We start from the raw sequence: 55,752 nt of genomic DNA, 5'->3' as shown, positions 1-55,752 counted from the left end.
CTTACATTGAGACACCAAATCCAGGGACCACTTACACTGAGACACCAAATCCAGGGACCACTTACACTGAGACACCAAATCCAGGGGCCACTTACACTGAGACACCAAATCCAGGGACCACTTACACTGTGACAAATGAAAAAGGACACATCCAGTGACATTGGCATCATCAATAATTATTTCTATCCCTAATCCTAACCCGTAAGCATAACCACTCACCTCTAATCCTAACCACTAACCCCTTTTCCTGACCCTAACCACTAACCCGTAACCACAACCAGTAACCTCTAAGTGTAACACCTGCCCCGAACCCCAAGACCCCGACCACTAACCCTAAATCATTCAGTGTCAATGGTCATTGTGATGTCACCAGTGGTGTAGGTCAGCCGTGTTGTCAATAGTCATTGTGATGTCACCGGTGGTGTAGGTCGGCCGTGTTTTCAATAGTCATTGTGATGTCATCAGTGATGCAGGTTGGCTGTGTTGTCAATAGTCATTGTGATGTCACCGGTGATGCAGGTCAGTTGTGTTGTCAATGGTCATTGTGATGTCACCGGTGATGCAGGTCGGTCGTGTTGTCAATAGTCATTGTGATGTCACCGGTGATGCAGGTTGGCCGTGTTGTCAATAGTCATTGTGATGTCACCAGTGATGCAGGTTGGTCGTGTTGTCAATGGTCATTGTGATGTCACCGGTGATGCAGGTCGGATTAGTTGGTTTTTAGAATACTTGCTTTACTATCTTATAATCATCAGTATCTTATAATCATCAGTAATGGATTTATAATCATGTGTAGGAATTAAATATAAAAGTCTGTAATCAGCAGCTGTATGCAATGGTAACCTGAATTATGTATAACATGTAACCCTTTTTATGCTTAAAAGTCTGTGAGTAAGCTGTAACCAGACAACCTGGGGTGAGGAAGAGATTGCCGTGGTCGATTAGACTGCGGTTAGCCTGGGAACCAAGGTGAGCTGCAGTTACCACTGTGTGGAATGTTATCACATCCGCAGTGAATTAACCACAAAGGCCAAGTTCAAGGGCCGTATCACAACCAATGAGACATGTTCCTTTCGTGTCGCCATAACTACCCCAGATATGAGTCTTGATGGTCAGAAACAGATGATGTAAAAGTGTTAGCAGACTAACGCCTGTGTAAACCAGGGTGCTGCAAATGTGGCATCTTTATGATTGGATTTTGGGTCTGGGTGTCGGCCAGTGATTGGTTCAAGAGGACTCCATAACGGTATAGGAAGGGGATCTTAAGAGGCACAAATTGTAGAGGATTTCAGGAGTAGAAGATTTCAAGAACAATAAAGGAGACACCCGGGAGATGAAGAGACAAGAGATACAGGGTGCAGCTTATTCACGGTTGTGGCTTCAACCCAGAGTATAAGAACATAAGGACATAAGAAGTAAGAGCAGGAGTGGGCCATTCGGCCCCTCGAGCCTGCTCCACCATTCAATAAGATCATGGCTGATCATCGACCTCAACGCTACTTTCCCGCCCCTTCTCCATATCCCTTGATTCCCCTAGAGTCCAACAATCTATCTCTCTCAGCCTTGAATATACTCAAAGACTCAGCATTCACAGCCCTCTGGGGCAGAGAATTGCAAAGATTCACAACCCTCTGAGTGAAGAAATTCCTCCTCATCTCAGTCTTAAATGGCCGACCCCTTATCCTCAGACTATGCTCCCTAGTTCTAGACTCTCCAGCCAGGGGAAACAACCTCTCAGTATCTACCCTGTCAATCCCCCTCAGAATCTTATATGTTTCAATGAGATCACCTCTCATTCTTCTAAACTCCAGAGAGTATCGGCCCAATCTACACAATCTCTCATCATAGGACAGCCCTCTCATCCCAGGAATCAATCTAGTGATCCAAATATACTACATCTACTGGTTCCCCTTTATCTACCCTGCTAGTTACATCCTCAAAAAACTCTAATAAATTTGTCAAACACGATTTCCCTTTCATAAATCCATGTTGACTCTGCCTAATCATGTTATGATTTTCTAAGTGCCCTGATACCACTTCTGTAACAATGAATTCCAGCATTTTCCCGACGCCTGATGTCAGGCTAACTGGCCTGTCGTTCCCTGTTTTTTCTCCCCCTTCTTTCTTGACTAGCGGTGTTACGTTTTCAAACTTCCAATCCGCTGGGACCATTCCAGAATCTAGGGAATTTTGGAAGATCAAAACCAATGCATCCACTATCTCTTCAGCCACCTCTTTTAGAACCCTAGGATGTAGGCCGTCAGGTTCCTGGGGATTTTTCGGCTTTTAGTCCCATTAGTTTCTCTGTACTTTTTCTCTACTTACATTATTTACGTTAAGTTCCTCACCCTCATTCGACCCTTGTATCCCCACCACTTTTGGTATGCTTTTTGTGTCTTCTACTGTGAAGACAGATACAAAATATCCTCACAACATTCAAGAAGCATTTAGATGAACACTTGAAACGCCATAGCTTACAAGGCTACAGACCAAGTGCTGGAAAATGGGATTAGAATAGACAGGGCTTGATGGCCGGCGTGGACACGATGGGCCGAAGAGCATCTTTCTGTGCTGTATAACTCTATGACTCTAAAATATTTGTTTGAAATTTCTGCCATTTCCTTATTCCCCACAATAATTTCTCCTGTCTCAGCCTCTAAGGGACCAACGTTTACTTTTGCTACACTTTTCCTTTTTACATACTTGTAGAAACTCTTACAATCTGCTTTTATATTTCTTGCTAGTTTTCTCTCATATTCTATTTTTCCCCTTTTTATCAATTTTTTGGTCAACCTTTGCTGGTTTCTGAAACTTTCCCAATCCTCAGGCTTATTACTATTCTTTGCAACATTATAAGCTTCTTCTTTCAATCTAATGCTATCCTTAACTTCTTCAGTTAGCCACGGCTGGATCACTTTTCCCGTGGAGTTTTTGTTTCTCAATGGAATGTATTTTTGTTGAGAATTATGAAATACTTCTTTAAATGCTAGCTACTGCTTATCTACCACCATACCTTTTAATCTATTTTTCCAATCTACCTTAACCAACTCGGCCCTCATACCTATGTAATTGGCTTTATTTAAGTTTAAGACTCTAGTTTTGGACTAAGGCAAGTCAATCTCAAAATTAATGTGAAATTCTATCATATTATGATCACTCTGCCCCAGAGGATCCTTTACTATGAGATTGTTAATTAACCCTGTCTCATTACACAATACAAGATCTAATATAGCCTGTTCCCTTGTTGGTTCCATAACCTATTGTTCTAGGAAACTGTCCGAATGCATTCCATGAACTCATCCTCCAGACTACCTTTGCCAATTTGATTTGCCAGTCTATATGAAGATTAAAGTCCCCCAAGATTATTGCATTACCTTTGTTACTCCTAGCAGTGTGTTCTGCCCCTTGTTATTCCTTATCTCCACCCAAACTGATTCTACTTCCTGATCTTCTGAGCCGAGATCCTTTCTCGCTACAGTCTTTATGTCATCCTTTATTATTAGGGCAACTCCCCCTCCTTTTCCATTCCGCCTGTCTTTTCGAAACGTCAAGTACCCTGGAACATTTAATTCCCAACCTTGACCACCTTGCAACCATGTCTCTGTAATAGTTATTAGATCAAACCCATTTATCTCTATTTGTGCCACTAGTTCGTCTATCTTCAAATCAAAAATCAAATCAAATCAACTTTTATTGTCATTGTTAGTGCACAAGTGCAGTACAACGAAATGTAGGCTTGCGGCTCCCGAGAGTGTACATTTAGATTAAGACATTTAAACATTCAACATACATTTGGCTTGTAATACATTAACATAAACATAACCATAATAAAGTGCATTGGCAGATGTGCAGGCTTTAGAGTTTATTTGTGGAGTTCAGTAGGATGACAGCCCTGGAAAGAAGCTGTTCCTAAATCTAGTCGTACGGGTGCGAATGCATCTGTAGCGTCTCCCAGATGGCAGGAGGGCGAACAGACTGTGGCTGGGGTGGGTAGGGTCTTTGATGATGGACCGTGACCTCCGTAAACAGCGTTTCTGGTATATGTGCTCTATGGTCGGTAGTCGGGTGCCGGTAATGCGTTGGGCAGTTTTGACTACCCGCTGCAGGACTTTCCGGTCATAGTAGCTACAGCTGCCATACCATACTGCGATACAATTCGTCAGGATGCTCTCTATGGTGCAGCGGTAAAAGTTAGAGAGGATCAGGGGTGACAGGTTACATCCCTTCAGCCTCCTTAGGAAATATAGGCGCTGCTGGGCCTTCTTCACCAGAGAGGAGGTATTGAGGGACCAGGAGAGGTCTTCGTGCATTCAGATAAAGAGCCTTTAATTTAATTTTTTTTACCATTATTCACTTTGACCTTATTTTCTTCTGCACTGCTACCATTAAACTCTCTGTCCCTTCCTGTCTCACTCTGCTTATTTTTACCCAAATCGCTACACTGCTCTATTGCCTTGGCCTTTCTCTTTAGATTTCTAAATTTCCCCATACCTGACCCCTCCCCCCACTTTTTTAGTTTAAAGCCCTATCTACAGCCCTAGTTATTCGATTAGCCAGGATGCTGGTCCCAGCCCGGTTTAAGTGGAGCCCGTCCGGACGGAACAGCTCCCTCTTTCCCCAGTGCTGGTGCCAGTGCCCCATGAATTGAAACCCCATTTTCCCACACCACTCCTTGAGCCGCACATTTAACTCTCTGATCTGCTTGACCCTACGCCAATTTGCACGTGGCTCAGGTAGTAATCCAGAGATTATTACCCTTGTGGTTCTGCTTATTAGTTTAGACCCTAGCTCCTCAAACTCCCTCAGCAGAACCTCATTCTTAGTTCTACCTATGTCGTTGGACCACGACAACTGGATCCTCCCCCACCCACTCCAAGTTCTTCTCCAGCCCCGGCACCGGGCAGGTAACACAACCTTCGGGACTCTCTTTCACTGCTGCATAGAACAGTATTTTTCCCCCTGACTATACTGTCCCCCTACTACCACCACATTCTTTCTTTCTCCCCCCACTTGGATGGCCCCCTGTACCACAGTGCCGTGGTCAGTTTGCCCATCCTCCCTGCAGTCCTTTTCCTCATCCATACAGGTAGAAAGTACCTCGTACCTGTTGGACAAGGTCCAGGGCTGAGGCTCCACCATCACTACATCCTGGGTCCCCATACCTTCCTGTCTCGCAGTCGCACCCTCCTGTCCCTGACCACTGACGAACTTTAAAGTACGACTTAACTTAAAGGGTGAGACAGCCTCCTGGAACAAAGTGTCCAGGTAACTCTCCCCCTCCCTGATGCATCGCAATGTCTGCAGCTCGTACTCCAGCTCAACAATTCTGAGCCGAAGTTCCTCGAGTTGCAGACACTTACTGCACATGTGGTTGCTCGGGATCGTGATTATTATGTCCGTGTGTAATTGAGACACGGATTGCAGGAGTTGGTTATAACAGGTCTTTACTGAGTGGAGACAAACTGGAACTAACTATGCAAAGTTACTACACAGGCTTATATACAGGGGTGGTCACTACTGGTACTGCAGTATACAGGGGCTGCAGAATATAGTTCCTTCTGCAAAGTACATACACTACAATTCCTCCCCTTTTAGCTAAACAGTACATAACATTCGATTAATAATTAAATAACATATTTACAATTACAGTTGTCATATACATTAGCTGAAGTTAAGCAATTATAAGTTCAGTGTTTGAGGAGGCTTCCTGATTCTGTCTGGATAACGCCTCTTTGGGGTATCAGGTTCTTCTGGCAGAGTTGATTCGGAATCAACGTCATTGTTGGGTTTGTCTGCTTCCAATATCACTGATTCTGCGGTAGATGCAATTGGTACTTCGGTTTCATCGCCAGGTGTATCAGATCGTGGTGTGGAGTTGACGTTTTCCAGTGACTCTAGAATCTGGTCAGCATGGCGTCTTACAATGCTCTCTCCAATGTCCACGGTATACATGAGAGGTCCTTGCCGTGTACAGATCGTTCCTGGCTGCCATTTCTCTGTGCGGTAGTCCCGGGCCAAAACTGGTTGACCTATCTTAAAACTCCTGGTCGGCCTTTCATTCATATTCTGAAACTGCCTGTTCTCCACATCTCTTCTGATGTTTGGCTTAACCAAATCCAAGCGGCATCGTAGTCTTCAATTGAAGAACATCATGGCTGGAGTTTGGTTGGTAACCGCATGTGTCGCATTCCGGTAGGCAAACGAAGTTATCCACCTTGTGTTGCAGGGGTATATCTTCATTACACATTGCCTTGATAGCCTTCTTGAATGTTTGAACGAACCTCTCGGCCAATCCATTAGTGGCTGGATGATATGGGGCGGATGTGTAATGCTTAACACCATTGTTCTTTAAGAACCTCCGGAACTCTTCAGACACAAATTGTGGTCCATTGTCGGAGCAACTCTGTTCAGGCAGCCCATTTCTGGCGAATATGGTTTGTAAGACTGTGATAGTTTTTTCTGTGGTGGTTGAGGACATTTTTATTACCTCTGGCCACTTTGAATGTGCATCCACCGCAATTAAAAACATCGAGTCCATAAATGGACCAGCAAAATCAATGTGCACCCTTTGCCATGGAGATGAGGGCCACTCCCATGGATGTAGAGGGGCTTGTGGTGGGGCGTTTTGGACCTTCTGGCATCCTGTACAGCTCTTGGTCATCTCTTCGATTTCTCTATCGATTCCCGGCCACCACACAAATGCTCTGGCTAAGTTCTTAATTTTTACCCCTCCCAGATGACCCTCATGAAGCTCATTGAGCACTCTATCCTTCAATTTGGGTGGAATTACTACTCTGGATCCACACATCAAGGTTCCTCTGCACACTGACAGCTGTTCTCTTCTCGGCGAGAATGCTGGCAACAGTGGTTCGCCATGTGCTGGCCATCCCTTCACCGTTAAATCATAGACCCAGGAGAGTGTCGGGTCATTTCGTGTTTCCTTTTCTATGTTTGCATTCGTCACAGGTAGACATTCGACTATGGTCGAGTGGAATATCTCCATTGGATCCACTGCAGGTGCTTCTTCCACCGTCGGCAACGGTAGGCGCGACAATCCATCAGCATTCCCATGCTGTTTAGTTCCTTTGTACTCGATGTCATATTGGTGTGCCCCTAGGAAAAGGGACCACCACTGTAGCCGTTGTGCTGTCATTATCGGGACGCCCTTCTGAGGGTTGAAAATGGAGACAAGAGGTTGATGATCAGTTAGTAGAGTAAATTTCTGACCGTGCAGGTAGTGATTGAACTTCTTCACCCCCCACACCAGGCTGAGGGCCTCTCTGTCAATCTGGGTGTAGTTACGCTCGGCTGAAGTTAACGAGCGTGATGCAAAAGCTATCGGCCTCTCTGAACCATCAAGGAATTTATGTGACAGTACCGCTCCAATGCCGTAGGGAGACGCATCACACGCCAGTCTTATCTGTAGTGATGGGTTGTAGTGAGCCAATACTTCTCTTGAAGTGATTAGGTCTTAACTCTTCTGAAAGGCCCGCTTACATTCATCGCTCCATTTCCATGCTACTCCAGTTTGTAGTAGGGTGTTCAGTGGGTGCAGAATTGCGGACAAATTCGGCAAAAACTTATGGTAGTAATTCACCAATCCGAGGAATGACCTCAGTTGCGACACATTTTCAGGCGCTGGAGCCTTAACTACCGCTTCAATTTTGTCAGGGGACTTATGTAACCCCTCTTCATCAATCACGTGGCCACAATACAATATCTGTTTCTTAAAAAACTCGCACTTGGTGCGGTTGGCTCGTAGCCCATGTTCTCTTAGTCTAGTGAGCACCTGCTCTAGGTTGGCAAGGTGTTCATTGTCATCTTCACCTGTCACTAGGATGTCGTCCAAGTAACACTGAGTCCCCGGAATCCCTTGCAGGACTTGTTCCATCACTCTGCCATATCGCCGGAGCTGATGTTACTCCGAATACCAGTCGATTATTCTGGTAAAGACCTTTGTGAGTGTTTATCGTGAGATACTTCCTAGAGGATTCTTCAACCTCCATCTGCAAATATGCTTGTGCTAGGTCAATTTTTGTAAAACGCTTCCCTCCAGATAGTGAGGCGAAAATATCTTCTATCCTCGGGAGAGGATATTGTACTGTGTGAAGGACTGGGTTCACCATCACCTTGAAGTCCCCACAGATGCGAACCCTCCTTGGCTCCTCAGACTTATTGTTTAACGTTTTCTTCATGACAGGAACGATGGGTGTCGCCCACTCGCTCCAGTCTACCTTAGATAACACACCTGCATTCTCCAGATTCTCCAGCTCTGCCTCAATGGCTGGGCGAATTGCATACGGTACCGGTCTTGCTTTGAAAAACTTGGGAATTGCATTCTCTTCTATTTTTATCGAGGCGGTTACGCCTTTAAGAGTTCCCAGTTCTTGTTGAAATACCTCTTTGGCGTTAGCTAAGATTTTTGACAATCGACCAGGTGTGACGTCGTCATCCTTTTTACCAGCCACCGTCAGTGCCTGAATGGAGTGCCAGTCTAAACTTATCTTTCTGATCCATTCAAGTCCCAATTACGGTGGTCCACCATCCTGCAGTATGTACAGATACAATTTCTGTATTTCCTTGCCGTTGTATTCGACAGGCACCCTTATTTTCCCTCTGGGGTATACTTTTTGCCCCGTATACGTCTTCAAGACAATGGATGTCTCTTTCAAGGGTATGTGTGAGAATAGCCGCTCGTAGTCTCATCGATTCATGACGGTCAGGGCTGATCCTGTATCCAATTCCATTTTGACTTGGGACCCTGCTATCGTGAGGGTGACCCAAATGGTTCGGTGATCCTCTTTTGCGATTACGTTGTGAAGTTTGAGACAGCTTAGTCTCTTGTTCCCGGATTCACTATCGCTCATCTGGTCTTCGGAACTACTGTCCGTCATCTTTTGTACTTTCATGTACTGTTCCTTAGTAGCCTTTTTGTTGTCATTAGTCTTCTTCCCAGACCTGCAAACTCGTGCAATGTGTCCCATCTTTCCGCATCGCCTGCATATTTTGTCCTTGGACCAGCAGTCCTCCTGGTCATGGGTTGTTCTGCCGCAGTGATAACATTTTTCAAATCCCCGTGTCATTTCTTGGGTGCCGTATTCCTGTGGCTTTTGCTGTATTTCCGCAGCTCCCCTTGCTGCTGCTTCGTATGATGCTGCCACGCTGAAAGCCTTATCTAGCATCAGCTTTTTCTCTGAGAGCAACCTCTTCTGGGTTCCTTCACTCAGGAGTCCACAGACAAATTTGTCCCGTAGGGTATCTGCCACTCCTGCTCCGAACTGGCAGTGCTTTGATAGCTTGCATAGTTCTGTAAGGTAATCAGCATTGCTCTCATCTTTATGCTGATTTCTCCTGTGGAATTTAAATCTTTCTGCTATCAGCAGCGGTGTAGGATTTAGGTGTTCCTGTAGGATATCAACAATTTCGTTAAAACTCTTCGCCATCGGTTTGGCTGGAGTAATCAGGTTCCGCAATAGGCCGTACGTTCTTGCGCCCATTAAGTTTAGTAGTACCGATGCCTTTTTCTCATCGGCTACTTCGTTTGCCTCGCAATATACTTCGACTCTTTCCACATATGTGGTCCAATGTTCCATTGCATTATCGAAGGCAGTGATATTGCCAGTCTTCGGCATCTTGGAAATCTAAGATGGCGCCTCCCGCGCTTTGCCTTCTTCCCTGATTTAACAAAATGGCGCCTCCCGCGCTTTGCCTTCTTCCCCGATTTAACAAAATGGCGCCTCCCGCGCTTTCCGTCTTCTCCGCTGCTGCTAGCGCTGTTGCTGGCGTTTTATGCCTTGATGGTGATGCCCTATGGTCTTCGCGAACTTCCCCCCGCGCTGCTGCTAACGCCGCTCTCCGCGGTTCCCGTGGCAAACGGCAGCTCCTCGCGGTTTTCTGCGCTTCTAATTTCTTTTATTTCCCCGTCGTCGGAGCAACCCTGCAAGACACTTTCCTCCCTCTTCTCGGGTCTGTACGCTGCCCGGCTTCATAGCACCGGCCGCGCCCTGTGTGCTCCACCCTCTCGCTCTCTCTCCTCTTCCCGACCACGCTGCTCGGCCCCGTTGAAAAGCCACCCGATCGAGCTCTAGCCCGCTGCAGCCCAGGAAGGATCAGTGTACTACCTGCCACCAGCCTGATTAGCTGGAACACCATCGACAGGATAACCAAGCCCCGCTCTCGACAGCCTCTCCTGCAAATCTTTCACTACGATCAATCAGAGGCGGTTGCCCCACGGTCGACGCCCGTTTCTTCTGATCGTTTTATTTATTTATTTAATTTTTTTTCTTTCTTTCTTCTGGCCTCGGCCTCTGACAACTTCGCTTCAGGGATGGATCCCCATGAGGTGGTGCAGACTGTAGGTAAGTTCAGATCGGCTCGTCGCCAGTATTATGTCCGTGTGTAATTGAGACACGGACTGCAGGAGTTGGTTATAACAGGTCTTTACTGAGTGGAGACAAACTGGAACTAACTATGCAAAGTTACTACACAGGCGTATATACAGGGGTGGTCACTACTGGTACTGCAGTATACAGGGGCTGCAGAATATAGTTCCTTCTGCAAAGTACATACACTACAGTGATGCTCTCCGCAGACTCCCACATGCTGCAGTTACGACACACCACCTGCCCTGCCATCTCAAACCTTGTTTTATTCATTAATTAATTAGTTAAAGATTTTATTCAATCGATATATTCGGTTTATTGTTTGATTATGTTATTGAGTTTAAATTTTAATTTAATCAGTACTAGCAAGTTACAGTTCCTCAGTTTTTAATTTAACTCCCTTCCCTAAATTAGAGAGCAAAAAAGAGTTGTAATAATCATCAACCAATCACCTACCTGCTCTCCTGTGATGTCACTCTTTGTTGTTGTTTTTGAATCGGAGCCTCGCGCTGCCGCTGCTTTAATTCAGGTCCGCACTCGGGCCGCTCTTTATCCTCTCTCCGCTGTCGCTGCTTTAATTCAGGTCCGCTCTCGGGCCGCTCTTTATCCTCTCTCCGCTGTCGCTGCTTTAATTCAGGTCCGCTCTCGGGCCGCTCTTTATCCTCTCTCCGCTGTCGCTGCTTTAATTCAGGTCCGCTCTCGGGCCGCTCTTTATCCTCTCGCCGCTGCCGCTGCTTTAATTCAGGTCCGCTCTCGGGCCGCTCTTTATCCTCTCTCCGCTGCCGCTGCTTTAATTCAGGTCCGCTCTCGGGCCGCTCTTTAACCTCTCACTGCTGCTCTAATTCAGGTCCACTCTCGGGCCGCTCTTTATCCTCTCGCCACTGACGCTGCTTTAATTCAGGTCCGCTCTCGGGCCGCTCTTTAACCTCTCTCCGCTGCCGCTGCTTTAATTCAGGTCCGCTCTCGGGCCGCTCTTTATCCTCTCGCCACTGACGCTGCTTTAATTCAGGTCCGCCCTCGGGCCGCTCTTTAAACTCTCTCCGCTGCCGCTGCTTTAATTCAGGTCCGCTCTCAGGCCGCTCGTTATCCTCTCTCCGCTGCCGCTGCTTTAATTCAGGTCCGCTCTCAGGCCGCTCGTTATCCTCTCTCCGCTGCTGCTGCTTTAATTCAGGTCCACTCTCGGGCCGCTCTTTATCCTCTCACTGCTGCTGCTGCTTTAATTCAGGTCCGCTCTCGGGCCGCTCTTTATCCTCTCTCCGCTGCTGCTGCTTTAATTCAGGTCCGCTCTCGGGCCGCTCTTTATCCTCTCTCCACTGCCGCTGCTTTAATTCAGGTGCACTCTCGGGCCGCTCTTTATCCTCTCGCCGCTGCTGCTGCTTTAATTCAGGTCCGCTCTCGGGCCGCTCTTTATCCTCTCTCCACTGCCGCTGCTTTAATTCAGGTGCACTCTCGGGCCGCTCTTTATCCTCTCTCCGCTGCTGCTGCTTTAATTCAGGTCCGCTCTCGGGCCGCTCTTTATCCTCTCTCCACTGCCGCTGCTTTAATTCAGGTCCACTCTCGGGCCGCTCTTTATCCTCTCTCCACTGCCGCTGCTTTAATTCAGGTCCGCTCTCGGGCCGCTCTTTATCCTCTCCCCGCTGCCGCTGCTTTAATTCAGGTCCGCTCTCAGGCCGCTCTTTATCCTCTCCCCGCTGCTGCTGCTTTAATTCAGGTCCGCTCTCGGGCCGCTCTTTATCCTCTCTCCGCTGCCACTGCTTTAATTCAGGTCCACTCTCGGGCCGCTCTTTATCCTCTCGCCACTGCCGCTGCTTTAATTCAGGTCCACTCTCGGGTCGCTCTTTATCCTCTCTCCGCTGCCACTGCTTTAACAAGGATCAGTGCTGGAACCACTGTTGTTTACAACTTACATTAACAATTTAGACTTTGGACCCAAAAACACAATTTCTAAATTTGTGGATGACACAAAATTGGAGGGTATAGTTAATACTGAGGAGGACTGCAACAAATTACAGGAAGACATTAATAAAATTGCAGAATGGGCAAATAATTGGCAATTGAATTTCAACACATAAATGTGAGGTATTACATTTTGGTCGGAAGAATAGGGAGGTCACTTATTCCTTGGTGAGCACGAGCCTGGGTCGGGTAGAGGAGCAAAGGATCTCGGAGTACAACTACACAAATCACTAAGTAGGGTTTATTTCTAGAGGGATAGAATTGAAAAGTAGAGAAGTTATGATAAACTTTTACCAAACCTTCATCAGACCACACTTGGAGTACTGCGTACAGTTCTGGTCGCCATATTATAAAAAGGATAGAGAGGCACTGGAGAGGGTGCAGAGATTTACAAGGATGATACCAGAAATGCGCGGGTATACATGTCAGGAAAGAATGAACAGGTTGGGTCTCTTCTCTTGAAAACAGAAGGCTGAGGTGTGACCTAATAGAGGCTTTTAAAATTTTGAAATGCTTTGATAGAGTGGATTCAGAGAGATCCGACAAATACCAGTAAGGCCCACAGCCTCCTCTGGCCCCGGGCCCTGAACAAGGGACTGGAGAAACTCGCTGCCCTGTGGATCAGACAATCAGCCGGCCCTAGTCCTGCCCCTCGGGCTCCCTGATTGGTTGGAGGACCCGCCGCCGGCTCGCTCCTCCAGCCCCACCCCGCTCGCTCCCTATTGGTTGGAAGCTCCCGTCAATCAGGCTGTGGGCCCGGGTCACGTGTCCATGAGGCGATGACGTCAGTGAGGCCGCGGGCCCCGGTCACGTGTCACCGAGCAAGTCTGACTCGCTCCGCGAGGCTGAATCCGCTCCGTTTGCTTCCAGTTTCAATTTCAATTTTAATTTTTATTTTTATTGGTCACATAACTAAATACAAGAAGTGTAATCTAGTCAGTGAAATGTTTTTTTCTTGACGAGCCGAGAGCACCAAGCAGCAAGAACACTTCGCTGCCTGGTACGCACGGAGCTCGCAAGGACGGCAGCCATCTTCATCGGCGCCATCACAAAAAAACACATACCGACATATACATGCATACATACTTTAAATATAAATAAAGCAGACATAAAATAAATAAAAGACATAAAAAGACAGCATATAAAATAAACAAGCAATAATGTAAAAAAGTAATTTCTACAGTAATTACATTGATATTTCTACCCAGGCTTCTAGAATAATTTCTGGTTACAGGGTGGCCGCACTGGGAGAGCATCGTGAGGAACTCACAACTTATAATTAAATAAATTTAATTAATTAATTAATTAATTAATAAAATTAAATAAATAAAGTGCCCCCTCAGTCTTTCTCGATGTTTCCATCTTGGCCTCTCTCGATGTTTCCCCTCTCTCTCTCTCGATGTTTCCTCTGTCTTTCTCATTGTTTCCTCTCAGTTTTTCTCGATGTTTCCCCTCGGTTTCTTCCACACACCTGGCCTGCACATTACCCCTGGCTGTCCAACTTGGCATCCTGGTAACCGGGTTCCGCTCCAGCTCTCATCCTTCAAACTGTCTCTCCAGCTCTCGACCTTCAAACTGTCACTCCAGCTCTCGACCTTCAAACTGTCTCTCCAGCTCTCGACCTTCAAGCTGTCATTCCAGCTCTTGACCTTCAAACTGTCACTCCAGCTCTCGACCTTCAAACTGTCTCTCCAGCTCTCACTCCTTCAAACTGTCACTCCAGCTCTCGACCTTCAAACTGTCTCTCCAGCTCTCATCCTTCAAACTGCCTCTCCAGCTCTCATCCTTCAAACTGTCTCTCCAGCTCTCATCCTTCAAACTGTCACTCCAGCTCTCGACCTTCAAACTGTCACTCCAGCTCTCGACCTTCAAACTGTCACTTCAGCTCTCGACCTTCAAACTGTCACTCCAGCTCTTGACCTTCAAACTGTCACTCCAGCTCTCGACCTTCAAACTGTCACTTCAGCTCTCGACCTTCAAACTGTCTCTCCAGCTCTCGCTCCTTCAAACTGTCTCTCCAGCTCTCGACCTTCAAACTGTCTCTCCAGCTCTCGACCTTCAAACTGTCACTCCCGCTCTCGACCTTCAAACTGTCTCTCCAGCTCTCGACCTTCAATCTGTCTCTCCAGCTCTCGTCCTTCAAACTGTCTCTCCAGCTCTCGACCTTCAAACTGTCTCTCCAGCTCTCGACCTTCAAACTGTCACTCCAGCTCTCGACCTTCAAACTGTCTCTCCAGCTCTCGACCTTCAAACTGTCACTCCAGCTCTCATCCTTCAAACTGTCTCTCCAGCTCTCAACCTTCAAACTGTCTCTCCAGCTCTCAACCTTCAAACTGCCTCTCCAGCTCTCGACCTTCAAACTGTCTCTCCAGCTCTCGACCTTCAAACTGTCTCTCCAGCTCTCATCCTTCAAACTGTCACTCCAGCTCTCATCCTTCAAACTGTCTCTCCAGCTCTCGACCTTCAAACTGTCACTCCAGCTCTCATCCTTCAAACTGTCGGGACCTTCAGATGCCCAGGTTTGTGTTTACCATCATTTATTTCCCCGTCCCTCTCTGCTCGTCCATCCAGCTGAGAAAACTCGCTTTGCGCCGGTAATTTCGACTCTTCAACCGTTAACGGCCGTTACTCAGTGTGTCACCACTGAGCATGCTCACTAGCAGCTGGTCCTGGGACTCTGCTGCCCCTGAGCATGCGCACTAGCAGTTGGTCCTGGGACTCTGCTGCCCTGAGCATGCCCACTAGCAGCTGGTCCTGGGACTCTGGGCCCCTGAGCATGCCCACTAGTAGCTGGTCCTGGGACTCTGCCCCTGAGCATGCACACTAGCAGCTGGTCATGGGACTCTGCCCCTGAGCATGCCCACTAGCAGCTGGTCCTGGGACTCTGCCCCTGAGAATGCCCACTAGCAGCTGGTTCTGGGAATCCGCTGCCCCGAGCATGCCCACTAGCAGCTGGTCCTGGGACTCTGCCCCTGAGCATGTGCACTCGCAGCTGGCCCTGGGACTCTGCCCCTGAGCATGCCCACTAGCAGCTGGTTCTGGGACTCCACTGCCCCCTGAGCATGCCCACTAGCAGCTGGTCCTGGAACTCCGCTGCCCCCTGAGCATGTGCACTAGCAGCTGGTCCTGGGACTCTGCTGCCCCTGAGCATGCCCACTAGCAGCTGGTCCTGGGACTCTGCTTCCCCCGAGCATGCGCACTAGCAGCTGGTCCTGGGACTCTGCTGCCCCTGAGCATGCCCACTAGCAGCTGGTCCTGGGATTCTGCCCCTGAACATGCACACTAGCAGCTAGTCTTGGGACTCTGCTGCCCCTGAGCATGCCCACTAGCAGCTGGTCCTGGGACTCTGCCCCTGAGCATGCCCACTAGCAGCTGGTCCTGGGACTCTGCCCCTGAGCATGCGCACTAGCAGCTGGTCCTGGGACTCTGCTACCCCTGAGCATGCGCACTAGCAGCTGGTCCTGGGACTCTGCTGCCCTGAGCATGCCCACTAGCAGCCGGTCCTGGGACTCTGTGCCCCTGAGCATGCCCACTAGTAGCTGGCCCTGGGACTCTGCCCCTGAGCATGCACACTAGCAGCTGGTCCTGGGACTCTGCCCCTGAGAATGCCCACTAGCAGCTGGTCCTGGGACTCTGCCCCTGAGCATGTGCACTAGCAGCTGGCCCTGGGACTCTGCCCCTGAGCATGCCCACTAGCAGCTGGTTCTGGGACTCCACTGCCCCCTGAGCATGCCCACTAGCAGCTGGTCCTGGGACTCCGCTGCCCCCTGAGCATGCGCACTAGCAGCTGGTCCTGGGACTCTGCTGCCCCTGAGCATGCGCACTAGCAGCTGGTCCTGGGACTCCGCTGCCCCCTGAGCATGCCCACTAGCAGCTGGTCCTGGGACTCCGCTGCCCCCTGAGCATGCCCACTAGCAGCTGGTCCTGGGACTCTGCTGCCCCTGAGCATGCGCACTAGCAGCTGGTCCTGGGACTCTGCTACCCCTGAGCATGCCCACTAGCAGCTCATACTGGGACTCTGCCCCTGAGCATGCCCACTAACAGCTGGTCCTGGGACTCTGCCCCTGAGCATGCCCACTAGCAGCTGGTTCTGGGACTCTGCCCCTGAGCATGCCCACTAGCAGCTGGTCCTGGGGCTCTGCCCCTGAGCATGCCCACTAGCAGCTGGTCCTGGGACTCCGCTACCCCTGAGCATGCCCACTAGCAGCTAGTCCTGGGACTCTGCTGCCCCTGAGCATGCCCACTAGCAGCTGGTCCTGGGATTCTGCCCCTGAGCATGCCCACTAGCAGCTGGTCCTGGGATTCTGCCCCTGAGCATGCACACTAGCAGCTAGTCCTGGGACTCTGCCCCTGAGCATGCCCACTAGCAGCTGGTCCTGGGACTCTGCCCCTGAGCATGCCCACTAGCAGCTGGTCCTGGGACTCTGCCCCTGAGCATGCCCACTAGCAGCTGGTCCTGGGACTCTGCCCCTGAGCATGCCCACTAGCAGCTGGTCCTGAGACTCTGCCCCTGAGCATGCGCACTAGCAGCTGGTCCTGGGACTCTGCTACCCCTGAGCATGCCTACTAGCAGCTAGTCCTGGGACTCTGCTGCCCCTGAGCATGCCCACTAGCAGCTGGTCCTGGGACTCTGCCCCTGAGCATGCGCGTTCTAAACCCCAACAAGAGCGGCGCATGTGGACTTTGAGGTGCCCGGAGAGGAATCTTTCATTTGCCTTTGATCAATAACCCTCATGGTCTTGCGGACCTCCATCCGGCTGGACCTCATCCTTCGCTGCTTCAGTGCAAAAAAAAAGCCCCAGCTTCTCCAATCTCTGTTACTAACTGCTCTTTGGTGTATAAAATTATGAGGGGCCTGGATAGAGTGGGTAGGAGGGACCTATTTTCCTTAGCAGCGAGGTCAATAACCAGGGGCCATAGATTTAAAGTAATTGGTAGAAGCAGTTAGATGAGCACTTGAAACGCCATAGCATACAAGGCTACAGACCAAGTGCTGGAAAATGGGATTAGAATAGACAGGGCTTGATGGCCGGTGCGGACACGATGGGCCGAAGGGCCTCTTTCTGTGCTGTATAACTCTGACTCTGGGGCGGTTGAGGAGAACTTTTTTCGCTCAGAGGGTGGTCAGGGTCTGGAACTTTCTGCCTGAAAGGGTGGTAGAGGCAGAAACCCTCATCTCAGTTACAGGAAACTTTGGTTTATCCGGAGGTTATATGCCCGGAAACCTCGATCTAACGGCAGAAATCAGCAGCCATTTTGGTTATGTTTTTTTTCTTCTCCTAGCATTTTTTTAACAGTCAGGCTCTTCAAAGTGTCTCTGTAGCTTAGCAACAGCTTCAGAGACGCTTCCAAGGTACGGGCCGAGTGTTTACAAGCTGTTGCTAAGCAACAGTGTTTGTTGTCAGATACGGAGATTTAAACCTCCGTATCCTTCAACATTAGCGCTGGTCTATCCGGAAGTTTTGATAGATCGGCAGCAGCTCGGTCCCATCGGTGTCGGATATCAGAACTTTTCCTGTAAATAGTACTTGGATATGCACTTGAAGTGCTGTCACCTGCAGGGCTACGGACCAAGAGCTGGAAAGTGAGATTAGGCTGGAAAGCTGTTTTTCGGCCGGCTCAGGCACGATGGGCTGAATGGCCTCCTTCTGTGCCCTAAATTTCTGTGATTCTATGATAACCCCTCCATTGCTCGACAGTCTGGGTCAAAATGGAGTGAAAAAGAGAAATAAAGAACTTAAAGAAAGACTTGTATAGCGCCTTTCACGACCATCAGACGTCCCAAAGCGCTTTACAGCCAATGAAGCGTAGTCACTGTTGTAATGTAGGAAAAGCGGCAGCCAATTTGTGCTCAGCAAGCTCCCACAAACAGCAATTCCAAAATTCTATAGATTATGGAACAGTTCCTGCAGATTGGAGGGTGGCAAATGTAACCCCGCTATTTAAAAAAGGAGGGAGAGAGAAAACATGGAACTACAGACCGGTTAGCCTCACATCAGTGGTAGGAAAATGCTAGACTTTATTATAAAGGATGTGATAACAGGACACTTAGAAAATATCAATGGGATTAGACAAAGTCAGCATGGATTTATGAAAGGGAAATCGTGTTTGACAAACCTACTGGAGTTTTTTGAGGATGTAACTGGTAGAATAGTTAAGGGAGAACCAGTGGATGTGGTGTATTTGGATTTTCAGAAGGCTTTGATAAAGTCCCACATAAGAGGTTAGTGTGCAAAATGAAAGCACATGGGATTGGGGATAATATACTGGCATGGATTAAAAATTGGTTAACAGACAGGAAACAGAGTTGGAATAAATGGGTCTTTTTCGGGGTGGCAGGCGGTGACTAGTGGGATACCACAGGGATCAGTGCTTGGGCCCCAGCTGTTCACAATATAGATCAATGATTTGGGTGAGGGAACCAAATGTAATATTTCCAAGTTTGCTGACGAAACGAAACTAGGTGGGGGTTGTGAGGAGGATGCAAAGAGGCTTCAAGGTGATTTAGACAAGTTGAGTGAGTGGGCAAATACATGACAGATGCAGCATAACGTGGATAAATGTGAAGTTATCCACTTCGGTAGAAAAAACAGAAAGGCAGAGTATTATTTAAATGGTGATAGATTGGGAAATGTTGATGTACAAAGGGACCTGGGTGTACTTGTACACCAGTCACTGAAAGCAAACATGCAGGTGCAGCAAGCAGTTAGGAAGGCAAATGGTATGTTGGCCTTCATTGCAAGAGGATTTGAGTACAGGAGCAAGGATGTCTTACTACAGTTATACAGGGCCTTGGTGAGACCACACCTGGAGTACTGTGTGCAGTTTTGGTCTCCTTACCTAAGAAAGGATGTACTTGCCATAGAGGGAGTGCAGCGAAGGTTCACCAGACTGATTCCTGGGATGGCAGGACTGTCGTATGAGGAGAGATTGGGTCGACTAGGTCTGTATTCACTAGAGTTTAGAAGAATGAGAGGGGATCTCATTTAAATGTATAAAATTCTGACAGGGCAGACAGACTGGATGCAGGGAGGATGTTTCCCCTGGCTGGGGGTTTAGAACCAGGGGTCACAGTCTCAGGATACGGGGTCGGCCATTTAGGACTGAGATGAGGAGAAATTTCTTCACTCAGAGGGTGGTGAACCTGTGGAATTCTCTACCACAGCAGGCTGTGGAGGCCAAGTCACTGAATATATTTAAGAAGGTAGTTAGATAGATTTCTAGACACAAAAGGCATCAAGGGGTATGGGGAGAGAGCGGGAATATGGTATTGAGATAGAGGATCAGCCATGATCATACTGAATGGCGGAGCAGGCTCGAAGGGCCGAATGGCCTACTCCTGCTCCTATTTTTCTATGTTTCTATGCAACGTAATAAGGACTAGATAATCTGTTTTTTTTAGTGATGTTGATTGAGGGATAGATATTGGCCAGGACACCGGGGATAATTCCCCTAATCATCTTCGAAATAGTGCCCTGGGATAATTTACATCCACCCGAGAGAGCAGACGAGGTGTCGGTTTAATGTCTCATCTGAAAGACGGCACCTCTGACAGTGCAGCACTCCCTCAGCACTGCACTGGAGCATCAGCCTGGATTTTTGGGCTCAAGTCTCTGGAGTGGGACTTGAACCCACAACCTCTGACTCAGGTGAGAGTGCATTTATTCGCCGCCCTTCACGACCCCAGGATGCCCAACGTGCTTCACGGCCAATTCATTGATTTTGAATTGCTGTCGCTGTTGTAATGTAGGGAAAGCCGCCAGCCAATTTATACTCCGGGACCCTCCGTTATTCCTTCCCCTGGCTTCCCTCAGAATCCGCGGATGGAAACCATCATGTCCCTGGGATTTGTCCCCCCTCCGTTTGAGGAACGTCTTCAGTCCCGTATCTTGTAGCTTTTAAAAGCTCTTTAGAATAATTTGTCCGTGACTACACTGTTGTGGAGTATTTTAAACCAACACTCGACACAAGGTTTTCGATCGATAGTCAAGTTGTCTTTATTGCACCGGTGGGGAAACAGTCTGCTCTGTCTTAGCCAGACCTTTCCAAATTGGTACAGCAAACACTACATTTTTATACATTACAATACACATGGCCATCTCATGTTAAATTGATTCCTACCACCTGTTTGGACTTTGGCCCACATGCATCTTCACTGATTGGTTGCCTGTGCCGCGTTACATTAAAGCACCACCTTTATTATCGGCCGTTATCCCACAAGCTGTTGTTGCACCTCTGACCTCTGTTTATGCCAGATGGATCTCATCAACATTGTACTCCTGACTCATTGTCCTCCTTTCCTGCCTCTCTAGGCCTCTTTACTTCCAACTCATTGTTTTACTTTCCTGCCAGAACAGAACTTAAATCCTCTCGGCCTCTTATGGTTTCCACATCCGACTATGTTATCAACTTAGAAAAAGCTTACTACTGCAAAAAGCCCATTAGATTATTGTCTTTATTACACCATTCAGTGAAACTGCCAGCGATGTCAGTTTAACTCTTTCCCCACTGCAATCCCCCCTTTTGGTACTTGGCCCTTGCCCAAGTTAAACCACATGTATAAGCATCGCTGTGCCTCCTGCCCCATGCGGTGATCAGGTGCTGGTTCGGGAGGCCCTGCATACCCATCATGTTTAGAGCAATCTTGTGTTTTCCGACTCGCTTTAGCTCTTTGTTTTGTCCGTTTCTTTTTACAAGTGGTGCACGCTGCTATTCCCCATTCTATAGCCATGACTAACTGTACTATCATTAATATATGAGAAATGATGCGGATCCATGGGTGTGTGTTGACATTCATTCCCCAATCCCACAGCTTCTCATACCACGGGACTTCCTGTAGCTCTACCTCTATGTCCCTTTCTAATTCCCCAAGATTCTTTTGCAACACTATGTATTGTTTCACCATCTTACTTAAATCCTCTTTCATTTCTTGCAGATCCTTTTGCAGGTGGGGTATTGGGGCCCCTACTGGATCTTCATAATTAACCAACTCGTCCTTTAGACTATCTGGCACATTTAGTTTTATCTCCTCCCTTGAATGTACATACACCAATCTGGTGTGTCCAATTGTCACAGGGATCTTTGGCATAAAGCAAAAGTTGGGCATTGTGATTGCACATACAAGGTTACTGTATTGGTACTCAGTCTCTGTGGTGGCTATACAATACTCCCCTTCGCCTCTATATCCCGAGTAGGTGTGATGGTGATCAACATGTGATAATTACAACACACACCCCTCTGTCTTATTACAGCCGCACTCATCCTTAGGGCCTTCTCCTACCGGATGTGGGCATATCGTAAGCGTGCCTTTCCCGTGGCATCCGTTTAGGGAGACTCCTCTCATAGTACCATTCTTCCTGATGGCATAGGTATCAATTGGATAGTATTGGAGGTATGTCTCACCCCTCACTATGTCTATGTTTGTTACCTGGTACTGTGGGTAAGGAGTCGTGTCTAGTCCCACCACTGTTATCAGGAGTACCATGCCTATCATTGCTGTCACTTCTGCTTTACATTTTTGTATCACTGGATATACTCTGGTCATCCCTTTGAGGGTACAAACACTCAGAGGGCCTGGATTCTGGCTCAGGCCATAGAGCTGTGTGCTGTTAATCCAGTCTGGTACCTCGCCTCGCTGTATCTGTGCCAGATTATGTTTTAACTGTCCGGTGATCCATTGGCCATAGGCATGACACAAGCCTCTCCCTACCTGTCTTTTGCCTGTTCCTTATCTCTATGGTTTAGTTTGTTGATAATGCTGGCATGGTCCTCTATAACCTTGATTCCCTCGAGTAATTTCCTTATCGTATGTCCTCCCAACTCTGATCCTTGTCGAACCAAACCAGTTTCCTTCTCTAAAATCTGCTGTATTACCCTTTGTAGTCGTTCCACACTACTTTGGACTCCTTGTATATCTAGGGCATTAATGAATGATGTCCCCGTGTTTATTCCCGTGAGTATATCGGTTCCTAAGCTCCTCTTAACCCTTTGGTGGAATGCAGCATGTCCCCTAAAATTAGTCGCCCCTGTCGCAACAGCAGCTTGGTTAATTACATTCTTCATCATATATGTGTACAATTCTCTAGTTTTAGTAAACCTTTCACAATATCCTGGCCATTGTAACATGGTTAAATTCATTAGCACCGGTACAATTTCGTGTCTCCCGTTACCATACAATTGTTCTCCCTCAGTAAATAATACTAGTCCATTCATGGGTCCAGGTTTCATATCTGGACATTGTAGCATCCTCGGTTCGCTTGTCTCTTCTTTCTGTGTATTGGGAGCGTGGATGAGACTCCGAATGTGATTGTTCCATTAAAACATGGTGCTTCTTCATCATGCACTTGTCGTGTAATGTGGGATGTCCCTTTGCTTATTTTGTGTCCCAGCAGTAATCCCACCTTCATGGTGAAGTTTCCCTGTAAATTAAGCAGATGCCTGGTCGTCACCAGAGGTTAGTTTATCTCCGGTGTTTATTCAATTGTTCCTGTGGGATTTAAGATCAGATGGGTTATTGTTGTACCGTTTTAATTGGGTCCAATGTTTCCATCTACCCATTCCCCTCATATCTATACATGCACACGTATCGCTGGTCATGATAACCTCAAATGGTCCGGTCCATCTAGGTGAGAATCCTGATCTCTCTGGCAATATTTTGACAAATACCTGCTCGCCCACTTTGGGTAGGGGCTCCGAGGCCCCTGCTTTTGTGTATTTTTATCTCTGATGTCTTGCTGTTCTTTAACTTCTTGTTTGAGCTCTTTCAATTGATTATCCAATGTTTGTACGTATTTCCTAATTTTATCTTTTAAGGGTCCTAGTCCCTCGCTACCAGATGTTACTCCTTCCAGCAGACACGTTGCTCGTCCAGTCCTGAGTTCATATGGTGTCAGTCCGGTCACCCTGTGATCCTTTTTCCATATTCCATCTCTACCTTTGGCTGCGCCTCTCTTTGTCCACTGCTCCTGCTCCTCCATTTCGGTCTCCTCTTGGATTCTTTTAATGTTCACTTCCTCTGCTGTTATTCTACCTGCTGCTCTTGCTGCCTGATCAGCCAGCATATTTCCTTTTTGTTGCTCGCTCACTATCTTGCGGTGTGCCTTTATTTTAATCACTGCTACCTCTTCTCCTTTTACCGCTTCTACTAGGTCTCTCACTACCTCCTCATGCTGTATTTGTCCTCCGGAGGTTACATATCCACAAAGTCAACATGGATTTACAAAAGGTATATCGTGCTTGACTAATCTACTGGAATTTTTTGAGGATGTAACTGGTAAAATAGATAAGGGAGAACCAGTGGATGTGGTGTATCTGGACTTTCAGAAGGCTTTTGATAAGGTCCCGCATAAGAGATTAGCGTGTAAAGTTAAGGCACATGGGATTGGGGGCAAGGTATTGACTTGGATAAAGAACTGATTGGCAGACAGGAAGTAAAGAGTTGTAACAAACGGGTCTTTTTCCGAGTGGCAGGCAGTGACTAGTGGGGTACCGCAGGGATCGGTCCTTGGACCCCAGCTATTCACAATATATATAAATGATCTAGACGAGGGAACTAGATGTAATATCTCCAAATTTGCAGACGACACAAAGCTGGGTGGGCGTGTGTGCTGTGAGGAGGATGCTGAGAAACTCCAGTATGATTTGGACAGGTTGGGTGATTGGGCAGAAGCATGGCAGATGCAGTATAATGTGGATAAATGTGAGGTTATCCACTTTGGTGGCAAAAACAGGAAGGCAGATTATTATCTGAATGGCAATAGATTGGGAGAAGGGGAAGTGCAACGAGACCTGGGTGTCCTTGTGCACCAGTCGCTGAAGGTAAGCATGCAGGTGCAGCAGGCGGTTAAGAAGGCAAATGGTATGTTGGCATTCATAGCGCGAGGGTTTGAGTACAGGAACAAGGATGTCTCCTGGATCACTGGGCCTGCTTCTGGGGAAGGTGGGACTTGTACAAGTCGGACGGGTTGCACCTGAACCAGAACGGGACAAATATCCTTGCGGGGCGGTTTGCTAGCACTGTTCGGGGGGGTTTAAACGAACTTGGCAGGGGGATGGGATACAGATTGGAGCTATAATAGGGGGTGATGTACAGCCAAATATAGAGGAAAAAACAAGTCAGACTGGAAGGCAGAGCAAATATGTAACGGCACAAGGGAGTAGGGCAAGGCTGAATGGCATTTATTTTAATGCAAGGAGTCTTACGAATAAGGTGGATGAACTGAAGGTGTTGATGAACACATGGGAGTATGATATTGTTGCTATCACGGAGACATGGTTGAGGGAGGGGCAAGACTGGCAGCTCAATATTCCGGGGTATAGAATCTTCAGGCGAGACAGAGGGGGCGGTAAAAGAGGAGGGGGTGTCACAATATTAATTAAGGAGTCAATTACTGCTATAAGGAGGGATGATATATTAACAGGTTCCTCTAATGAGGCCATATGGGTAGAACTTAAAAACAAAAAGGGGGCAAGCACTTTGCTAGGAGTGTACTATAGGCCCCCTAACATTCAGGGGGAGATAGAGGAACAGATATGTAGGCAAATCTCAGAGAAGTGTGCAAATAATAGGGTAATAATAGTGGGGGATTTCAACTTCCCCAATATTAACTGGGATAGTCAGAGTGTGAAAGGCTTAGAGGGTGCAGAATTCTTAAAGTGCATCCAGGAGAGCTTTTTGAGCCAGCATGTAGAAAGTCCTACAAGAGAGGGGGTGGTACTGGACCTAATTCTAGGGAATGTGGCCGGGCAAGTGGTAGAAGTGTTAGTAGGTGAGCACTTTGGTGACAGTGACCATAATTCAGTGAGATTTAAGGTAGTCATGGAAAAGGACAGAGATGGACCGGAAATAAAGGTTCTAAATTGGGGGAAGGCCGATTTTAATATGATAAGGCAGGATCTGGCCAGTGTGGACTGGGATCAGCTACTTGAAGGAAAATCCACATCGGAGCAATGGGAGTCTTTCAGAAAAGAAATTGAGAGAGTACAATGGCAACATGTTCCCGTAAAGGTCAAGGGTGGGACCAACAACCCCAGGGAACCTTAGCTGTCAAGGGATATACGAGAATGGATAAGGAAAAAAAGGGGGGCTTTTGGCAGATACAAAGGACTAAAAACAGAGGAAGCCCTAAAGGAGTATAAAAAGTACAGGGGGATACTTAAAAAAACAAATTAGGAGAGCGAGGAGGGGCCATGAAATAACACTGGCGAGCAAAATAAAGGAAAATCCTACGGTGTTTTATAAGTATATTAAGGGCAAGAGGAAAACTAGGGAAAGAGTAGAGCCCATTAGGGACCAAAGTGGCAATCTGTGTGTGGAGCCAGATGATGTAGGTGGGGTTTTAAATGAATTTTTTGCATCTGTGTTCACTATGGAGAAGGACGATGTAGACATAGAAATTGGGCAGGGGGACTGTGATATACTTGAACATATTAGCATCGAGAGGGAGGAGGTACTAGCGGCTTTAGCAGGCTTAAAAGTGGATAAATCCCCAGGCCCAGATGAGATGTATCCCAGGCTACTATGTGAGGCAAAGGAAGAGATTGCAGGGGCTCTGACACAAATTTTCAGAATCACTCTGGCCACAGGGGATGTGCCAGAGGGCTGGAGAACAGCTAACGTAGTACCATTATTCAAGAAGGGTAGTAGGGATAAACCAGGGAATTACAGGCCAGTGAGCCTAACATCAGTGGTAGTGAAATTATTGGAAAAAATTCTGAGGGACAGAATTAGTCTCCACTTGGAGAGGCAAGGATTAATTAGGGATAGCCATCATGGCTTTGTCAAGGGAAGATCATGTCTGACCAATTTGATTGAATTTTTCGAGGGGGTGACTAGGTGTGTGGATGAGGGTAGTGCAGTGGATGTGGTTTACATGGATTTCAGTAAAGCTTTTGATGAAGTCCCGCATAGGAGACTGGTCAGGAAGGTAAGAGCTCATGGGATCCAGGGTGCCTTGGCACATTGGATCCAAAACTGGCTTAGTGGCAGAAGGCAGAGGGTGATGGTGGAAGGTTGTTTTTGTGACTGGAAGCCTGTGTCCAGTGGGGTACCGCAGGGATCGGTGTCCCTTGCTGTTTGTGGTCTACATTAATGATTTGGATGTGAATGTAAAGGGTATGATCAGTAAGTTTGCAGATGACACGGAAATTGGTGGGGTGGTAAATAGCGAGGAGAGAAGCCTCAGGCTACAGGACGATATAAATGGGTTGGTCAGATGGGCGGAACAGTGGCAAATGGAATTTAACCCTGAAAAGTGTGAGGTGATGCATTTTGGGAGGACTAACAAGGCAAGGGAATACACAATGAATGGTAAGACCCTAGGAAAGACAGGGGATCAGAGGGACCTTGGTGTGCATGTACATAGATCCCTGAAGGCAGCAGAACAGGTGGATAAGGTGGATAAAAAGGCATATGGGATACTTGCCTTCATTAGCCGAGGCATAAAATATAAGAGCAGGGAGGTTATGATGGAGCTGTACAAAACGCTGGTAAGGCCACAGCTGGAGTATTGCGTGCAGTTCTGGTCACCACACTGTAGGAAGGATGTGACTGCTTTGGAGAGGGTGCAGAGGAGATTTACCAGGATGTTACCTGGGCTGGACGCTTCAGCTATGAAGAAAGACTGGACAGGCTGGGGTTGTTTTCCTTGGAGCAAAGAAGGCTGAGGGGGGACCTGATTGAGGTGTACAAAATTATGAGGGGCATAGATAGGGTAGATAGTAAGGAACTTTTTCCCTTAGTAGAGGGGTCAATAACAAGGGGGCATAGATTCAAGGTAAGGGGCAGGAGGTTTAGAGGGGATTTGAGGAAGAACTTTTTCACCCAGAGGGTGGTTGGAAACTGGAACTCATTGCCTGAAAGGGTGGTAGACGCAGGAACACTCACAACATTCAAGAAGCATTTGGATGAGCACTTGAAATGCCATAGCATACAAAGCTACAGACCAAATGCTGGAAAATGGGATTAGATTAGACAGGGCTTGATGGCCGGTGTGGACACGATGGGCCGAAGGGCCTCTTTCTGTGCTGTCTAACTCTATGACTCTATGAGTTGTACAGGGCCTTGATGAGACCACACCTGGAGTATTGTGTGCAGTTTTGGTCGCCTTATCTGAGGAAGGATGTTCTTGCCATGGAGGGAGTGCAGCAAAGATTCACCAGACTTGTTGTGTATGTAACCTGTTCCACCTTAAGAGAGCTTAAGCCTGTTCCACCTTAAGAGATGTACTACTTTCTCAGGCTGCTGTAGACGTAATACCGGGGGTGAACACACCGGTATATAAGCACTGTGCAGTAATCTTGTATTCAGTATAGTCCCTACCTCCAACCAGTAAAGACCTGTTTTTATTGTTACTCATTAGTCTGTTTTAATTAACTAAATAATTCACAGACTTAACACTGGCGACGAGTCAGGTTCTTACCCTGCGGCAGTTATTCCACGGCGGTTGAAGAGAGGTTTCAAACCTCACCACTCACCACCCCACTGGAAGTGACAGGCATTAGGACCCTGAAGCCTCCATCAGCTTGTGAACCGGAGTAGAAGACAGGACTGGGGAAGAGAGAGGTATAGGGCGATAGCGATCGGCAGATAATGGCCGGGCCGCTTTCAAGTGCGAGGCGCAGCCGGGCCATCGATCGCATCCGCTGATAAGGGCCGCACTCGGGGGCTGAAGGGAGACGGCGTCGGGGGACGGGTGAAGACTGCCAAGCGTGGGAAAACCGCCATTTTGTGGGCGGAGGACGACGGCAAGAGCGGGAAGCCGCCATCTTTGATAACAAGTAAAGAAAATAAAATCTGAGAAATTGCAAATCTACAATGCCTAAACATGGGAATATTAGTACCTTTGATAGTGACCTCGAAGATTGGGCCATATATGTTGAAAGAGTAAAAAATTATTGTAAGGCCAATAAAATTCGTGACCAAGATAAAGCTCTAACATTATTAAATTTAATGGGTGCGAAGACATACGGGCAATTGAAACACCTGTTATCACCAGATGAACCGGCGGATAAGACGTTCGATGAGATTGTTACTGTCCTGAAAGATCATCTAAACCCCACGCCGCTGATGCTAGCGGAACGATTTAAATTTTACGACAGAAGGCAGCTACAGCATGAAAGCAATGCTGAATATTTGCTGGAATTGCGTAAATTAGCGAAATATTGCCAGTTTGGAACGGGACTGACAGAGGCACTTCGAGACAAATTTGTGTGTGGTTTATTTAAACAGGATACACAAAAGCGACTGCTCGAGGAGAATGAGCTGACGCTTGAGAAGGCGGTCACTATGGCAGCAGCACACGAAGCCGCAGCGAGAGGCACGGCAGTAATGCAGCTACGGTCACCGGAGCTCAGTGCACACAAATTGGGTGTGAGTTCTGGCAAATGTTATCGTTGTGGAAAGACAACGCATGATCAGAACCAGTGTTGGTTTAAAAACCAAGAATGTAGAACTTGTGGTAGGCTTGGACATATAGCTAGAGTATGCAGGTCAGCAAAGAAGACCAGCAACAAGAAGTCACCGCAAGGAAAATACGCAAAGGTACACAAGGTGACCGAACAGGAGTCCGATTCAGACACTAGCAGTAATGAACTGGCTAGCTTAAGAGTACTCAACGCTGGTAAGGGTGCAGACCTCCAGACAATTTGGGTCACTCTTCAGATAGAAGGAGTCCAAGTAAAACTGGAATTGGACACTGGATCGGCATTGACGGTCATAAATAAGAAAGATTACGGAAAGTTATTCCAAAATATTCCCCTACAGGATACGGGGATTATATTGGAAACATACACGGGGCAAAGAGTGTACCCCATCGGGAAAATAGAGGTTGCAGTGGTCCACAAGGGTGAAGACAGTCAAATAATGGACTTATATGTGATATCTGAAGGAGGTCCTCCACTACTAGGACGGGAGTGGATTAGGAAAATGAATATGGACTGGCATTTCCTACAAACAATAACGAGTGAGAACTCGGTGAAGATAGTCGGCCCAGACTCTGGAACGGATGATGGTAAGCCCAACTCAGGTGCAAAAGACAAAGTTTCAGCACAGAATTCCACTGAGCAACAACAACATAGTTTAACTGTGGATTCTGAGTCTGGCAAGTCTACTGATGTGCCCATTTCTGAGGGACACCGGGCTCGAACTCAACTCCATTTCAAACTACAACAGCAATTAGAACAAATGCTTCGCCGTTTTGAGCAAGAGTTGAATGCAACGAAAGAGTTCTTTGATATAGAGTTGGAGAATCTGGAAAGACAACAGAAGCAGCTGATGGAGAAAATGGAGCAGGAGCACACAAAACGTCTGATGTCAGAGGAGTTAACGGTCAGCCAACTCCTGCATATGCTGAAGGACAGGACTCTGAAATGGGAAAAACTTGAACATGAACTTCAATATTCAAACGAAAGGGGTTCGGAGCTCTCAAAGGTTATTGGAAGAGCTGAGGTGGCAACACAGACTGAGATGACTGCAACAGAGCAGCCCTTGGATGCCAAAAGTACGCTGACTCACGTCAACGTAGAACAACAGACCGCTGAAACAGCTGCTCCGGTAGAGGGATTGCATAGTCCGATCAATCAATCTCCAAAGGAAGTTGAAGTATTAAAATCACAAATGAGGTCACTAGTAAACGACTTGCTGAAAGCCCAGAAAAAGCTGGATGCAGAGGTACACATGAAGAAGTCTCTTCAGGAAAGATGTCTGGATTTGGAACAAGAGCTGGCTAACGTCCAGCTGGGTATGGAGGAAATAGACGACCCTCTCACTGGTCTAGCTCAGGACGACACCGAATATTACTATGACCTGGTGGACGACACCGAATATTACGATGTCCTGTCCTGCCCAGCTTGTAACTTCGACTCCCAAAGTGCAGAAATCATGGAGGAGCACCAAAAGTCTACGGAACATCGGGAGAAGCTGGCTCTACGACGGAAACAGGAGGAAGAGAAGGAGGAACTGCGCATGCAGCTGGCAGCTGTGGCAGCTGACAATGGAGCCCAGAGAGTCTCCAAGAAGCAGAAAAGGAAAAGTAAAAACAGAAGATGACCCATCTGAACCATTATCACCTCTACCAGATCACACACGTGGTCCCTCCGAACGGAGCCAAATCAGTTCGGAAGTTCAAGCTGTTAAATCCATGAAAGGACTATTGAATGAGTAACGTGAACCGACTACACCACAGAGATTGAATCTGTGAACTGTTTTCCGCAGAGACTGAATCTGTGATATGTTACGTTAAACATGAAGTTATATATGTATATATGTTATTACGTTATGTTAAATGGGGGGATGACTATAAAGCTAAGAAGGGAGGAGTGTTGTGTATGTAACCTGTTCCACCTTAAGAGAGCTTAAGCCTGTTCCACCTTAAGAGATGTACTACTTTCTCAGGCTGCTGTAGACGTAATACCGGGGGTGAACACACCGGTATATAAGCACTGTGCAGTAATCTTGTATTCAGTATAGTCCCTACCTCCAACCAGTAAAGACCTGTTTTTATTGTTACTCATTAGTCTGTTTTAATTAACTAAATAATTCACAGACTTAACAAGACTGATACCTGGGATGGCAGGAATGACGTATGAGGAGAGATTGGGTCAACTGGGCTTATACTCGCTGGAGTTTAGAAGAATGAGAGGGGATCTGATTAAAACTTATAAAATTCTAACAGGACTGGACAGACTGGATGCAGGAAGGATGTTCCCGATGGTCGGGGAGTCCAGAACCAGGGGTCACAGTCTAAGGATAAGGGGTAAGCCATTCAGGACAGAGATGAGGAGGAATTTCTTCACCCAGAGAGTGGTGAACCTGTGGAATTCTCCACAACAGAGGGCGGTGGAGGCCAATTCATTAAATATATTCAAGAAGGAGTTGGATATATTTTTTAAGGCTAAAGGGACCAAGGGATATGGGGAGAAGGTAGGGACAGGGTACTGAATTTGGATGATCAGCCATGATCTCATTGAATGACGGAGCAGGCTCGAGGGGCTGAATGGCCTACTCCTGCTCCTATCTTCTATGTTTCTATGTTTCCTCTCCTATTCCACGCTATCATATAATCATGCACTACCCCAAATGCATATCTACTGTTTGTGTATATATTTACTCGTTTTCCTTTTGCCAATTTCAGTGCTTCCGTGGGAGCCACTAGTTCTGCTACCTGCGCTGAGGTTCCTCCTTCAAGCCCTCCCTTTGCGACTGTTTCTCCATTCTCGGATACTACTGCCCAACCAGTGGGTGGCTCCCCATTTATATATCGGCGAGATCCATCTACATAAAAGGTGTTTTGGGGATTTTCAAGGGGCGATTCTTATACGGTTCCTCTGACCTCTTCTTCGATTACTAACTGACACTCATGTGCCTCACCCTCTGTTAGCATTCCCTCTGCAGGGTTGACTCTATGTTCCCTTATAATCTGGACTGATCTGTCCTTGGGTATCAATACTGCTTCCCAAGCCGCCCTCCTTCTGTCTGATACAGCCTTCATTTTGCCTGTGTTTAGCAGGTCCACACTGTGTGTTGCGTGTGTAATATCAGCTGTCCTGACATAGTGACAGGCTCACATATCCGCACCGCCCATGTGGCGCAGTCGAGGGCCGCCACACATCTCGCCATTCCTTTAGCCATGGGGGTTTGTTGGGTGGAGTAATAGGCAATTGGCCTCGTATCTCCCCCGTACTCTTGGGTGACTACAGCGTTATAGAAGTTCCCGTCTATACTATAGTATATATGGAATGGTTTGACTATATTTGGCAATCCTAGTGCGGGTGCAGACGTCAGGGCTGCTTTTAATTTTGCATAAGCCTCGTCCTGCTCTGATTCCCATTCTATCTTATCAGTGGCGGGTCTCCCCCTTTAACTAACCATTGAATCGGCTCTGCTTTCCCTGCAAAGTCTGATATAAAATTCCTGCAGTAGTTAAACAGTCCCAACACTTTCCTCACTCCCCGGACGGTCACTGGCCTTGGCATGTCTTTTATGGCTGCCTTTCGTTCCTGCGGGAGGGCCTTATACCCCTGGCTCATTTCGTGCCCCAGATACTTTACTTTGGACAGTCCAACCTGTGCCTTTTTTTGGGGGGTTCAATTTAAAGCCAGCTTTCTTAAGTGTCTGGAGGGTGGCTAGTAATGCTCCCATGTGTCCTTTGGCATCCTCTGATGCAATCATTATGTCATCGACATATTGGAGTAGGGCGCTCTGGTACTTTGATAGGTCTAACCTGTCTAAGGCTTGACTCAGTACACGGTGGAATATATTTGGACTATTGTGGAACCCCTGCAGGACCCTGGTCCATGTATACTGTCCATCCCCGCACAGGTTCAAATCCTGTTCGTGACGCCAATTGTTGTGGAGTATTTTATACCAACTCTCGACACAAGGTTTTAGATTGATCGTCAAGTTGTTTTTATTGCACCGATGGGGAAACAGTCTGCCCTGTCTTAGCCAGACCTTTCCAAATTGGTACAGCAAACACTACATTTTTATACATTACAATACACATGGCCATCTCATGCACAATTCATTGCTGCCACCCGATTGGACCTTGGCCCACATGCATCTTCACTGATTGGTTGCCTATGCCGCGTTACATTAAAGTACCGCCTTTATTATCGGAAAAGTATATGTCAAGCAGTGTGTAAAACCTCTGACCCGTGTTTATGCCAGATGGGGGACTCATTGTCCTCCTTTCCTGCCTCTCTAGGCCTCTTTTACTTCCAACTCATTGTTTTACTGTCCTGCCAGAACAGAACTTACATCCTCTCGGCCTCTTATGGTTCCATGTCCGGCTATGTTATCTCAACTGCCAATTCAGCAACTTAGAAAAATCTTATTACTGCAAAGTATGGTCTTTATTACACCATTCAGTGAAACTGCCAGCGATGTCAGTTTAACTCTTTCCCCACTGCAACACTCCTTCTCCCTGATTGCAATGTCTGCATTCACCCTCTCTTTTGTGAAAACAGACGCAAAGTATTCATTAAGAACCATATTCATGTCTTCTGCTTCCACACAGTTTACCTTTATAGTCCCTAATAGGCTCCACTTGTTTTACTTACCAATATTTTTTCATGCCCTCTCTTTGCTTTTCTTCTTCGAAATCGAGCCATAGGATCTTTGACATCTACCTGCGAGAGGAGACGGGGCCTCGGTTTAACGTCTGCTCCAAAAATCGCCATCTCCGACAGTGCCGCACTCCCTCAGCACTGCACTGGAGCGTCAGCCTAGATTTTGGTGCTCAAGTCTCTGGGCTGGGACTTGAACCCACAACTTTCTGACTCAGAGGTGAGAGTGCTACCAACTGAGCCACTGGCTGATACTAAAGAACAAGCAGTTCTGACAACAGGTCATCAACCTGAAACATTAACTCTGTTTCTCTCTCCACTGATGCTGCCTGACCTGCCAAGTATTTCCAACATTTTCTGTTTTTAATTAAAGAAACAAGGGAGTGATTGCTGACAGGAAGAATGTTGGGTCGTCCTGCGCATGCGCACCTCCCTAGCAGCTGAGGCAAAACACCGACTCGCCACCACCTGAGCCGGGCACGCGTACCAGATGTTGCGGCTCCACATGCGCGCCCGATGTTCCAACCGCGGGGTTTTGTGCGCTGAGCATGTGCGTTGCGGACCGATTGGGACGGGCGATTGTGGAGCAGGAGGGAGAGCATGGGGGCCATGAGCACATGCGCGGGACTCAGAGTCAACAGAGTGCTTTCTGGAGCACTGGGTCTTGTGGATATTACAGCCGCCATTACTGCTGATTCTTTCAACCAACCTGTGCAGCAGCTGGAGCCTGAAAATCAGCTTCACTGTCCCTAGGGTCAGAAAGGGGAAAATTAAACAAGTTTGCCTCTGATCTTTTTCTGAACTCATTATACAGGGTTATAGAAGTGGAGCAGTTACAGGCGGGAAGCTCAGACCAAACATCACGTCAAGATCTGACAGAGTCGCTCGATTCATCCGGACCTGAATATCATCGGCCTTTGCACATGGAAGGAGAAAGCAGCGATGACAAACCGCACATGTGTTCAGTGTGTGGACGAGGATTCAGCCGATTGCCTGACCTGGCGAGACACATGCACCGTCACACCGGGGAGAAACCGGGTAAAGGTGGGGACGGCGGGAAGGGATTCAGTTCCCCGTCTGCATTGGAAGTTCAACGGCGCAGTCGCACCAGGGACAGTCCGGTCACCTGCTCCGTGTGTGGAAAAGGATTTGTTTATTCATCCCACCTGCAAACACACCAGCGAGTTCACACTGACGAGAGACCATTTCAGTGTTCTGACTGTGGGAAGAGCTTTAAAAGCCCCCAGGATCTGAAGGCACACCAGCTTGTTCACACTGATGAGAGACCATTTCAGTGTCCTAACTGTGGGAAGAGTTTTAAAATCCCCCGGGAGCTCAAGCAACACCAGCAAGTTCACACTAACGAGAGACCCTTTAACTGTTCTGACTGTGGGAAGAGTTTTAAAAGCTCCGGGAATCTGAAGAGACACCAACACCCACACACTGGAGAGAGGCCATTCATCTGCTCCGAATGTGGGAAGGGATTCGCTCGGTCCTCCCACCTCCTGTCACACCAGCGAGTTCACACTGGGGAGAGACCAGTCACGTGCTCCATGTGTGGGAAGGGATACACTCAGCCCTCCGACCTGCTGAGACACCAGCGAGGTCACACTGACGAGAGACCCTTTAAATGTTCTGACTGTGGGAAGAGCTTTAAAAGCCCCGGGGAACTGAAGGGACACCAGCGAATTCACACTGATGAGAGACCATTTCAGTGTCCTAACTGTGGGAAGCGTTTTAAAATCCCCCGGGAGCTGAAGCAACACCAGCTTGTTCACACTAACGAGAGACCCTTTAACTGTTCTGACTGTGGGAAGAGTTTTAAAAGCTCCGGGAATCTGAAGAGACACCAACACCCACACACTGGAGAGAGGCCATTCATCTGCTCCGAATGTGGGAAGGGATTCGCTCGGTCCTCCCACCTCCTGTCACACCAGCGAGTTCACACTGGGGAGAGACCATTCACGTGCTCCATGTGTGGGAAGGGATACACTCAGCCCTCTGACCTGCTGAGACACCAGCGAGGTCACACTGACGAGAGACCCTTTAAATGTTCTGACTGTGGGAAGAGCTTTAAAAGCCCCGGGGAACTGAAGGGACACCAGCGAATTCACACTGATGAGAGACCATTTCAGTGTCCTAACTGTGGGAAGCGTTTTAAAATCCCCCGGGAGCTGAAGCAACACCAGCTTGTTCACACTAACGAGAGACCCTTTAACTGTTCTGACTGTGGGAAGAGTTTTCAAAGCTCCGGGAATCTGAAGAGACACCAACACCCACACACTGGAGAGAGGCCATTCATCTGCTCCGAATGAGGAAAAAGGGGAGTAAAAGAAAAGACAGCCATCCGTGGCTTAGTAAAGTAATAAAGGATAGTATCCGACTGAAAACAAGGGCATATAAAGTAGCCAAATGTAGTGGGAGGATAGAAGATTGGGAAGCATTTAAAAGCCAGCAAACAATAACTAAAAGATTAATTAACAAAGGGAAGATAGATTCTGAAAGTAAACTAGCAAAAAATATAAAAACAGATAGCAAGAGTTTCTACAGCTATATAAAAAGCAAAAGGGTGGCTAAAGTGAACGTTGGTCCCTTAGAGGATGAGACCGGGAAACTAGTGGTGGGAAACATGGAGATGGCAAAGACGCTGAAAAAATATTTTGTCTCAGTCTTTACAGTAGAGGACACTAAAAATATCCCAACACTGAACAAACAGGGGGCAATGGGGTGGGGGAGGAGCTAAAGACGATTAAAATCGCTAAGGAGATGGTACTCAGTAAAATAATGGGACTTAAGGCGGATAAATCCCTTGGACCTGATGGCCTACATCCTAGGGTCTTGAGAGAAGTGGATGCATTGGTGATTATTTTCCAAAACTCCCTGGGCTCAGGAAAGGTCCCGGCAGATTGGAAAACTGCTAATGTAACACCCTTATTTAAGAAGGGAAGTAGACAAAAAGCTGGAAACTATAGACCAGTTAGCCTAACATCTGTGGTTGGCAAAATGTTGGAGTCCATTATTAAGGAAACAGTAGCAGAGCATTTGGATAATCATAATTTAATAAGACAGAGTCAGCATGGTTTTATGAAGGGGAAGTCATGTTTGACAAATTTGCTCGAATTCTTTGAGGACATAACCTACAGGGTGGAACCAGTGGATGTAGTGTATTTGGACTTCCAAAAGGCATTTGACAAGGTTCCACACAAAAGATTACTGATCAAGATAAAAAATCACGGGATTGGCGGTAATATACTGGCATGGGTGGAAGATTGGCTATCTAACAGAAAACAAAAAGTTGGGATAAATGGTTCGTTCTCGGGTTGGCAATCTAACTAGTGGTGTTCCGCAGGGGTCAGTGCTGGGATCCCAACTCTTTACAATCTATATTAATGATTTGGAGGAAGGGACCGAGTGCAACATATCCAAGTTTGCCGACGATACAAAGATGGGAGGGAAAGCAGTGAGTGAGGAGGACATAAAAAAACCTGCAAAAGGACATAGACAGGCTGAATGAGTGGGCAGAGATTTGGCAGATGGAATATAATATTGGAAAGTGTGAGGTTGTGCACTTTGGCAGAAAAAATCAAAGAGCAAGTTATTATCTAAATGGAGAGAAACTGCAAAGTGCTACAGTGCAAAGGGATCTGGGGGTCCTGGTGCATGAAACACAAAAAGTTAGTATGCAGGTGCAGCAGGTGATCAGGAAGGCCAATGGAATCTTGGCTTTTATTGCAAGGGGGATGGAGTATACAAAGAGGGAAGTCTTGCTGCAGTTATACAGGGTATTGGTGAGGCCATACCTGGAATACTGCATGCAGTTTTGATTTCCATATTTAAGAAAAGATATACTTGCTCTCGAGGCAGTTCAGAGAAGGTTCACTCGGTTGATTCTGGAGATGAGGGGGTTGACGTATGAGGAAAGGTTGAGTAGGTTGGGCCTCTACTCATTGGAGTTCAGAAGAATGAGAGGCGATCTTATCGAAACATATAAGATTGTGAGGGGGCTTGAACGGGTGGATGCGGTGAGGATGTTTCCACTGATGGGTGAGACTAGAACTAGGGGGCATAATCTTAGAATAAGGGGCTGCCCTTTCAAAACTGAGATGAGGAGAAACTTCTTCACTCAGAGGGTAGTAAATCTATGGAATTTGCTACCCCACAGAGCTGTGGAAGCTGCAACATTAAATAAATTTAAAACGGAGATAGACAGTTTCCTAGCAGATAAGGGAATTAGGGGTTACGGGGAGAGGGCAGGGAAGTGGACGTGAGTCTAGATTCGGATCAGCCATGATCCTAATGAATGGCGGAGCAGGCCCGAGGGGCCGTATGGCCTACTCCTGCTCCTACTTCTTATGCTCTTATGTGGGAAGGGATGCACTCAGCCCTCCGACATGCTGAGACACCAGCGAGTTCACACTGGGGAGAGGCCATTCACCTGCTCCGTGTGTGGAAGGGATTTATTGAGTCATCCACCTTCCTATCACACCAGCTTGTTCACACTGATGAGAGACCCTTTAAATGTTCTGACTGTGGGAAGAGCTTTAAAAGCTCTAAGAGCCTTAAGGGACACCAGCGTGTTCACACTGGGGAGAGGCCATTCACCTGCTCCGTGTGTGGAAGGGATTCATTGAGTCATCCACCCTCCTGTCACACCAGCTTGTTCACACTGACGAGAGACCCTTTAAATGTTCTGACTGTGGGAAGAGCTTTAAAAGCTCTAAGAGCCTTAAGGGACACCAGCGTGTTCACACTGATCATCAAATCTAACAGCACAGAAGGTGGTGATTCGGCCCATCGTGTCTGTGCCGGCTCTTTGAAAGAGCTGTCCAATTTAGTCCCAAACCCCAGCTTTATCCCCAGAACTCTGCAAACTAGTCCTCTTCAAGGACATGTCCAATTACCGTTTGAAAGTTCCTGTGGAACCTGATTCCAGCATCCTTTCAGATGGTGCGTTCCAGATCTTAACAACCCTCTGTGTGAAAACAATTCTCCTCATTCCCCTCTAGTTCTTTTAGCAACTATTTTAAATCTGTGACCTTTGGTTACCGACCCACTTGCCAGAGTGAACAGCTTCTCCCTACTTGCTCGATCAAAACCCCTCATCATTATGAACACCTCTATTAGGTCTCCTCTTAACCTTCTCTGCTCTAAGGGGGACAATCCCAGCTTCTTCAATCTCTCCACATAACTGAAGTCCCTCATCCATGGTACCATCCTGGTCAACCTCCTCTGTACCCTCTCCAAGGCCTTGACATCCTTCCTAAAGTGTGGTGCCCAGAACTGTACACAAGACTCCAGCTGAGGCCAAAACCCTGCAGCTGTACAAAGCCCTGGTTAGACCACACCTGGAGTACTGTGAGCAGTTCTGGCCACCACACCTTAGGAAGGATATATTGGCCTTGGAGGGAGTGCAGCGTAGGTTCACCAGAATGATACCCGGACTCCAAGGGTTAAGTTACGGGGAGAGATTACACAAATTAGGGTTGTATTCCCTGGAATTTAGAAGGTTAAGGTGTGATCTGATCGAAGTTTTCAGGATATTAAGGGGAACAGATAGGGTAGATAGAGAGAAACGATTTCCACTGGTTGGGGATTCTAGGACTGGGGACATAGTTTAAAAATTAGAGCCCGACCTTTCAGGAGTGAAATTAGGAAACACTTCTACACACAAAGGGTAGTAGAAGTTTGGAACTCTCTTCCGCAAATGGTAATTGATGCGAGATCAATTGTTAATTTTAAATCTGAGATTGATAGGTTTTTGTTAACCAAAGGTATTAAGGGATATGGGCCAAAGGTGGGTGTATGGAGTTAGATCACAGATCAGCCATGATCTCATTGAATGGCGGAAGAGGCTCGAGGGGCTGAATGGCCTCCTCCTGTCCTATGTTCCTAACTAGTGATTTGTAAAGGTTTAGTGTAACTTCCTTGTTTTTGTATTCAATGGCCCTATTTACAAAGCCAAGTATCCCATATGCTTTCTGAACTGCCTCACCAACTTGCCGTGGCACTTTCAAAGATTTGTGAATATGGACCCCCAGGTCCCTCTGCTCTTGCACCCCCTCAAAATAGTCCCATTTAGATTATACGGCCTCTCCCTGTTGTTTCTCCCAAAGTGCATCACCACACTTATCCTCATTTAATTTCATCTGCCTTGTGTCTGCTCATTTCACAGTCTGTCTCTGTCCTCCTGAAGTCTGCTACTACTATGCTCACTATTTACAACGTTGCCAAGTTTTGTATCATCTGTAAACTTTGAAATTTTACACCTATACCCAAGTCCAGGTCAGTTATATATAACAAGAAAAGCAATGGTCCTAATCCCGACCCCTGGGGAACCCACTGCATACTTCCCTCCAGTCAGGAAAACATCCCTCAGCACTGCTCACTGCCTCCTCTCCCTTAGCCAATTATATACCCAAATTACCATCAGCCCTTTAATTCCCTGTGCTTCTATTCCCCGAGTAAGTCTCTTATGTGGTACTTTATCAAATGCCTTTAGAAAGTCCATATATACAACATCTGCTGCACTACCTTCATCAACCCTCTGTTACTTCATCAAAGAACTCAATCAGGTTAGTCAGACATGATTTACCTTTAACAAATCCATACTGACTGCCCCTTATTAACCCATGCTTCTCCAAGTGAGAATTAATTTTGTCCTTGACAATGGTCTCTAGTCGTTCACCCACCACCGACATTAGACTGATTGGCCTGTAGTTACCAGGTTTATCCCTCTCCCCTTTTTTAAACAGGGTGTAACATTTGCAATCCCACAGTCCTCTGGCACCACTCCCATATATCTGAGGGAGATTGAAAGATTGTGGTCAGAACTTCTGCTATCTCCGCTCTAGCTTCCCTCAACAACCTAGGATGCATCCCATCTGGACCGGGTGACTTGTTAACTTTGATTGGTGACAACCTATTTAACACCTCCTTTCTATCCATTTTTATCCAATTTCTCTACTCTCCCGTCTTCTACTGCGACATTAACTTCATCCTCTTCTTTTGTGAAGACAGATGCTAAGTATTCATTCAGTACCTCAGCCACGCCCTCTGCCTCCATATGATGGGCTCCTGTTTGGTCACTAATCGGCCCCACCATTCCTTTAACTGTCCTTTTACTTTTCATACATCTATAAAAGATTTTTGGGTTCCCTTTTACGTTACCCACTAATCTTTTCTTGCATTTTCTCCCTTGTGTCAGCTGTGGCTCAGTGGGTAGCACACTCATCTCGGAGTCAGAAGGTTGTGGGTTCTAGTCCCACTCCAGGGACTTGAGCACATAAATCTAGGCTGACACTCCAGTGCAGTGCTGAGGGAGTGCTGCACTGTCGGAGGTGCAGCCTTTCTGATGAGACTTTAAACTGAGGCCCCGTCTGCTCTCTTGGGTGGATGTAAAAGATCCCATAGCACTATTTTGAAGAAGAGTAAGGGAGTTATCCCCAGTGTCCTGGCCAATATTTATCCCTCAACCAACAGAACAAAAACATTGCTGTTTGTGGGAGCTTGCTGAGCACAAATTGGCTGCCGTGTTTCCCCCATTACAACAGTGACTCCACTTCAAAAGTACTTCATTGGCTGTAAAGAGCTTTGAGGTGTCCAGTGGTCGTGAAAGGCGCCATATACAGGAAACTTTGTGCTATCCGGAGGTGAACCATCCGGCAAGCTGGAGCCACCGGCAAAAATCAGGAGCCGTTTTTTATTCTTTTTTGTTTGTTTTCTTTGCTTTTTTTTTCCACAGTCAAGCAGTGCAAGGTCTGTAGCTATAGCAACAGCTTTAGCTACAGACGCTTGCAGCCACACCCGAGTGTTTAGAAGCTGTTGCTAAGCAACAGTGTTTGTTGTCAGATACGGAGATTCTCTTTCAACATTAACTTTGGAGTGTCCGGCAGTGTTGAGGGAACGGCAGCAGCTCGGTCCCGTCGGTGCCGGATAGCACAAAGTTTCCTGTAAATGCAAGTCTTTCTTTCATATATCCTTTTTCAATTTCCCCCGCACTCTCTGTATTCTCCTGGTTTTTGACTGTATTCTGTACCTGACATTTGTTGTAAACCTTTTTCTGTTTTATTCTAACCTCTACATCCTTTGTCATCGGGAGCTCGAGCTTTGGACGCCCCATCTTTCCTCCTTATGGGAATATGCTTGGTTTGTACCCGGTGTCAAATTTTGTTTTATAACGTGAAGCGCGTTGGGACATTTTACTACTTTAAAGATGTTATATAAATACAAGTTGTTGTTATTGTCTGAAACTAACAAATTCCACAGAGGAAAAATAACAGTATTTTTACTCCCAAATATTAAATATTTTGTTCCACGAAGTTTATCTGCTTTTATTGATGAATTTAAAAAGTCTCTATTAAAACCTGAGCCAGTGTGCTGTGAGACAAAGAGCCTTGTGTCCAATAAGGGGAATAAAGGCCCACAGCCTCCCCGGGCCCTGGGCCCTGAACAAGGGACTGGAGAAACTCGCTGCCCTGCGGATCAGACAATCAGCCGGCGCTAGTCCCGCCCCTCGGGCTCCCCGATTGGTTGGAGGACCCGCCGCCAGCTCGCTCCTCCAGCCCCACCCCGCTCACTCCCTATTGGTCGGAAGCTCCCGTCAGTCACCCGGGCAGTGTGAGCTGAGCATGCGCGGAAAAAATATAAAAATATGGCTGAGGTTATGATCTGAAATTGTTGAACTCGATATTGAGTCCGGAAGGCTGTAAAGTGCCTAATCGGAAGATGAGGTGCTGTTCCGATCAGGCACTTTACAGCCTTCCGGACTCAATATCGAGCTCAACAATTTCAGATCATAGCCTCGGCCCCTATTATATTTTTATATTTTTTATCCACACTTTTGGTTTGTGCCTTTTCCTTTTTTTTCACTCTCTCCCACATGGCAGCTGTCTCTCACTCTGACAGCGCATTTCACACTTCATCTAGAGCCATTGTTTGTTTCTTTACCTGTCCTATTACTATCTCGTCTCACCTTGAATATCTCTTAATGTCTCTTCTTTCATCCCCTCCCCCATTTCCCAGCCCCCAAACTGCCTTTTAATCTGTTTCATTCCTGCTTTTTTTTCTCAGTTCCGTAGAAGGGTTTCGACCCGAAACGTTGACTTTGTTTCTCTCTTCACAGATGTTGCATGGCCTACTGAGGTTTTCCAGCGTTTTCTGTTGTTATTTTGGATTTCCAGCATCTGCAGTATTTTGCTATCGAGAGAGCTCAGGGAGCGGGTTAATGAACCCCGGGGGGACGCGGGCTGCTCACACCCCGAGTGCGGCCCCAGGCCCCATTATTAAAACACTCAACATTATCCGCTTCACAAACACCCGGGGTGGGCCTCAGGCCCCGAACAAGAGCCTCCGGGCCGGGCATTTTCCCTGAGCGGGACGGCAGGCTTTCTCCCGGTGATGGGCCCGGGTTAACGGCCACCATCCTGAGAGGCTCAGGGGGGCAGCAGGGCACATGCGCGGCCCCCTTGGCCAGGAATGAGGAGGAGAGAATCTTGTCAATTTCTATCCTGGACTCACAGTGATGGCTTTTGTAAACTCCTTTTACAGGCTGTGAGAAGGGCAGCATTTACACACCGCAAACTCAAACCAAACATCACATCAAGATCTGACAGAGTCACTCCATTCATCAGGACCCAAATATCATCGGCCTTTGAATGTTGAAGGAGAAATATTTGTCTGTTCTGTCTGTGGGAAAAGATTTCAAACATCAGTGTGACTGGAAAAGCACCGAGACACACACACCTGAGTGAGAGTGTTCCAGTGCACTGACTGTGGAAAGAGCTTTAACCAGTTACACAGCCTGAAAAAATATCACACCATTCACAGTGGGGAGAAACCGTACGCGTGTTTGTGTGGACGAGGCTTCAACCGATCGTCCAACCTGGAGAGACACAAGGACACCTGCACCACGGAGAATCCATGGAAATGTGGGGACTGTGGGAAAGGATTCCATTGCCCGTCCCAGCTGGAAACTCATCAATGCAGTCACACTGGGGAAAGGCCGTTCACCTGCTCCGTGTGTGGGAAGGGATTCACTCGCTTGTGCATTCTCCAGACACATCAGCAAGTTCACACTGACAAGAGACCATTCAGCTGCACTCACTGTGGGAAGTTCAAGCAGTCATCCAACGTCATTCTACACCAGCGAGTCCACACTGGGGAGAGTCCGTTCACCTGCTCCGTGTGTGGGAAGGGATTCACTCGGTCATCCCACCTGTTAACACACCAGCAAGTTCACACCGTGGAGAGGCCATTCACCTGCTCAGTGTGTGGAAAGGGATTTAATCAGTCATCCAAACTGCTGACACACCAGCGAGTTCACACTGGGGAGAGACAGTTCACCTGCTCCGTGTGTGAGAAGGGATTTAATCAATCATCCAACCTGCTGACACACCAGCGAGTTCACACTGGGGCGAGGCCATTCATCTGCTCCGTGTGTGGGAAGGGATTTAATCAATCATCCAACCTGCTGACACACCAGCGAATTCACACTGGGGCGAGGCCGTTCACCTGCTCCGTGTGTGAGAAGGGATTTAATCATTCATGCAACTTGCTGACACACCAGCGAGTTCACATGTGACTGCAGGGGTTGGATTCTGCTCTTAATCACATCCAGGACTGAACCATGTTCATTCTGACAGTTGGGGTTTGTTTCTGCTGATATTAATAACCCCTATAACTGGGCTGGAGTTTAATATTCTGGATATATAGCTGATTGAGTTGTCGGGGCTGCCGTGTTTATTTAAGAACCGCTGTCTGATCTTTCCCCTTAATTTCTGATGAGAGTCCCTGAATTATTTTACAATAAAATTATGAACTTTTAACTCAATCCTAAATTGATCTTTGGTACAAAATCTACAATTCAGTGCCTGAAAGGTTCCACTGATTAACATCTCCAATTAGAAAGTGCTGATTAATCCTCACTGACAATTCTTACTGACTTGCACATTACACACAGTGGCACCTCCATTATCCACCAGAAAGAAGGGGAATGGGAATTGGTGGAGAATCGAGAGTCCCCAAATGTTGCCCCTCCCGTCTGGTACAGCAATCCCCTCGGCATGGGAATGGAGACAAGTCCAGTTATAGTGACGGGATGAGTTAAAGGTATTTACTCAGACGGGCGGAAGGTGGGAAGTGGTGTTCCACGGGGATCGGTGCTGGCACCACTGTTGTTCACCATTTACATGAATGATTTGGACTTGGGAATCAGAAGTACAATTTCAAAATTTGCTGATGACACTAAATTGGAGGGTGTAGTTAATACTGAGGAAGACTGTGATAGCATCCTTGTAGAATTATTCAGTTATGTTCAGTAAATAGCAGCATCTTTTAATTTGCTTTGACTGATCACATCACTATATAGTTACGTGAAAAACAGAAATCATTAACAGCTCCCAATTTCAGAATTGTCAGATTCAAACTCAACTTCTTCCAAGTACAATCTAACATTCAAAAATTGTAATGGATGTAGGCGAGTTATTAGGACTGTTGTCTAACTCAATCCAAACACAGTGACACACAGGCAGATGGGCAGGTGTAGCTTCACAGCGAATCCTTTCAAGCCTCACTAAAAAGTGGCAGACTGGCAATCCATTGTTCACTAATGGAGTTGTGATCTTTGTAAATTAAGAAAGGAAATGCATGGAAATGTGTCAGAGTTGATTAACAGAGTGGGGCATCATCTCCCTTTGATTTCTATTTCTGACACCAGGCAACAGAAAAAGGTCATTACAACACGACATAAACAGAGTCTTCAGGTGTGAGACATCAGACTTCAGAACAACACGTCTGCCAGCTCTGGCCACAAACCTCAGTACAGTCAACCTTTCAGCAGCTGCAGCCCTGATTAAATAACTAATAGTGTAACATGTCTAGTAGAGCTTTTGTATCAAAATAGAAGAAATGTATTTGTGACACACACACAATTAATAATTATATCACAATGTGATTGTGAGGATCGATTATCGCCTCTTGATACCTTCCATGCCCACCAGTCGAGGAAGGTATCAAGTGAACCGGTGGACACCCCCTGCTCCCTCTCCAGGGCCACCTGGGCAGGGACAAGACCACGGGAGAGAGGCAGGCAGCCAGAGTGACCCCCCAGGGGCCCCGCCCATCCTGGGCCTACAAATTGCTGTTTTCGCCAGGCCCAAGAGCAGGTCCAGGAGAAGACCCTCCGACTTACCCACCCCCCTCCGCACCGGGCGGGCAAAGGTTAGGAGCGTGGGGCTAAAGTGTAACCAAGAGTTGAGGAGCAGCCCCTTCAGGTAACTATACAGGGGCTGCAACCTCTCACACTGAATATATACACGGCCCATGGACCACAGAAACCACATCTGGCCTTGGAGTCTGGAAAGGAACTTAGAAACTGTGCACACAACAGCTCCCTGCAACAGTCTCCACCCCAGATCCCCAATGGTGCAGGGAAGGACCCCGCGTAGAGAGCCCTCCATTGGGGAACCTCGCCTCCGCCAGACAGCAAGATGACCCGCCAGTCTGATTGAGATTGGGCAATTAACAAAATTAATAAATAAATGATACAGAAACCCGAGTCCCTGGGTCCTCAGCCCTGATGTGAAGTATGCTGGCCACCAATTTTCCATTACTAACTCGCACCTCAGGCCCCGCCCAGTCTGGATTAATTGCTAAATGTTTTCTAACTCAGGTTCAGGCCTGTCATTCTGAGGGAAACAAGGCCTCATTTATTGGTGTGTCCCACCCGAGCGGCTGTTAGTGGCTTTAATAAACTGGCAGCAAAGGTTTTTTATTTAAAGGTGGAAAGTGGTGAAAAACGCCACTAGCGATGCCTCAAAACTCACGGACAGAGGAATCCACTTCATCAGCGCCCCTGCCACAGGACTCAATATCCACCACTGGTGCACTGTGTCTGCAGTATGTACGGTCTACAAGATGACCACGGTCAGGCCGTGTGGATTCAAAGGTCAGGCAGCAGAATGGATGGAAAGATCACAACAAACTTCCCTTAACTCCAATCCACTGATTTCTGTTTTGTATGCCCTTGTTTTTAGTTGAATACTATCCTTAATTTCTTTACTTAGCCACGGATGGCTGTCTTTTCTTTTACACCCATTTCTTCTCAGTGGAATATATATTTTTTGGAAGTTGTAAAATAACTCCTTAAATGTACACCACTGATCATGTATCATCTTACCCTTTAATCTATTTTCCCAATCCACTCTACTCAATTCCACTCTCATACCTTCATAGTCTCCTTTATTCAAGCTTAGCATGCTTGTTTGAGATCCAACCTTCTCACCCTCTAATTGAATATGGAATTCAACCATGTTATGGTCACTCATTCCAAGGGGATCCTTTACTAGGACATTTTTAATTAATCCTGTCTCGTTACACAGGACCAGATCTAGGGTTGCTTGCCCCCTGGTCGGTTCAGTTACACACTGCTCAAGAAACCCATCCCTAATACACTCAATGAACTCATCCTCAAGGCTGTCCTGCCCAATTTGATTTGTCCAGTTAATATGATAGTTAAAATTCCCCATAATTATAGCTGTTCCCTTATTACAAGCCTCAACTATTTCCTGATTAATACTCCGTCTAACAGAATTGCAACTGTTCGGAAGCCTATGGACTACACCCACTCGTGTTTTTTTCCCCTTATTATTCTGTATCTCCACCCAAACTGTTTCACTATCCTGATCCTTTGACCCAATATCATTTCTCTGTATTACAGTGATTCCTTCCTTTATTAACATAGCCACCCCACCTCCCCTTCCTTCCTGCCTGTCCTTCCTGATTGTTAAATAACCTGGTATGTTTAATTCCCAGTCATGGTCACCCTGCAGCCATGTTTCTGTAATGGCCACAAGATCATACCCATATGTAGTTATTTGTGCCGTTAACTCGTCCATTTTGTTACGAATGCTACGTGCATTCAGATAAAGAACTTTCAAATATGTTTTGTGACACTTAGCTCCTGCTTTTTCCCCTTTTACTACTTTACCTTTTACTCCATACCTTCTGTCCCTTCCTGACATGCTCTGTTTTTTAATTCCCCCACTGCTACCTAAGTCTATGACCTTCTCCGTAGTCATTTTTATTATTTGCTCTCTAGAAACCTCCCCCCCGCTAATTAATTTAATGCCCTCTCTACAGCCTTAGTTATATGATTCACCAGGACTCTAGTCCCAGCACTGGCCAAGTGAAGTCCGTCCCAACAGAACATCTCCCTCTTGTCCCAGTACTGGTGCCAGTGTCCCAAGAAGCAAAACCCATTTTTCCCACACCAGTCTTGGAGCCACGCATTTAACTCTCTAATTTTATTTATCCTAGCCAAATTCGCTCGTGGCTCAGGTAATAATCCAGAGATTATTACCCTTGAGGTTCTGTTTTTTAATTTGACCCCTAGCAGTTCATACTCCTTTAACAGAACCTTCTTCCTTGTCCTATCTACGTCGTTTGTACCAACATGGACCATGACAACTGGATCCTCCCCCTCCCCCTTCCCCTCCAAGTTTCTTTCCAGCCCAGAAGAGATGTCCTTAACCCTGGCACCGGGCAGACAACACAGCCTTCGGGACTCCCGCTCTCGACTGCAGAGAACCCTATCTATCCCCCTAATGATACTATCCCCTACCACTACAACTTTTCTTTTTACTCCCCCCACTTGAATGGCCCCCCGTTCCACGGTGCTGTGGCCAGGTTGCTCATCCTCCCTGCAGTCCCCGCTCCCGCCCTCACAGGGAGAAAGAATCTCAAAACTGTTTGATAAAAGCAAGGGCTGCGGCTCCTTCAACACTACCTCCTGGATCCCTGTACCTGCCTCACTCGTAGTCACACCGTCCTGTCCCTGACCACGGACTACATCTGAATTAATTAATTTCATAGGTGTGACTACCTCCTGAAACATAGAGTCCAGGAACCTCTCCCCCTCCCTGATGTGTCGCAGTGTCTGAAGCTTGGTCTCAAGCACCTCAATACGGAGCCGGAGTTCCTCTAGCAACAAACACTTGTCACAGATGTAATCACTGTGAGCCTCAATGGTGTCCACCAGCTCCCACATATTGCAACAGTAACACATCACCTGCTCCATTCTATATAATTAATTACATTTCTTATTATTAGTTATGAAGACCCTGCCCGGATATAGATGATAATATCACACCACTATTCAATAGGACTTACCAACTTAAAGGTATAAAAGAGAAGGAAGAGAACCTACCAACCAGCTGATCACCAACCTCCTCTTTGAATGCTGTCTGTGGGGCCTGTTTGGTTGGCTCTTCTCGCTGCTCCGTTTCCGCAGTGCTGTCTAAGTCTGGGAGTGGGGAACAGAACAGAGCAAAAACACCCACTCACCTCCCACTTACCAAACTCTGCTTACAATCAATGCACCGCACTCTGTGCAGCCGTACTAGTCCCACCCCTTTTATACCCGGATTCTACTTCCGGTTTAAACTCCCCAGTAGTTTAATTTACACTTAAAAAATTAAACTCACTTCAAATAATTAACTTTTTAACACACTAAAATTCACAAAATACACTTAAATGACTTTATCTCCCACTTACCACACTCTCTCTCAACTCAAATGCCACAGCACTCAGAGCAGCTGCACTAGTCCCACCCCTTTTATACCGGATTCTACTTCCGAGATTCAGGCCGAGATTCAAGGCTGCAATGAGCAGGATGTGGATGCAGAGCAGGTGAACGGCCTCTCCCCAGTGTGAACTCACTGGTGTGTCAGCAGGTCACTTGATCGCCCGAACCTCTTCCTGCAGTGAGAGCAGCTGAACGGTGTGTAACCGGTGTGAATGTATTGGTGCTCCATCAGTGCCTCAGGGCATTTAAAGCTCTTCTCGCAGTTGGAGCATTTAAAGTCTCTCTCATCTGTGTGAACCCGTTGGTGTCTCAGCAGGGCAGAGAAATGAGTGAATCCCTTCCCACACACAGAGCAGGTGAACAGCTTCTCCTTGGTGTGAATGCGCTGGTGTGTCAGCAGGGCAGATGACTGAGTGAATCCCCTCCCACACACGTAGCAGGTGAACGGCCTCTCCCCGGTGTGACTGCGCCGATGAGTTTCCAGCTCAGACGGGTAATTGAATCCTTTCCCACAGTCCCCACATTTCCACGGTTTCTCCCCAGTGTGACTGCGCTTGTGTCTCGACAGGCTAGATGATCGGCTGAAGCCTCGTCCACACACAGAACATGTGTACGGTTTCTCCCCGCTGTGAACGGTGCATTTTACTTCCATGTTCAAACACCAATAATATTCAGGACCTGATGAATCGAGTGACTTTGTCAGATCTTGATGTGATGTTTGGCTTGAGCTTCCTGTCCACAAATTCTCCACTCCTCATACCCTGTAAGATGAATTTAAAACAGGAAAAAGAGAGCGTGAGAGAGAATCCACAAAAAAAACAAAGGCAGGCTGTGAAATTGAGCTTAATGAATCTGGTCATTTGTGGGGCCGGCAGCAGATAACGTGACCATGAAAGCTGCCGGATTGTCACAAAATCCCATCTGGTTCACTGATGTCCTCAGGGAAGGGAACCCGCCACACATATGGGCCTAAGCAAGTCTCTCGCCTATATGGGAGGAGAGAGGTGGGAGCGAAAGGGGGGGGAGGAGAGGGACTTTATACATCTGCAACTCGACAAGAACTTTGACAGAACCTCCTAAATCCACGACCTCTCCCACCTTGAAGGACAAGGCGCATGGGAACACCATCACCTCCAAGTTCCCCACCAAGTCACACACCATCCTGTCTTGGACATCTATCGCCGATCCTTCATCGTCGCTGGGTGAAAATCCTGGATCTCCTTACCTGGCAGCATTGTGGGAGTACCTTCACCACACGGACTGCAGCGGTTCAAGAAGGCTCACCATCACCTTCTCAACGAGAAACTGGGGACTGGCAACATATGCTGGCCTTGACAGTGACGCCCACATCCCACGAATGAATTTTTAAAATCTGCGTGTGTAAACTGGATGGGGGTACAGTAGCATAGTGGTAATGTTACTGGACTAGTAATCCAGAGGCCTGGACTAATGATCCAGAGACGTGAATTCAAATCCCACCATGGTAGCTGTGGAATTTAAATTCAGTTGATTAAATAAATTTGGAATAAAAAGCTAGTATCTGTAATGGCGACCATGAAGCTATCGAGTTGTTGTAAAAACCCATCTGGTTCATTAATGTTCTGTAAGGGAGGAAATCTGCTGTCCTTAGCCAGTCTGGCCTATATGTGACTCCAGACCCACAGCAATGCGGTTGACTCTGAACTGCCCTCTGTGGTTCAAGAAAGTGACCCACCACCACCTCCTCAAGGGCAATTAGGGATCGGCAATAAATGCTGGCCTTGCCAGCGACGCCCACATCCCATGAATTAATTAACATCAACTGGATTAAAAACCTCTACAGAAATACTTGTTCCTAAAACAATACTCTTTCACATTGTAGGGACAGTGTCTGTTTAACAACCTAATCTCCCCCAGAATCCACCTCCCCTGACAGTCCCACATTGGAAATTGTTGGGTCCTCCTGGGCTCAGAAGTACTGGGGGTTAAACCCAGCAGCTTCTCCTCCATCTCCACTCCAGCTCAAACTGAAGCAACAAAAAGACCTCCACAGGTGGCCAGGGAGCGACTTCCGCATCCAGCGCCCGCCCTGATACAAGCCGGCTCTGGATTGGCGGCTCTGCTGTGTCGATCCAGTTGTGGTTTCTCCTGTCCGGTCACTCCCGCGCATGCTCAGCTCACACTGCCCTGTGATTGACGGGAGCTCGGACCAATAGGAAGAGCGGGGCGGGGCTGGAGGACCGAGCGGGCGGCGGGTCCTCCAACCAATCGGAGTGTGTGAGGGGCGGGGCTTGACCTTTAAACCTGAACAACAGAAGGTGAGCTGAGCATGCGCGGACCTTGGCAGCAGCCACTGACACATCAGGTGAGAGGTCAGGGAGCGGGTTCATGAACCCCGGGGGGACGCGGGCCGCTCACACCCCGAGCACAGGGAGCGGGTTCATGAACCCCGGGGGGACACGGGCCGCTCACACCCCGAGCTCAGGGAGCGGGTTCATGAACCCCGGGGGGACGCGGGCTGCTCACACCCCGAGTGCCCGGGGTGGGCCTCAGACCCCGAACAAGAGCCTCCGGGCCGGGCGTTTGCCCTGAGCGGGGCAGCAGCTGCGGGGCTTTCTCCCGGTGATAGGCCCGGGGTAACGGCCGCCATCTTGAGAGGCTCAGGGGGCAGCAGGGCGCATGCGCGGCCCCCTTGGCCAGGAACCAGGAGGAGAGAATCTTGTCAATTTCTATCCTGGACTCACAGTGATGGCTTTTGTAAACTCCTTTTACAGGCTGTGAGAAGGGCAGCATTTACACACCGCAAACTCAGACCAAACATCACATCGAGATCTGACAGAGTCACTCCATTCATCAGGACCCGAATATCATTGGCCTTTGAATGTGGAAGGAGAAATGTTTGCCTGTTCTGTCTGTGGGAAAAGATTTCAAACATCTGTGTGACTGGAAAAGCACTGAGACACACACACCCGAGTGAGAGTGTTCCGAGGGACTGCCTAAGAAGAAGAAGCACTGACTGTGGAAAGAGCTTTAACCAGTTACACAGCCTGAAAAAACATCACACCATTCACAGTGGGGAGAAACCGTACACGTGTTCTGTGTGTGGACGAGGCTTCAACTGATCGTCCAACCTGGAGAGACACAAGGACACCCGTACCATGGAGAAACCGTGGAAATGTGGAGACTGTGGGAAGCAATTCAATTACCCATCTGAGCTGAAAACTCATCGACGCAGTCACACCGGGGAGAGGCCGTTCGCCTGCTCCGTATGTGGGAAGGGATTCACTCTGTCGTCCAGCCTTCATTTACACCAACAAGTTCACACTGATGAGAGACCTTTTAAATGCTCTGACTGTGGGAACTGCTTTAAACTCTCTGCAGATTTTATTAAACATCAGCTTGCTCACACCGACGAGAGACCGTTCAGTTGTACTCACTGCGAGAAGAGCTTCAGGCAGTCATCTCACCTCATTCAACACCAGCGAGTTCACACTGGGGAGAGGCCGTTTACCTGTTCTGTTTGTGGGAAGGGATTCACTCATGCATCCAATCTTCGAACGCACCAAGGGGTTCACACTGGGGAGAGGATATTCACCTGCTCCGTGTGTGGAAAGGGATTTACACAGTCATCCAATCTCCAGACACACCAACGGGTTCACACTGGGGAGAGGCCGTTCACCTGCTTCGTGTGTGGGAAGGGATTCACTAAATCATCCCACCTGCTGACACACCAACTTGTTCACCTTGATAGAGCTTTTAAATGTGCTGACTGTGAGAAAAGCTTTAAAAGTGCAAAGGATCTGCTGACACACCAACGGGTTCACACTGGGGAGAGGCCATTCACCTGCTCCGTGTGTGGGAAAGTATTCACTCTATCATCCAGTCTCAAGGCCCACCAACACACTCACAGCGGAGAGAGGCTGTTCACCTGCTCTGTGTGTGGGAAGGGATTCACTACTTCATCCAACCTGCTGAGACACCAGCGAGTTCACACTAGGGAGAGGCCGTTCACCTGCTCTGTGTGTGGGAAGGAATTCAATCGTTCATCCAACCTGTGGACACACCAGCGAGTTCACACTAGGGAGAATCCGTTCACCTGCTCCGTGTGTGGGAAGGGATTCACTCGATCAGCTTACCTGGTGAGACACCAGCAAGTTCATAAGTGACTGTAGGGGTAGGATTCTGCTGTTAATCACATCCTATGTTTGTTTCTACCAATGTTATTAACCCCTATAACTGGGCTTTGTTGTGTTCATTATTTCTCCAAGATAAAGGACTAATTGACGTCCATTTTAGGTCCTTTTCTCCTTTCTAACTCTAGATTATTTCAGTTCTCATACCTTCGGTTACTCTCATGGACAAGTCCCAGCTCCCCATACCTTCCAGAGTCCCTCTCCTAGCCTTGGTATCCAGGGAAGGTATCGGTAACACACCCGGGATCACTAAACACAAAACCCAGTCTGTTAATCACTTTCAGCTACTGGACTTAGTGTGTGTCCCACAGCATCTCTCTCACCTTCGATGTGTGAAGAGAGCATCACGCCTGCAAACCTGGTTTTAAATTTATTCAGCAAATCTATTTACCAGAAGCTTGCAGGGTGATGAGGCAGTGTTGAGGTGCTGCTGTACCAGCCTTGGCTCAGTGGGCAGCACTCTCGCCTCTGAGTCAGAAGGTTGTGGGTTCAAGTCCCAGCCCAGAGACTTGAGCACAAGAACCTAGGCTGACAGTCCTGTGCAGTACTGAGGGAGTGCGGCACTGTCGGAAGTGCCGTCTTTCAGATGAAACATTAAACCGAGGCCCCGTCTGCTCTCTCGGGTGGAAAAGATCCCACGGCACTATTGAGAAGAAGAGCAGGGGAGTGATCTCTGGTGTCCTGGCCAATATTTATCACTAAAATAAAACAGATGATCTGGTCATTATCACATTGCTGTTTGTGGGAGCTTGCTGTGCACAAATTGGCTGCTGCGTTTTCGACATTACAACAGTGACTACGCTTCAAAAGTACTTCATTGGCTGTAAAGTGTTTTGGGACGTCCTGAGGACATGAAAGAGGCTGTATAAATGCAAGTTTCATCTTTACTCTGCATTGTGCCTGTAATGAAAATAACTGAAGATTAGTCCCAGTGTAACCTTTGCTGTCATGAAATGAGTGTGTCTTTTAATGAGCCTGACGTCCTTGCTCATGTTGGCTGTAATTGTGTAGAAAGGGGATGTGTAAAGAGATGGTCTGTGTATGGAGATGTGAAAGAAGGAAACGGTGTGTGTGTGTGATAGTGACACAGCCTTGTGCTCACAGTCAGAACAATGACAGATATCCTTGTGGTTATGGTTTGGGCAGGGCCAGGTCAATAATGTAGTAAACAAGTTAAATATAAATATCGCCAGTGTAGTCACAGCTTGTTAGAACAGACCTGGGGAGAAGAGAGCTCTGAATCCACTGTATTATCCCTGTTCTCCGAATCAGGTAACTATACTCTGTCTGTATCTTTGCAGTGATGTTAATAGTCAGTGAAAGGCAATCTGTTGTTGTGAGCTTGATTATCTGGTGTCTGAAACCACAAGACTCAATTTTTAGAGTCAACAAGATGAACAAGTAAACCCATCATGACCCAATTCTCCAGCTATATATTCACAGGAGAAAGTCTGTTCTCACACTCCTCGAGTGGACAGAATAAAGAAAGATCCCAACTCAGAACCTCCAGAATCATTTGTAAATACCTTTCAAATTCTGACTGATATCAATTGTCAGTGTACGTTCCATTGAAGTCAATGGCTGATGAGAGAGGGGTTGGAGAGCAGGGGTGAAAGAGGAGTTGGGGTGAGGGGGGTTGGAGAGTAGGGGTGAAAGAGGAGTTGGGGTGAGGGGGGTTGGAGAGTAGGGGTGAAAGAGGAGTTGGGGTGAGGGGGGTTGGAGAGTAGGGGTGAAAGAGGAGTTGGGGTGAGGGGGGTTGGAGAGTAGGGGTGAAAGAGGAGTTGGGGTGAGGGAGGTTGGAGAGTAGGGGCGAAAGAGGAGTGGGGTGAGGGGGGTTGGAGAGTAGGGGTGAAAGAGGAGTTGGGGTGAGGGGTTTGGAGAGTAGGGGTGAAAGAGGAGTTGGGGTGAGGGGGGGTTGGAGAGTAGGGGTGAAAGAGGAGTTGGGGTGAGGGGGGTTGGAGAGTAGGGGTGAAAGAGGAATTGGGGTGAGGGGGTTGGAGAATGGGGTGAAAGGGGAGTTGGGGTGAGGGGGTTGGAGAGTAGGGGTGAAGGAGGAGTTGGGGTGAGGGGTATGTAGGTTTTAAGGAATGTCTTAAAGCAGGAACGAGAGGTAGAGAGGCGGAGAGGTTTCGGGAGGGAATTCCAGAGCTTGGGGCCTCGACAGCCAATGGTGGAGCGATTAAAATCGGGGATGTGCAAGAGGCCAGAATTGGAGGAGTGCAGAGATCTCAGAGGTTGTAGGGCTGGAGGAGTTTACAGAGATAAGGAGAGGGGAGGCCATGGAGGATTCCTCTGGTGCTGGAATCAAGAACAAGAGGCCAGAATCTTAAAATTAGAGCTCGGCCATTCAGGGGTGAAATCAGGCAGCACTTTTTCACACACAGGGTAGTAGAAATGTGGAACTCTCTCCCCCAAAAGGCTGTGGATGCTGGGGGTCGATTGGAGCTTTCAAGACTGAGATGATCGATTTTTGTGAGGTAATTGTTCCAAGGTGTTAAGTCTGTGAATTATTTAGTTAATTAAAACACAGACTAATGAGTAACAATAAAAACAGGTCTTTACTGGTTGGAGGTAGGGACTATACTGAATACAAGATTAC

The 55,752-nt window shown here is 47.4% G+C and overlaps 3 protein-coding genes across 3 annotated transcripts; 2 read left to right on the top strand and 1 right to left on the bottom strand.

Moving 5' to 3' along the window:
• Nucleotides 1-513: 513 nt before the first annotated feature.
• Nucleotides 514-44,224, top strand: LOC147118927 (uncharacterized). The gene is made up of 3 exons (XM_085983997.1): nucleotides 514-519; nucleotides 34,667-35,085; nucleotides 43,227-44,224. The coding sequence occupies exons 1-3, from the start codon at nucleotides 514-516 to the stop codon at nucleotides 43,978-43,980; spliced, it is 1,179 nt and encodes a 392-aa protein (XP_085840123.1). The 3' UTR covers nucleotides 43,981-44,224.
• A 4,729-nt stretch (nucleotides 44,225-48,953) lies between these two features.
• Nucleotides 48,954-51,103, bottom strand: LOC147118926 (uncharacterized). Its single transcript, XM_085984667.1, has 2 exons — nucleotides 50,864-51,103; nucleotides 48,954-49,742 (listed from the first exon to the last, which is right to left on the bottom strand). The coding sequence occupies exon 2, from the start codon at nucleotides 49,631-49,633 to the stop codon at nucleotides 49,112-49,114; it is 522 nt and encodes a 173-aa protein (XP_085840793.1). The 5' UTR covers nucleotides 49,634-49,742; nucleotides 50,864-51,103; the 3' UTR covers nucleotides 48,954-49,111.
• Nucleotides 51,104-51,799: 696 nt separating this feature from the next.
• On the top strand, nucleotides 51,800-54,417 carry LOC147118925 (uncharacterized). Its single transcript, XM_085984659.1, has one exon. It carries the CDS (start codon nucleotides 52,119-52,121, stop codon nucleotides 53,124-53,126), a length of 1,008 nt encoding a protein of 335 aa, XP_085840785.1. The 5' UTR covers nucleotides 51,800-52,118; the 3' UTR covers nucleotides 53,127-54,417.
• Nucleotides 54,418-55,752: the final 1,335 nt, after the last annotated feature.

Source organism: Somniosus microcephalus, chromosome 4 (assembly GCF_052327205.1).
Source record: "Somniosus microcephalus isolate GS21.2 chromosome 4, FLI_Smic_1.0, whole genome shotgun sequence".
Lineage (NCBI taxonomy): Eukaryota > Metazoa > Chordata > Chondrichthyes > Squaliformes > Somniosidae > Somniosus > Somniosus microcephalus.
The sequence above is the reverse complement of the archived record's forward strand: the minus strand, read 5'-3'. Positions and strand labels throughout refer to the sequence as shown.

Excerpts from the sequence above, each read along its gene's own strand:
- LOC147118927 (XM_085983997.1), top strand. Across the intron at positions 35,086-43,226 it reads GGGGAACTGAAGGGACACCA|TGGGGAGAAACCGTACGCGT; the intron begins GCGAATTCACAC and ends CACCATTCACAG.
- LOC147118926 (XM_085984667.1), bottom strand. The coding sequence starts at position 49,633 with ATGGAAGTAAAATGCACCGTTCACAGCGGGGAGAAACCGTACACATGT.
- LOC147118925 (XM_085984659.1), top strand. The coding sequence starts at position 52,119 with ATGGAGAAACCGTGGAAATGTGGAGACTGTGGGAAGCAATTCAATTAC.